The sequence below is a fragment of the Dipodomys spectabilis genome, unplaced genomic scaffold (genome assembly GCF_019054845.1).
Source record: "Dipodomys spectabilis isolate Male_0828 unplaced genomic scaffold, ASM1905484v1 ptg000032l, whole genome shotgun sequence".
NCBI lineage: Eukaryota > Metazoa > Chordata > Mammalia > Rodentia > Heteromyidae > Dipodomys > Dipodomys spectabilis.
Window position 1 is genome coordinate 7,971,828 of NW_024870709.1, and position 72,089 is coordinate 8,043,916.

Consider the following 72,089-nt stretch of genomic DNA (forward strand, 5'->3'; position numbering starts at 1 on the left):
TCCGAAAGCCAAGACTGATGCTGCAGATCAATGTAACCCGACAGGAAAAATTCCCTCATAATTAGACTTTGTTCAATTCTTGGCTCAATTCATGACCATTCACGTTTAGGGTATGCAATTTTCTTTATTTAGTTTAATGATTAAAATGCCCTTATAGACATGCTAGAAAAATGTTTAACCAAATGCTTAACCATTCAAGTTAAGGCATAGATTAATCAAGCTAAGGCATAGATTAATCATCACACATCCATATGCACACATACGCACAAATTATTGTTTAGGCCAAAAATAAAATAAGGAAAAGAAAAAGTGATACTTAAGTAAAAATGAGGTAATTAAGTGGTAAGTTCAATAGTAATGTCTATTATTCCTTATAACATCAGAAAGACAGTAAAAGAAGAATTTCTAATTAACTGATTGTATAATAAATGCTTTTATTTGAGCACCTGTGGTTTGACTCTAAGAATTAATAAGTGGTAATAAGAGTTGATTGTTTACCACCAGAAAGAAACAAAAGATTAGATCTGATTGTGGACATAGGAGGCTGAGTAGGAGAATAATTTTAAGGCTTTGTTGGTTTACACAAAACAATTGAGCTACACAATAAAAATCCTATCTAAAACAAAATTTAAAAAGAAGAAGCACAAGGGAAGATGTGTAAAATTACTACAAATGTAAGCAAATATAAACACATGGAAAGAAAAACAGATTATTTCAGCATTTTTTCTATTTCAATTTCCATGCCATTTATACTATTTTATATCTGAGAGAAATGTTTGTGTTTTGATGACACATATCCCCAAAGTATCTACAGGTCCTGTTTCAGCAAATAATTAGCTTTCAGGTTATAATTTTTATATTCACAGCTTTCCAAAAAAATTTAGATTTGCCAAAACAACATTGAGATATCACCTCACTCCAGTTAGAACAGCAAAAATCAAGAACTCTAACAACAACAGATGCTGGAGGGGATGTGGACAGAAAGGAACCTTACTTCATTGTTGGTGGGAATGTAAACTTGTTCAACCACTTTGGAAAGCAGTATGGAGGTTCCTCAAAAGACTTCACATAGAACTCCCCTATGACCCAGCAATCCCACTTTTGGGCATTTACCCTAATGTTTACAAAAAAGACCACACTAAAGCTACCAGCACAACTATGTTAATTGCAGCATTATTTACCATAGCTAAGATATGGAACCAACCCAGATGCCCCTCAGTAGATGAATGGATCAAGAAAATGTGGTATATATACACAATGGAATTCTAGGCCTCCATCAGAAAGAATGACATTTCCCCATTTGTTAGGAAATGGAAAGGCTTGGAAAAAATTATATTAAGTGAAGTAAGCCAGGCCCAAAGAAACATAGGTCCCATGGTTTCCCTTATTTGCAATATCTAGTATAGGTATGAGTCAAGCGGAAAAAGTCAGGGAATGTGATGTTAGGAAAACGAACCCTCAAATATGTATTTTAATGTTTTTGTTTCTTTCATGCATGTGTTTCTAACGCATTTATAAGATTATTTCTTTGTTGCTTTGTATGTCCCTCCCCCACAGTGTAACCCCCGCTTTCACTATATTTGATGTCAGTATAACATGTGGAGGAGATGGGGACAAACAAGTCGTTTAAGGATTCAGGTGGACCTGTTGCAACAATGAGAAGTACAAAATGTCATGTCAAAACCAGCTTTACAATGTCGGTGTGGGGGGGGAGGGGGGGTATGATTGGGTGGGGGGGAGGGGGGAGGCTAGGAAGGGATGTGAAGGGTAAACAAAGGAGGAGGCTGCAATGCTTGGTAAGAAATGTATGCATTATCCTGCCCATGTAATTGTAACCCCTCTGTACAGTATGTTCTCAAATAAAATAAAATAAAATTAAAAAAAAATTTAGATTTGCAACACAAAGAAAAAGCAAACAATTCAAAGGTAAATGATTTCTGAAAGAACTCAGATCATTCATTCACTGTTCTAGTTACCTAACTTCTACCCATCAAATTCTTTCTTCACACACAATGTTTAATAAAAATACAAAGAATACTATCATCTGTATTATTTTCCCCAAAGATTAACCAATGGACAATAGTTTTAATTGAGATGTAATCATTTAAATTATTATGAAATTATTTGATAATGTCCTCTTTAATCTTTCTTGAATACATCATTGCTAAATACTCTGTTATCCAAAGTATCTATAGCTGAAAATCCATCACCTTCCAGCTTTTTTTCTTCCTTCCTTTCTTTCTTTCTTTCGTCTTTCTTTCTTTCTTCCTTTCTTTTGGTCTTGGGGCTTGAACTCTGGGCCTGGGGCACTGTCCCTCAGTTCTTCAGCTCAAGGCTAGCACTCTACCACTTGACCCACAGCACCACTTCCAGTTTTCTGGTGGTTTATTGGAGATAAAGAGTTTCACAGACTTTCCTGCCTGGGCTACCTTTGAACCGCGATCCTCAGATCTCAGCCTCCTGAAAAGCTAGGATTACAGGTGTGAGCCACCAGTGCCTGGCTTCCATCACCTTTCTTTAATGTATGCTTTTTCAGTAATTCTAGATTAACCTTCTGCTCTGACACCATTGTTTCTAACAAGGTTCAATAGGTCAGTAGAGGCTAATTAAATGGCTCTATCACACCACAAATTGCAAAATGGACTCTATTTTCATTGAATCTCCCAGCTCTTATGACACTGACTCTGATGGGTCACTCATTGCTGTGGGTTCGGACAGAATTAAGCTACTCTGTATATGAAATTTTTCCTGACATCTAGAAGTTTTGTGAGACCCTGAGTTTGAGTCTCAGTACTTCAAAAACTTCAGCTGGGGCAGGGGAGGAGGGAAGAGATGCACTCATTACCTCACTCATATGACTGTAACCCCTCTGTATAGCATCTTACAATAAAACAAACTTTAAAAAACACGGGGACAAGGGAGGCTTAGGAAGCCTTGGAGGTGATGTAAAGCACTTCCATCCTCATTCCCTGCAAGAATGTAAACACTTGATCCCATCAGTCTATCAAGAAGCTGGAAATGGGGGCTGGGAAGGTGGCTCAGTGGTAGAGTGTTTGCCTTGCATGCATGAGGCCCTGGGTTCGATTCCTCAGCACCACATAAGCAAAGAGAAAAAAACCGGAAGTGGCGTTGTGGCTTAAGTGGTAGAGCGCTAGCCTTGAGCTGAAGAGCTGAGGGACAGCGCCCAGGCCCAGAGTTCAGGCCCCACGACCGGACCAAAAAAAAAAAAAAAAAAAAAAGAAGAAGCTGGAAATGTGTAAACACAAAAGGAAAAACAGAAAAATAAATTTTCTGTGGCAACCCAGTAAAATTAGTATGGGTCAATGTGACACAATTAGATATATTCAATATAAAAAAATCAAAAGTATCTACATGATCAGAAAGGGAGTAACTATGATATAAGAGAGAAACCCAAAAGAATATTGTGGAGGTCTTAATTAGTACATCAGTCTACCTCTTACCAGATATATGAACTCACCCAGTAATGTAGGAACACACACACACACACAAACACACGCACACACACACACACAAATACATTCTGTAGTCAGTTTCTGACTACCTAAAAAGAGTTCACAACAAGGTATTCACGTTGTAAATCTAAATCATAATAGATTTGTTTTTATATCAGGAACTAAACCCAAATGACTTGATTTGGATCCAGACATCTTACTAAAATTCTAGGGTAAAATAAAAAACCAATACAGAGAGAATTCATCTAACTCAATAATAATATATATATATATGAAAATAAGTAACTATAAAAGGAAATGTTTGGAAGAGATTTCACTAAGAGAATAAAATGTAGTCTCTGAGAAGAGACTTGGAGTTCCAGCTGTAAAGTCAAGTCAGAAAATTTTTTAAAAATACGTAATATTTTAAGAGATTTTGGAGTATTTGAGAGACAGCATAAGAAAGTCCACAGCTGCTCTGCATTCCTCCTCCAAGGAATCAGTAAGACGGAGTAGGAGATTAGATGTGAATGGCTAGCGTAAACCTCTCCATCCTCATGAACAGCACTTGGCATGAAGGAGAGCCTACAGTTCTCATGGCTTTGGGTGGGAAGCCTGAGTGACTTTGATAAGGACACATTGAAAGGATGAGATCACAGAACATGGAACCTGGGAAACTTTATACAAGAAGAAAACTATAATCTTTGAGAGGATGCTTCAGTAGGAAACCTAAATAGACAGATGGGATTACCTCTACCTTAGACATCAGTCTAAGAAAACTGGAGACTGAACATTCCAACCACCAACAAAAACATGAGAAGACAGCCAAACACCAAAGATGGCCCCATACTGTATTAATGCTACATTCAACAATTCAGTCTTCTCTCGGGACTAATGTGCCATCTTGTGAGAAAGGGGAAAAGGGGAGGTTTTATTCTGAGAAGAGAAAGAGTCTGAACTGAATACAACCACCATCATCCCCAGACTATTTTATCACAAAAGTTAAATCAATCTCAAGGAAAGTCTGATGAGCCCAGAAGATGCTGTTACCTTAGCCTCCAATTAAGTGTTTTCTTTCCTCTCATGTTCCCACCAGCCACAGAACTTGGGTACAAAGAGCTAGATAAAATCACAGCAAATGAAAGAGGCATCGGGTTGCTATATTGATATGTAAACTTTAAATACAAAAATAAGCTATAGTTAGTATCTTCCTTGATCTCACACTCTTTATGGGGAAAAATTCTCTAAAAACATAGCATAGTAAATACAAAGATAGAGGCAAACATAAAAGCAAGCACCAAGGTAGCACAGAGGAGAGCATTTGAAGACATACATAAAAACCAGGAGGAAATTTAGTAAAGTTTTCTTGGAAAAGGAAATCATGCTAGTTTTTGAGGATGAATAAGGGTTTACCTTGTATTGGCAAGAGTTTACTGAAGATAAACATAACTATAACTTAAAGTCACAGAAGAGAGAAGAGTTAAGAATTTAGTTCAGTCATAGTAAAGAATAAGAACCTGATCTGATGACAGAATTCTCTAATGATTAATGTTATAGTTAAGGCAATAGAAATTAATTTTGTTTTAGAATATTACAGTTCTACTTTTAAGAAGGAAATATTTAATAGTGTATTCAAAATAATGAAAAAACCATAGTATTATTCAGCCACCAAGAGTCAGAAGTGACATTTCAAAGATAAATATGTACAATTACTGTCTGTGTCCTCAATCAGGAAAATAGCGTCCAGAGGGTTACAAATATTTATGTCCAATATGTAAAAAATAAAATTTGTTTTCATTGCATCTTCTCTCAAGGTCTTTGGTCCATCTTCAAATTTTTGTTAGAAGGTGCTTGATGTTACTAGTTAGCTGTTTTATTTTTAAATATCCTTCACTATTAAAGCATTTAGCCACATGATTTTCTGTCATATTGTGTAATGTGAATTGTACAATCTACTGTAAATCTATTCCCCCCCTCTTCTCATAGTATTTTAGGCTTAAACTCAGAGCTTTATGCTATAGCTTAGCTTTTTCACTCAAGTCTGGCGCTACCACTTGAAACATGCCACCACTCTTGGCTTTTTGCTGATTAAATGGAAATAGAGTCTCTGATTTGTCTGCCTAGGCTGGCTTCAAACCTCCATCTTCAGATCTCCTAAATAGGTGGGATTCTAGGCATGAATCACCAGTGCCTGACTATGTAATATTCTGTTTAAGTGACAGTTTGAAAATGTTGTTGCCTATCATCTCCACCAGTATCTTTATTGGCATAATTTGAAGACTACAATAAAAAAGTAAGTCTCAATTTTAAAGACCATAACCAAGTCTGAGATAGAGGGTCTGGCCTTAGAAATATGTTCTAGGAAGGCACACTAGTCCAAATATATTCTGTTTGCCAGGGCACCAAAGTTCCCTTAGAGATTCATAGTTTCAATTTCAAAGATCTGTGAGCCATCGTTAAATTCTGCTCAAAAGTGCTAGTAGCCCATTTAATATGGACATTAAAAGACAGCTTCAAAGAACAACTTTAAGCAGCATTTTCCAACAAGTATTTGGTACATGAGTTAAGGGATTTCATGATCAAATAAGGTCACAGAAGATTGAACATTATTTTTATCTCTCAGAGAGTCACAATGTGCATTAACATATGAAAGACTAAAAAGTCCAACAGCTTTCTAAGGAAAGAAGTTTCAACTATTTTTTTAAACTCAGCAAGTCAAAACTTTGGGTGATTATCGTGATATAGTGACTATAGGAATATAATAGGAGCTAGTGGAGAAAAAGACACCAAAAAAATTAATAAAGTAGAGATATCCGGATTAGGCCAGAAATGAGTCACTTGGATGGAACTAAAAAGTGCTGATAATGCAAATTGACATTGTGTGTATTCAACTCTTTTCCTTCAACTGATACTAAGGATGGATCCAAACCTTGGGAGGGAGTTGGGGGGAGGGTAAGTAGTTTGATCTAGACAGCTCTTATTTTATCAGAGGAAGGATATACTTCAGATATACTTTACAATTTTGTCACTATTATATAAAGACAACACAGGAAGTAGTCATATGAAATTCATTCCTGGACCTGTTTTATGGAGGAAATAAAAGAACAGTTTGCCTCATGTTATTCAATGACCTTCTATAAAGCACCATGTTGAAACTACTTTTCAAAACTTAGTGCTAAAATCAATGTTGTGCATTCCCTATGGAACTGAGACACTTCTTTCTTTTGGAAAAAAAGAGCAAGAGGTCTTCTTACTAGCTTTGATTGCCAGGAAACCAAGGCTGAATGTCAGAACAAATATAACAACCACATAGTCCTTTATGGCCTGGATTTTTTTTCTTGACTCCTGTCTTCTTAATGCTTTCTCTGGTCATGACTTTAAATTTCTCATCCCCCTGTCAGTTTATGGTGTGTACTTGTTCTGACCCTCCACAAATCCACTTGGGTCCGTGAGAGGGACTTAATCCACCTGGGTCTGTGAGAGGGAATTAATCCACCTGGGTCTGTGAGAGGGAATTAATGCCCCTTCTATAGGATTTGATTAATTGTATTGAGAGTGGGTCTCTTATCAAAGCAAGTCAGCTTCTCATATTCTCTCTCTGCTTTTGTTTCTCAAACTCTCTCTGTCCTTCACGTGATGATTTCCATAATGATTCCCATTATGATGAAGCAAGAGGGGTTTTTATAAGATTTGCTGATGCTTAGTTTTGGACTTCACAGCCTATAGAATCAGGTTTGCCAATCAATTCTATTTTCTTTCTAAATAACCCAGACTATAGCATTGCATTATAGCAGCAGTGTACTTGTATCATCATTCTCCACTGCATTACAGTGTGGCCCTTTTATCATGTCATGTGACCTTATACATATAATGCTATTTATGTGCTATGCTGTTCCATTGGTCTTTGTGTGTAAGTATCTGTAGGACAGTAGCAATCTGCTTTATTGTGATCTCATTAACATTTATTTAATAAAGTATGGTTTAAAGAGATGCGTGTGAGTGCCATATTGACAAAGTGGAGAAAAACTTGTGATGGTTCATTTCATGTGATGACTTTATTGGACTAAAGAATATCCAGATAGATAGTTGATACACTATTACTATATGTGACTGTAAGTTTGTTTCTAGAAGAGATTTAGATATGCAATCAGTAACTTCACAAAGAATATCTACCCTCAGAAAAGTGAGTGTGCATCATTCAAACTTCACAAAGCCTCGGAAGAACAAAAAAGCAGATGAAGTTTGAATTCACAAACTCTGGGCTGAAACATCTATTTTCTCCTACTTTTGAACATGAGTGCATCTGTTCTCAGACCTTGTCACACAGGTTGACTTCCCTGTTGACATCTTTCATCACTTCGTCAGGCCTACTGAGTCAGACCAGAACTTGCAGCGGAGACTCTCATGGTGAAGGCCTTTGGACCTAGCACAAATAAAAACACAGCTATCCTATTTCTCCAGTAGATCGTAGGACTCTTTGGCCTCTATATTTGAATGCAAGCCTCATTTTTAAAAGTTCTCTATCTCTAAAGAATCTTAACACATGCCTAGATCACAAGCTTTATGTTTTTATATTTCACTGCTATTACTTAGTTCCAACAGGATATTATAGATACTTCAAATCTTGTATGTTCCTACTGAGATCATCTTTTTGTCACATCTTTATCCTTATTCCCACCTGCTCCTCCTAATATTACATTTACAATTCAATTAATGGTGCCATTAGCTACCTGGTTTCCTAAAGCAGAATTTTTTAGTCGTTCTAAATTATTTTTTAGCCTTCTACCCACATATTTGCATTCACTAGTTATTCTTCCAACATGGCTCTGTAGTCTTGTTTCTTATTCCTACAACCTTGACTTTTTCTAATTACTACTTGACCATTGACATGTCCCTCTAATGGCTCTCCTAGTCTTGATTTTTCACTCCTTTGAAATCTTTTCCACATATTACTTATAAAGACACCTCTAAGCATTCACACAGTGAGACCAAATGAGGATATTCGCAGGAGAGGATCACAAAGAGTCTATGATCTCTATATGATCATATAAAATGATGTTTATTGAAATGAACCCTAAGAAATGGAAACAAAAGATTTTTGTTATTTTGCTTTTTTTCTCCTTCATTACTTTTTTATTTCTCTACCTTTTGTCTTATATGTGAATTTATTGGTTTTGGTGAGGATAAGGTGGGACAAAGCATGAACAAATCCAGCAGGAATACTCACTAGGCACTATGTTGAAAAGGAACTTGTGGGGGAGGGAGATCAGGAGGGAAAAACTGGGAGAAAATGAGGGAAGAGATGACACTGTCCAAAAAGAAATGTACTCATTACCTAACACGCAACTGTAACCCCTCTGTACATCACCTTTACAGTAACAATTAAAAAAAACTTTCCAAATTAAAAAAAAGCATATTTGGAATTGGATTTTCCATGGAATTTCCATTTTTAAACACCCCCTTCTAGAGCTTTCTCTAGAACTTATTGTTCACTTAATACTCTAGGCTTCCTATGAAATGGCATTTACTTTTCCTTCCAACCTTCAAATTTTCTCATAATAAATACCAACTCCTTGCATTTTCTACTAAACATTGTTGTAGACCTTATCCATTATTTTTTTGTAATGTTCCTTCAGTTTGGAGTGTCATACCACTCTTACTCATTCCTCCAGATTAGACTCTGGAAACAGCTGCTCCAGGAAGCCCAGACCTCTGTGTCAAATTGAGTTCAACCCTACTCTCCCACTGCTCCTCAACAAAACTCTTACTATTATAAATTGAGATGAACTATTTATAGTCTGTCTCCAGCTGTTCCAGAGCTGGTCCACTGTCACATTTGTCTTTGTGTCCAAGATGTTACGAATAGATTGGAAGATATGAGTTATCAAAAAAAAGCTTGTATTGAAATTGTTAACATCAATTTGAATGCTAGAGTCTAAACCCAATGATGGTGTTAAGCCTTTCTTATCAAAGGCTTTACATTGTAGTTCAGGTGACAATGTCTCTAGCTTGACCCATTTCTCTCTCTCGTTTTCTCTATTAGAACATTACTAAGATGTAAGAACTCACTGGTTCTTTGGAAGTAACTTTAAGGGAGGCAGAGGTAACCAAAGGGAAAATGTTCTTTTGCCATTTATTTCTCCTTTCTTTTGCATGAAATATATTCAAATGATGGGAGTTCTAGGAGAGAAAAGATAAGCCCTTGAAGATGCACAGCCACAGTGTAAAGAAAGATAAAATTTGAGTTCTCTAATGAACATGGAACTGTCATAAAAATTCTTTCAGTCTTTTGTTACATGAGAAAGCATGATCCCTGCTTACATTAGCCCTGCTGATCTTTGTTACCAATGGCTGAATTTAATATTACCTACTATCTCTGAATACAATTTTCTTTTTAAATGATTCATTTGCAGATTAAAATTCATAATTAAGCTGTGTTCCTGGAAAACACTGCTTCAATGGGATCATCTAGGATGGCTCACTTTCTATTTCTAAATATATTGCGGCAGCTCCACTCAGTTTCATATTATGAAAAAGGAAACCGTGAACTACATTGTTTATCTAACTTTTATTTAGCTCTTAAGATTTGTCACTTTAAGTAGAGTTAGAGTTTATGAACCAATTACATAAGTAACTTTTATAGTACTCTTATTCATGGCTAGTAGCTATTATTAGCACTTCATAGTGTCTAATTAAGAGGAGAGAATAATTAGAATTCTTCCAATGATTTACAACCCAGAACACATTAGTAAACCATTCTATAATCTAAACTACATATATCTACTTTATGCACATATATAAATCTTTTTTTGCAGATACCAAACTTAGATATTAATCTTCTTCAGCAGATACCAAACATAAAGTATTAGGTTACACTTTCTATTCAGAAAATATTATAGAATAATGAAAATACACCATAAATACACACATTTTAAGAATACTATCACCCATGGCTATGATTTTCATAGGGATGAATACATTCTAAGAAATATGTTATTAGGTGATTCATCATTTTATCATTTTATCACTGTATAACTATATAATGTGATTGTACCCAGACCTTAATGGTATAGGTCAAATCACTCTGTGTGTCTTCTTAATATAATTAAACAACGCATCCAATATACGATAAATAAGAGTATTGCTAGCATAACATAACATACTTTTATAGTTAATTTTTTTGATAGCTAGGAAGATCAAAACTTAAAGTAATGGTAATAGCAGTAACTAGTAACCATTAACACAGCTTTTATTGTTTTTGTTCTTTTATCCATGACTATATGCTGTATCTAATTGAATGTGCTGTACTTTTGTTTGGTTGGGGCTTTTTTGTGACAACCATGGGGCTTGAACTCAGGGCTTGAACATTGTTGATGTTTACCACTCTACCACTTACTTGACTCAGCTCCACTTCTAGATTTTTGATGCTTCATTGGAGATAGGAGTCTTAAGGATTTCCTGCCTGCCTAGCCTCAAACCATAATCCTCAGATCACAGCCTCCTGAGTAGCTACAATTACTAGCATGAGCCACCAACTCCTGGCTATACTTTTATATTGTGGTGATGCAAAAGGTGTCCTTAAAACAACATTACACATACATGAGTAATGGGTTATGCTATGATGTTGCGACAACTACAGTGTTACTAGGTGATAGAAACATTCCAGATCCATCTTAATTTTATTAAACCACCATCATATATGTGGCCCAGTATTGACTAAATACATGACTGTACATTAGATTCTGGGTCTCTGGTTTAATTAGGTATCATATGTTTCAATCGCATTATTTCTTACTACTGGGGGACTTACCTTGTTCTCTCCAGTGATGTCTCAGGGTATTTTTACACTGTGTTAAATCAATTTGAACTCTGTTCCCATGACAGTACTAATGCTGTGTAGCTACCTTTTTAATACATGAGCACTCATTTTCATAGCTCTGAATTGCTCAGAATCTGTGCAACTGATTGCTTCTTTGGGCTCTTCACTTTCAGTGAGTGCTCACTCACTGAACACATGATTTCTTTAAATTCTCATTCCCTGCTGAGTCTTTTATGTATCTATGCAAAGATAAAGTCTTAATCCAGAGCTGGATAAAAGGTAGAACATTAGATTATAAATAAAACTGTTATGTCTTTACCCTAGTTTGTGGTACTTAATAGTAAAAGTATATTCTTTTGGCGGGGGGGGGGGGGGGGGAAGGGGTCGATCATAGGGCTTGAACTATGGACCTGAGCACTGTCCCTGAGCTCTTCAACACAAGGCAAGTGCTCTACCACTTGAGCCACAGTACCATTTTCAGTTTTCTGGTGGTTAATTATTGCAGATAAAAGGCTTAACAGACTTTCCTGCCAGGGTTGGCTTTGAACTATAATCTTCAGTAGCTAGGATTACAGGCATGAACCACCAGCGCCCAGCTTAAAGTTTATTCTTATATAAACAACTAAGCTAATATTTGTTTATACTGAGAATCCAGAACTATGTCTAAATGTGTGTTAAGCCATGGATCCTACAGGGAGTAAAGACAGGTATGCTATTTTGTGACTACCTAGGAATACAGGTATCAGGAAAATAATCTCTGAAATAAGTTTATCATTGCAATCTAAAACAAGTGCTATGAAGGAAAGGAATGTAGTTCTATGAGTTTGTTCATTGCTGACAGATTGTTTCTCACTGGGAAATCTGGAAAAATAGAATTCAAAAAAGAACCTGAAGTTTAGAATGGTATCACATGCCTGGAAAGACTAAAAATGAACGTCACAAGAGGACAGCCTGGACTATATAATAAGACCTGTCTCCCTCCAAACAAAAAATCTGAAGATGTCGTGAAGTTACCAAATTTATGAAAATCCGATGGACCAAAATCCTTTAAGAAGAGTCTGACCATCAAAGTGACTCTTCTCAGGAGCACAGAAGATGAGCAGAGTTTCCTATAATCTCTAGAAAAGTTTAGAGCCCAAGAAGACAGGGGAGTCCTGATAAATACTGAAGTTTAGGTTGAGAAAAGAAATGCACTTATGACTGGCCTCCTCCATGGTATAGTATATATGCCCCATGACATGAATGAGCATTCTAGACAGTCATAGCTCTCCAGTCAGTGAGGGACTCAAAATGGCAATCCTTATGTGCCTAGCCCATTGATTATTCTGCTTGTGAATGTTTCCTCTAGCTATGTACTAAGCTATACTACTGAACATGGCAGCTCTAGGAGAAAATCAGAATATTACTTTAGTTCTAGTCATGCTTCTCTGAACCAAAATATGCAATAAAGGTTTGAATAGGATTAATGAATAATCAGGCATGACTTCTTTTTGTCAATTTGGTCAATGGCATGAAGAACTGTAAGTGGCTACTAGTTATCCTAAACTTTCGATGTTATGCAATCTATACATTGTATCTAGGTAGAAATAGTCCACTCTTCAATTCTAATATGTTCAAAAACACTATGGCCACAAAATTGCAGATGGCAGGTCAAACATTCACAAATATATTATGAGGTAAAACACAGACAAGTTCCACTCTCCCTTCCATTTTGTTGTCTCCAAATTTGTACTTTCAATTATGGGAGATAGAATACTTTCTAGTGTCCCCAGGCTAAAAAGATATTATAAGACTCACAAGGTGGTAAATCTTAGTTGCACATTTCATGAAATTGTACCACACCACAGCTATTTCTGAGCCATCAATATCCTTAAACCTGTTAATCACCCTTTACTTCATTTCTTTCTTTGTATAATAAACTTCCTTGTTCAGAAGGAGTGTCGGAAACTATCAAAGTAATATATATTATATTTCGTCAGTGGATGATAATAGTGAAAGAAGAAAACTTTTTTTGGGGGGGAGGGTCCAGTTGTGGGGCCTGAACTCTGGGCCTGGGCACTGTCCCTCAGCTCTTCAGCTCAAGGCTAGCACTCTACCACTTGAGCCACAGCACCACTTCTGGCTTTTTTCTTTTTGCTTATGTGGTGCTGAAGAATCGAACCCAGGGCCTCATGCCTGCAAGGCAAGCGCTCTACCACTGAGCCACCTTCCCAGCCCATGAAAGAAAAATTAAAATCTAAAGTACGATAGCATCCTCCTTGGTAGAATTCTAGAATTCTAGCTGCTTATGACACTGTACTATAAGCTCAAGAGTTATCAGCTCTTGCTGAAAACTAGTAAAGTCATATTTTTAAAGAAAAAAGTCATGTTTTAAAGTGTCATATTCACTGTGATCAAGTTATTACCTTACTTATATAACTATAATCCCTCTGTACATCACCTTGACAATAAAAAATTAAAAAAACAAGGCCTAGCAAAGAAGCAGATTGATATAAATAGAATAAGTCATCTTGTTCACCTATTATTTAAAAACTTCATTCACAGTGACCTTTGGTGGTCATTCTTATAGGATATATTTAGTCACACTCTGAAACTCCAAAGAGGTTCATCAATATGTGTCTTACCCAAAATACTTTGTGATCAATCTTACAATTCTGTTTCTCTTAGGTCTCTGACAATCTGGTTATATCATTAGCCACTGACCATCAATCAGCACAGATACTTACCTCAGGCTCTCTACTAACAGACAAAGTGAACAGTAAGATAAATTGTTTGAGTTTCTGTCCACTGAGAGAATTTCCTTTCTCAGCAATCCATCAAGACCATTTTGAAAGAAAGAAGTGATGCCTTGACAATCTATTTTTGGCTGGTGCAAACAGGTGCAGAACCACTGGCTATTTTTAATCAAGTGATTTTGTGTTCAGTCAACTGCTGAAGAAACTCTCTCCCAGAGCAGTGGAGTTCAATGCAGCAGGAGGAAGCCAGGGGAGAGTTAATGAAATTACTTATACGCTTTATTTCTGCCTTCACCAAGGCTTAAACCCAATCCTGGACAAACTACTTCAGCTTGCTGAGGAGAACTTCTGGCCCTACCTAATTTCAGTGTTGTTTACTTGTCCTTCACTATTTCTGATACAATTCTCTATTTTCCATCTTTTACTAGGGAAATAACCTGATCTGGCCCTGCTCTGTACCACTGCATCATCCCTGGATTTTAATGCCCTGTGACACCACTATATGAGGCCAGTTTGCACATAATTTTGCCTCTGCTTTGCTAGCTAGAATACTCTTTCTTGGAGATGTAGCAACCACATCAGTACTCTGTCAAGACATTATTCAAATCTAACGTTTCAATTACAATGTCTCTGATGACCCTTTCTTAAATTCTACATTTTTAGGGTCAAGGGCTTGGCTCAAGTTGAAGAAAGAGTATGTGTCTACTAAGTATTAGGCCTTAAGTTCAAACCCCAGTACTACAGATAGATAGATTAGATAGATAGATAGATAGATAGATAGATAGATAGATAGATAGATAGATAGATAGATAGATAGATAGATAGATATAGATTGATAGATAGATAGATAGATAGATGGAGATGGAGACGGAGGAAGAAAGATAAAACAATACTCTACCCTTCTTCATACTGGCAATCCTGATCTATTCAGATTCAATTTATCCTATCACAAGGTATATCCTGACCAGATATAGATATAGATATAGATATAGTATAGATTGCAGAGGTGGGGGGGTGTCATTCCTGGGGCTTAAAATCAAGGCCTGAGCCTCTATGTGCTCAAGGCTAGCTAACACTCAACCACTTGAGCCACAGCACCACTTCAGGCTTTGTCTGAGCAGTTTATTGGACATAAGTCTCTCAGACTTCCCTGCCTTTGCTGGCTTTGAACAGTGATTCCCCAGATCTCAGGCTCTTAAGTAGGTAGAATTACAGGCGTGAGCCACCCCTGCCCAGCTCTGACATGTTATATATTTTAATTCATTTGTTTATTCTCTGTTTTACTCTACTAGAATAAAAGCTACATAATAGAATTTTTTTTGTCAGCCATGGGGCTTGAACTCTAGGCTTGAGCACTGTCCCTGTGCTCTTCAGCTCAAGGTGAGGGCTCTACTGCTTGAGCCACAGCACCAATTCCAGTTTTCTAGTGGTTTATTGGGGAGTCTCACGGACTTTCCTATGCAGGCTGGCTTTGAACTGTGATTCTCAGGTCTCAGCCTCCTGAGTAGTTAGGATTACAAGCGTGAGCCACCGCCTCCCGGCTTCTCAGAATTTTTATACACTTAGTTTACTATCATAATTCTAATAACTAAAAGGCATGAACTTATTAGGCATTTGATAATAGATGATAAACTATTCTCTTCCAAGTCTTGTCAAGATTTAGCCTTTGTCTGAAGTTATTCCAGTGGATCAAAGTCAAATAATTTCATTTCATGAATTCAATGCTTAATGTTGTTCAACTACATTTGTCCAATTTATTTTATTTTTCCTTTTATCCTCATGTCCTTTGGATGTATATTCATATGTAACATTTTATACAACATATATATGCAACTTCTAATATACATGCATATCTTCTAGTGAAGCAAAATCTGTTCAATTGTTCTGCTTTCCAACATCTGGTGTGTTTTAGCATAATAATGCCACCAGTTATTTCTGGTTCAAACAAAGTGAAGCTTTGTTTCTTAAAGAACTCAACCACACAAACAATTAGAATCATTCCCAGCTTGAAAAGTCAAATTAAATCCAGACTCTCAGTGAGTTGTCCCTATCACAGCAAAATGAGCCTAGTCTAAAATTAGCCAGTTTCCTCCTTACAATATATGCAATATATACACTTGCCCACTCACATACACATACAATTCAAAAATAAATTGACAAAGATTTGTAGTAGTTTTTGTGTGTTTGTGACTATTCTTTCATCACAGAGATTCACTTTTAAATTGATTTTCAGCTGTAGAATTTGAATCTGATAACGGTAATTGGATTCTTATGCAGATATATCAAACTAAAACCCCTTGTAGGACAAATTGATGCAAATAAATAAATAAATAAATTCCCAGAACATGTCAGAATATGAAAATAGCAGAAGCCCTGTAGACAAAGAGGAAAAAGCACATGGGACAGAGAGAAAATAGTTTCTCTCTACTGAAGTACTTTTTATGGATCTTCATGTAAAATGGTTCGAGCAACTTTAGAGAGAGAAAGAAGGCTATATCACTTGCCAGTTACTTCACTGCAGAATTTCCCATATAGCACAATTTCCATTATTAAAATCTTATGTCTTTTGAGAACTACTCAAGATGATATTTTACTTGACATTTTAACTTTTGTAGCCCAGACTCAATGTTTGTGTCTGTTGACTCTCTTAACGTACTAAATAGAAGAAATCTGATATTTCTTTTAAAGAAAAAAAATTGGGAAGGGGAAACAAAGGAGGAGACTACAATGCTTGATAAGAAATGTACTCATTATTTTGCCCATGTAATTGTAACCCCTCTGTACAGTATTTTCACAATAAAAAAATTTTTTAAAATAAAAAAATTGAAGAAGGATTGGGATTGGGGGGGAGGGGGGAGGCTGGGAAGGGATGTGAAAGGTAAACAAAGGAGGAGGCTGCAATGCTTGGTAAGAAATGTACGCATTATCCTGCCCATGTAATTGTAACCCCTCTGTACAGTATGTTCACAAATAAAATTAAATTTAAATTTAAAAAAAAATTTTTAAAAAATAAAAAAATTGACTAATGATGTTCCATAACCTAAACAGAAAATTGTACAATATACAACTATAAATGAATTTCTTTATACTATGGAACTGAATACTATAACAATATTCTTGAACAAGTGTTTTACTATAATCTGAATAACTGATTATGTTTCAGCAAATACTATACACTATAATATTCAATGACTTGTTCTACTAGCTGCTACACAGCTAACTGGACACCCAAAACTTTGCTTCAATTAGTACTACATTCCAAAGTATAAAATATATTACGTGTTATCTCTATATGTCATAGGTTTGTTTTCCAAGACTTACTGTTTGCTAGCAAGAATTTTTGATAGCATTGTTTCTGCAACAGTGTATTTGTTTTCTATTATCAAAATGAAATACCAGAGGCTAGATAACTTGTTAAGAGATTTATTTGGCTTACAGTTTTGAAGATTTAAGAGAATGATGCTGATTGAAGGGGAAAGAAAGTGGGAGAAAAAGGAAGGAGGAGGTAACAAGTTCAACAAGAAATGTATTCACTACCTTATGTATGTAACTGTAACCCTTCTGTGCATCACCTTGACAATAAAATTAAGTTAAATTTTAAAAAGGGAGAATGATGCTGATATGTGCCCACCCTGGCGATCTGGTCTTCTCTGGCTATGTCATGTAGAAGATGGCATCATGGTAGAAGCACATATGTTAGGATACAAAGGAATAGGAAGCTTGAGAATGAGAAGAGGCTAGTCTTATTCTTTCATAACAACTCCCCTCTTGGGAACTAATGGGGTCCAAGAAAAATTATTTTAATGTCTTCCAAAGCAATACTTTCAATACCATCTCTAAATAGCACTGCACTAAGGACTAAGTTTGTAACCCATAAAAACGTTGGGAGATAAACCACATCCAAACCACAGAAGTCAGGCATAGCCACAGTAATGCTGCAAAACAAAAGCAGATGGCTTAATATGATTCCTCATTCTTGCTTTCACAACCTCAGGTTGTCAGATCGGTATTGTGCTTGGTTTTATATACTGCTTAATTACAATATACTCTATTAATGTACTTCTTCACTTGACCTGTTACAGCTTAACAATTCAATACTTGATGTTCTCACCTTTTATCTAAATCAGAGAGAATTGAATGCCACTGTTTGCAGCTAAGATCTATACTGACTTAGAAATTTAAACAAGATGTTTTGTAGGCACAGATGCTCAAAAGGGGATCTAGCTTGAATTCAACTGAGTGTTCAAGTTCTTCTGAATGATTCTCACACTTGTAAAATATTCAGACTAGGGGGAAATAAAAGAACATACAACTATTGCACAAATATATCTCAAACCTTTGCTTTCTTCATATCCCTTCACATCTGTGTAGCCAAACAAAACATATGGCCAAGCAAGTCCAACACAACAAGCAACACTGTAAGGCAGTGTAGTATAGTACATACATATGTGAAGAAAGAGAAAGTATATGTTGCAGGCCAATAATCCAAGCTATTATAACTCCCAAGTAGTCTAGATAAGCAATCCCAGATCCCCTTGTTTCTTGGATATCTGTTCCTACAAAAATTTCTCATTCAAATTCCTAAGTCAATATAGATCTTAGATGCAAACAGGGGAAATCAATTCTCTTTGATTGAGATAAAAAGTGAAAACATCGGGAGAGTATTGAATTGTTGGTCAAATGAAGAAGCTCATTAATAGAGTCTATCATAATTAAACAGTATATCAAACCAAACACAACACAGATCTAGCCTTGCATCAAGACATGACCACTCATTGTCTCTGAAATCCAGTGTACATTGTCCTATATTGTTAATTTGATTATCAATTTGACTGAATTGAAAGTTGTCTAGGGAATTAGTAAAACAAATAGATCCCTGGGATTATCTGTGAGAGTGTTTCCAAATATGATTAGACATGAAGTCTCTGACCTAATCGATGGTTTGAAAGAAACAGGTCACTGGTGGCATGCTTTCTTCCTCTTTTTAAAATTTATGTATATTAATTATATAAAGATTTTTCATTGTGATATTCTCATGAATTCAGGCAATGTACTTTAATTTTACTTTAATGTACTTTAATGTTCTGTTTTGTGTCGGGTGTGTATTTATGAAAGGTATACCTTGATCCTGACTCCTTCCAACCCTCTGTTACATGCTCCCAGTGACATGCCATTCTGCATCTGATCAGGCCCAAAGCAATAAATCCAGACTACTTTGGACCACTGCTTCTGAAACTAGGAGCCAAACAAGTGTTTCTCCTCTTATACTGTTTTTATTTTCCAGATATTTTATCATAACATCAAAAGTCTGATAAAACAGGTCATTTCCCATATAGCTATTGCACACTGAAATGTGACTAATCTGAATTGAGATGTGCTCTAGCATAGAATACACAACAGACTTTTGAAGCACAGTGGAAATATTGTAAAACAGTGTACTTCTCTTAAATTCATGACATGTTAAAAATGTTATTTTGGATATTTGCATTAATATATAACTCCAAAAAATTAAAACTTTTATAAGATGAACAAGTATAAAAGTCATTAATGCATAGGACAAAAAATAAAATAAAATATATATTATAATAAAATATTAAGCAATATAAAATATATAAATATATAAGTATATGTAACAAATTTTATATTATATCTAATTTATATGTAATATAGGATATAATTAGAATAATATATAATAGAATAAAATAATAAGCCATATAATTAAATATTGAACGCTTAGTTTCCCCTTTTTTGTCAAATATTCCTCCTCTGTTTCAGGTAGCTTTTCATAACTGTGATTTCTAGAAACCTCCTATTAAATGTCTTTACACCACATCCCTCACTGCATCTAAGAGTCTGATCAGCATTAAAATAATACCTAACAGCAAATTTTACATTTTTAAGATAAAATCAAGAAGCTGAAGTGAATCCCTAAGTGAAAAATGGAAACATCCAATATAAGAATTCCCTCCTTCTTCAGTGACTGTCTAGTGAGTACTTGCTGAGGATTATTAGAGTAAGAAGCTAGAGCAGAGGCAACAGTAACAATAGAAAAGAGGAAAATAATTCTATTGATGCATTTTCCTTAGAAATTATTTTAGTTACACTGCGTCATCCTGTACCCATTGTAACAATGAGATGTACAAGACACTATGTTGAAAACGAACTTTACAACTTTTTGGGGGGGAAGGGTTGGGGAGGTGGGAAAGAAAGGGATGGGAGGGGAAAAACAGAGGAGGGGGTAACAATGCTCGATAGGAAATGTACTCAATACCTTGCTCATGTAACTGTAACCCCTCCATACAGTATCTTTACAATAAATCTACATATTTTTAAATATATAGTTTCATAAACTGAACGTGATATATGCTATGTATTTAAAAATTAAAATAGCTACAGAAGCATATAGAGAAAAAAGATTATTTTAATAGTGTCTCCCTTAAAAAGCTGGACAATACTAGCTCACAGCTAGTAATCACAGCTACTCAGGAGGCTGAAATCTGAAAATTACAGTTCAAAGTCAGCTCAGGCAGACAAGTCCTTGATATTCTTACCTTCAATTAACCACCAAAAAGCCAGAAATATACATCATTAAAAAAAAAAAAACTAAGAGACAGTGCCCAGGCCTTGAGTTCAAGCCCAGTACCAGCATACACACACACACACACATATGCGCACACGCGTGCGTGTGCAAATATTGCTTCTCTCATCCCCAACTATCTCCAGTTCCCCAGTTTCTCCAGAGGAAAACAAAATGAATAGTGTGAAATGTACGCTTTCATTTCTTTTTCTAGGTTAGTTTTAATTTCCAGTTCATTCTTCAAGTTTCCTTTTCCACTTTTAAGATTGCTCCTTTCTTTTATGCTCATCATTTCCTGGCAGTATTCGCTCAGCATTTCCTTATGGTATTCTTGGGGAGTTACATTGATGACCATGCATCCGACACCCATAATGACATTTTTTAATTCCATCTCAGGGATTTAATCTTAAGACTCTCTTATTTCACCTGTTTTTGTTTTGTTTTGTTTTGTTTTAAAGCAGACATTTTACAAGCTGGAGAAGCAATCATTTAGAAACATTCATCTCTGAACCACAATCATTTTATAATTTGATCTCCCTTGCAAACAACGGCAGTGAGTCTTCCAGGAAGACAATCCTTTAAACCAAATCTCCAATATGAAAGCCGCTTATGACTATTTCAAATAATGGGAACTGTCTAGTCTATGATGTGTTCCCTCCTTTCCATTTAGGGAGGCTCTGTTGTGTTAATAATCAACTTGAAAATGAGTTCTGAACTACAGATTCAGCAGTGAATGACAGAAGTGTAAGTAAACTTACAAAATGCATTAGGAATCTCTTTCTGAATGTCTGTAAGCATATAAAGCACAATGACAAATGTACATTTTTTTAAATACTGTGTGGCATTCTTATGAGATCCTATGGTAAAGTATATGATGCTACACTTTCAAGAGAACTGGTTAAAGATATCCAACCAGCTAAATGCCAGTATCTCATGACTGCAATCCTAGCTACTCAGGAGGCTGAGATCTGAGGATCCTGGCTCAAAGCTAGGCCAGGTGGGAAAGTTTATGAGATTCTTATCTCCAATTAACCACTGAAATGACAGAAGTGAAGCTATGGCTCAAGCAGGAAAGTAGTAGCTTTGCGTCAAATAGCTCAAGGACAGCACTCAGGCCTTGAATTCAAACCCCAGGACAGCTACTGTGGAGAAACGGAAGAGGAGGGAGGGGGAAGAACCAGAACGTTGAGTATTTCTCTAAATTTCTGAAATAATTAACTTCTCTGTATATTCCTTGAAAGGGGAAAAAAATCTCCTAGATGCATTCCTTCTTATGGATTTTAAGTCATATCTGTGTAAAATATGATCACTTGAATTACATTGCCTTGAATAGATATTAGAGTTTTTCTGATTTCCTGTGTTTATTTTGCAAGTATAGTTCCTATAGTCTGACTGGTGTATGATAAAACTGTATGATGAAATTTAATCCTCAATATGATCTTATTAAGAGAGCCTTTTAAGAGCAGTAGGTCATGAAGAGAGCGCCCTCATGAATGAAATTAGTGACCTTTCAAGGGACTAAAAAGATGAGAGCTTTCCCTTTCTACCAAGAAATGGTCCCTCAGTATACATCAGCTCTACTGGTGTTTTGACCTTGGACCTCTCAGTCTCTAAAAACATTCTTGGGGGGTGAGGGTGGGAGGAGCAGAGGAAGGGAGGCTTTTTTTCAATGTGCCTGGCACATCATCGATTCCAATTCCAAGTATCGGCAGAGAATTTTTGTAATATTAACAAAACTCCAGGTATTTGTTTCATTGCTCAATGTTTCTACCTCCAGACTCACCCTTAGCTTTATGTAAGACACAGAAATAATACAGCATTAACACCTACAGGGACAAAAGGGATACAATGGGCAAAAGCTGCAATCTTCTGTTCTTTGGGAGGATAATTCTGAAGCCCATTCTATTGAAATTAAGCACCAGAACCAGTTACCATAGAAATAACTGTCTTAGTGATGCACTCGGTATTTACTTCCTGGAATCATCTATCCATAAATTATCTTCAAAGTTCAGGTCTAAGAAAAAACCCAAAGATGTTACCTAATGCATTTTTAACAGAACCCACTACAAAAATTAGTGGTTAGTATATGATAGCCCCTTCCCGCCCCTCACTGCAGCAATTGGGTGATGCTTTATTGCTGACTCTCTCAGGTCTAGAAATGATTCATTTTGAGTAATACAGTAAGTTTTCTAAATCTGTTTCATAAGTTTACAATCTTAGGGTTTAATTTCGATCAACACATTTCAAGTCTAGTTAGCCACATGTGGGCACCATATCTACAGCATTGTATTTTTCAAAGTGCTTTTACTATTTCATGCCAAAGCAATTTCTAAAATATGTTTGGTGTATGTTCTTGATTGTATCAGTTTTTGTCAGCCATAAATTTTAGCCATTCTAGTGTGTGTAAACATTCTAGAAGACATATGAAAATTATCTGTGAAGTTGAGATATGAAAATATTTCTTTTTTAAAGACAACATTTATTTCTGCAGAAGTATGGGCCATCAGTCAAAACTCAGTGCTCAAGTCTGGTACTTTACCATTTGATGGATCAAGAGGCATGGTTCAGGTGGTAGAGGACCAGTCAAATTCTGTCTTTCACTCTTGACTATTTTCACACAATGACTCTTTTTCTTGATGCCTAGAGTTATACAATCCATTACAGACTGTGATTTACATTGTTATTGACAATGGGGTAGCCTACATTTATCGTAATGATAATGTCATGTTAATTTGACCTTGAATAATCCAGTTAAAATTCATACATTTTCCCCCATGTTAATTATCGCTAAATATATAGCAGATCTCAGAGGTGTAAGCATAATTTTTTCTAAATGTTACAACAGCTAAGAGACATGTATACTTTTAAAAGTTCAGGCATTAAAAGTCATAATAAATTCTGCCAGAAAAGAAGTTAAACTAGGAGTGATTCTACTGAGGGATTGTATGTTTTTATTGCCTGTGTGCCTAGAAGGATCTCCTTCCCCTTTGCCGTTTGGAATGGATATTCAGAGTAAAGGCTATTTCTCTGGGGTCCACAACTTTTTTTCTTTTTTTTTTCTTTTTTTTTTTTTTTTTTTTTTTTGCCAGTCCTGGGGTTCGAACGCAGGGCCTGCGCACTTTTCCTGAGCTTCTTTTGCTCAAGGCTAGCACTCAACCACTTGAGCCACAGTACCACTTCCAGCTTTTTCTGTTTATGTAGTACTGAAGACGCAAACCCAGGGCTTCATGCATGCTAGGCAAGCACTCTACCACTAAGGCACATTCCCAGTGGGAAAAATCTCAGCAGTGCAGCTGTGTTCTCCATTGCATCTGATCTACTTTGTTGTATAAGGACCAAAACTTCATTTTTTTCCTTTACTGTAGTTAAAAATACAAAATAAGGTACAATATTTTATGTATATGATGATGATTTGGAAAATATTCTTGTTAGCTATAAAATTAGCCACCTACTCTATTTTCTCAAGGATCAGAGAAAATGTGTCAATTGATCAGTAGTAAGTTTACCTAGATTTTTGATCTAGCATAAGAGTATAAAAGAAGCTGAATGTTGTTGGTAAAGCACTACCAAAACCCTTTGTCCTTTATGAGTAAATGACCTTGAGTTAACTTTATAGCACTGTTTCCTTGGAAACCTGAAAAGGGTAGAATGAAAGCGGTGCTACTAGTCAATATTTCTTATGATAAAAAATTACCAATTGCATCTGGTAGGAGAGAAACTACGTATGATCTATAAATACTTGGTGAGCTTTGGGCTCTCTGTGATGCCTCTCATAGCAGGGCTGGCTTCTTGCAGGGACTCTGCTGATGCCTCAAATAAGAGATAGGGCATCCCATTGGACAAATGAGGCTACTAAGCCACAATGGACATGTTTCAGCTCCTTGCCCTGAACTGTCAACTTGGAAAGCAAAGACTATCTACTTGGCTGGTGTTAGGATTGCTGCAAGAAGTCCTACTGAAAAGGCCTCTGTCCAATGCTGCCCTACAGCCTTCTAATTGAACCGGATGCCAAGTATACCCTATGAAAATCTTGTGAGTTAGAATGTTTAGAACCCCATTACTCGCATTGCAATGACTCCATACACAATACAAAATATTTAACAGAGTAAGGTAGTAAATAGAAATGCCTTTCACGATGGATGGCACATTGACTGCTCCTGGATTCCTGCTCGTCTCTGTCACCATGAAGAAGATACTGCAAGTCAGTCTTCAGCAACCACAGTATAAAATGGAGTTGGCATTAGATTCTGTACAGTATAGAGGCTGTCATGAACATAAGGAATACATGAAATACATGTAATTTACATTCATAAAGATGTTTTTAATTGATGTTTCAGCATTTTTTAAATCTTACATGTTAACAATGACAATAATATGTGAGGGGTAGCCATAATTTCATCCTCTATCCAGATCTTCTCACTAAATTATAGCTAGATAAGAAGTTGTTCTCGTATGTAATTACATAGCACAGTGACTCCATTCCAAGCCAAACATGGTGATACATGCTTATAATCCCAGGCATGACTAGAGGATCTTGGTTCAAGAGTAGCCCTATCTGAAAAGCAACTAAAACAAAAACAAGCTGTTGTGTGGCTAAAGTGGTAGAGATCCTACCTAGCAAATAAATTGCATTCCAGTTGCAATTCATTCATAGCTATCTCTTACACAAAGTGATGAATTTCTTGAGAAGAGAGGCTTTGGCTTGCTGTTCCTTGTATGAATAACTGGTAAAGCACTCACATCTACTCTACATTTAATAAATATGTAATGAATTAATAAATTAATTTTTCTTGAATGAAGATAAAGTTTTATTTTAACTTTTGGTGAAAATGTAAGACATTTATGAGAGACTCAATATTTACCTTTAATGTTATCTTCTCTCACAAAGTTTTATGAATTACAATGAAATCTCAAATTTTATATCTAACTCAAAGAGAATACCAATAGTTAACTCTGAAATATGTCTGGATTTCAGTTTGTAGTTTGTGTATTTTATACCTAGACACAATATTTATACAGTGAAATATAAAAATAAACCTCTGGGAAAACATTTATGAAGCTGAACCTTTTCTGACTTTAGACATCAATCCTAAATTTTCCTTTCATCGCCTTGAATTTACCAGCAGGAATTGTACACATTACTAAAGACTAGATTTGAGCCACAAGGGAAAAAAATCAATAGCTTAGTAGTTAACTCCCAATCTTCTCTCAGATATGCCAACACAGAATTTATTCACAGGTTGGAAATAGGATTGGTTTGTTCAGCCTATACAACTAAACAATGTATCAACAGATAGCATACTCATAATGTCAGCATTACCAAACTATAGATGGCAAATCCCTTTAATGCAATTGTTTGTATCACACACTCTCCAAGGGATATTTTACAAGCTTAACAAAAGTTATAATTTTAATAGTGATATTTTCTTTAGCATTAAAAATTCCAATAGAGTAGCATTTGACTCCCAGTATAGAATCCTGAAAAGATTAGATTTTTTTAATGGGTAAACAAGATTGAAATAAGCCTGCGACACTATTCAATTTGAGTAGAAATTAAAAAGAATTCTAAAACAGCTATTGCTTTCTTGCTTATTAAAAGTGGAGACACGTTTTAAATAGCTATCTTCAAATATATTCTTTCAGCTGGTATTAAATCTAATATTAAAAATTAGTTCTTCAGGGCTGGGAAGGTGGCTCAGTGGTAGAGTGTTTGCCTTGCATGCATGAGGCCCTAGGTTCAATTCCTCAGCACCACATAAGCAAAAAGAAAAAAAAAAAGCCGGAAGTGGCACTGTGGCTCAAGTGGTAGAGCACTAGCCTTGAGCTGAAGAGCTAAGGGACAGTGCCTAGGCCCAGAGTTCAGACCCCACGAGCAAACCCAAAAAAAAAAAAATAGTTCTTCAGCCTTTGTTAACTATTCATGTTTTTATTTTCAGTACTTGAGTTTGAACTCAGGTCTTCACACATGCTGGGTATGTGCTTTATGTCTGAGCCACACCTACAGCCCTGTATTGTTGCTGGCTCTTTGTGAGATAGGGTGTCATTTGCTACTCCAGTGCATACCTGGACTATGATTTATGCTTCCCATCCATGGTTAATAGGCTAGTATCATGAGATCCATTCCATTGATATGAAATCACATGGATCTTTCTTCCTTGGGCTAGGCTGGAACCTCTAATCCTAGCTCCTAGAAGCTAGGATTAAAGGATGAGCCATCAGTACCCAGTATAGTTTTAATATTTAATATGTAATTCATTCACCAGCATGTTCATTCAAAAATATTTATTGAGTATCAGATTTCTTCTTCCTTTTTTGCCAGTGTGTGGCTCCATTCTTTTCTTAAGTTTAGCAATTGTTAAAGGATTGCATATCACTTAAATAATTCATGTACAACGTCATCTTACTTACATTAAACAAGGACTACAACAAGTATCACAAATACCAGCAATTTTTTCTCTTATTTCCTTAATGCTCCGGAGATTTTTGTTGTTGTTTGTTAGTTTTTTCTTTTACCAGTCCTAGGGCTTGAACTCAGGGTCTGGCACTGTCCTTGAACTTCTTTTGCGCAAGACTAGCACTCTACCACTTGAGCTGCAGTGCCACTTCTGGCTTTTTCTGTTTATGTGGTACTGAGGAATCAAACCCAGGGCTTCATGCATGTTAGGCAAGCAGTCTACCGCTAAGCCGTCTTCCCAGCCCTATCCGAGATATTTTTGTGGTCTCTTTCATTATCCATGCACTCCTTTCTTTAGAATCTATGATTTATAGGTGGATACATGGACACTTGGAATAGAGACATGATCCTCAAGTCTCTCAGCTAGGAACATATGATAACCAGAAAACTTATTTGGCAACAGTTAGTAATATCCTATGTATTCTTTACCTTATCTTCCCAGATCCTCCTCACTACTATCGGGAATACAGTTCTAATGAAAAGACCTAGTTCTTAATAAAAATGACAGAATGACATAGGAATGACAGAACAGAAAATAGAAGCAACATATATGTCTGAGGACTTTGTGGACCAGAATCACAGTATCTGCACTGACTGCCCACATCTAGATTTAGTGGAAGAGAAAAACTGAAGTCCTATCTTTTTAAGTCATGATAGTCTGGGGTTTTGTATTATTCTCTGTGAAATTTAAGCCTAATGATAAAAGTACAAATAGCAAAATATCAAATAAGTATTAAGGTAAATACAAATGAGTAATCCAGAGTTCCTGGATACAACCAGCTTGAAATTTAGCAAATTTTTGTCATGGTTCTTTAGATCAGCTGGCTCTCCTTAACTTTAAGCTCTAGGTTGGACCCTGGTCTGTTTCACATGTATTTCTTAATATACAACAAGGGCACAAGAATGCATGGTAACTCATATTTAAGGTCTCTTTTCATGATGTGCTCATTAATACCTTATCAGGAAAAAGAAACATAACTCACCAGTTGTAAGTGCACATAGCAGGGAGAGAGAGAAGAGGTGGAAATAACAGTGCATATAGTTTGGTACACATGTTGAGTTTCTAGTATTTTTACGGTTATGGTGACAGAGACTCTAAGCCTGGGTTTTTGTACATCATACCTAACTTCCTATGTGAATGATAGAAGTACATCTTCCTGAAAGGAGAAATTAGACAGCACATGAAGGAAAGCAAAGAAGGTATGAGTATATTGTATATACTTAAACCCTTACTTGAAAAATAGAAGAAGTAGCAAATATAGTAGTACCATGACCAAAAGTTATGGGGCATCAGGAAACTCAGTAATTGGAATTCCTTTTAATTGGACTTGAAATTCAAATGGTGAGATTGTAAAAACAATAATCCTCTATGTCTAAAAAATAAATATTTTATCAAGTAAGAAAGTAAATTGGAAGTCCATTTGTAACTGCCTAAATGCTATATGCCAAGTAAATTTATGCATTACTCTTTAGAGAAAGACACAGTTTGTGAAAAGGGGTTATCATTTGCATTTGTTTCACAATGACTGTAAAGGATAGACTGGAAAATCAGATAAAATATCTACTGACAAAGTAAAAGAAGTTCTAGTCAGGCTAGAGTAAGAGGGACCAGAAGAGTTCTTAAAAGGACTGGACAAAAGGGAAGTCCTTTTGTTACCTATTGCCCCTGTGTTTTAGGTGAGCTTAGATATTTTCTCCATGTTTAGAATCATAAGCAGCACTTATTTTACCAACTCAGAACCATTATCTGATGAATAGGAGTCTGTAGACTGACCACATGTTGTCTGAAGATAAGGATTGCTACTTTTGAATCTTTAACCCCCATTTCCTGCATAGGGCATGAGACATATTTCCCTCTCCTCCATTTACATTTTATCCTGAGATACTAAAATAAATCCTTAATAAGCTTCAAAAAGAAAAAACTGCCCAAGATATATGAAATACCTATTTTTAGAAACTGGAAGGCAGCCCATACAAACACGTAATTCTTAATTTAAAAAATGAATGAGATGAGCTCTACAAACCTTCCAGGTTTCATACCTGGAAGTATATTCATACCAAGATCCAGATAAGGAAACCCAAGCAAAACCCAGAGAACATGCTCTGGCTGGAGTTTGCAATAAACTGTGCCAGAAAGGACTATACATAGAAAGTACTTCAGGATGCTTGTTAAGTCTGTGGCTGAATACTGAGCAGCACATGTGTAGCTAGACTCCAAGAGACTGGGTAAAAATTAACACCAAAAGGAACACTTACTGAGGAACCATAAGTGAACATCCACAGGAACTCACAGCAACATGAATCATATGAGTTTCATTCAAATATATTATAGAATCTTAATGGCACATAAATGACATAGAAAGGAAAGAAGGGAGGGAGGGAAGAAGGAAGGAAGGAAGGAAGGAAGGGAGGGAGGGAGGGAGGGAGGAAGGGAGGGAAGGAGAGAGGGAAGGAGGGAGGGAGGGAGGGAAAAGAAAAAAAAGAAGAAAGTCAAACACAAAATATTATCAGTATTCAGGGATTAGGACATAGCCATTTGAGAGAAGCTATTTGCTGACATACCCAGCAATGTCACATCTACAGTGCTGGCATCCATTCAAAGCACATCAGCTAAGCAGAAGAAAGATAAGACTGACACTCAAAAAAAAAAAAAAAGAACAAAATCTGTTCATAGAAATAAACAGCAATGACAAGGCTGAAAGAACCAATAAATGAGCATTTCAGAATAGCAGTTTTTATAGATGCATTCCACTATTTAATGATGAACATGAAAATACTGAGGAAAGAAATTAAAAGTAACAAAAAAACTAAATGGAATTTCTGTTGTAGAAGAATATAATACTGGGGGGAGAGGGTAGTTGTGGAGGTGGGAGGGAAGGGATGGTAGGAGGAAAACAAAGGAGGAGGCAATAATGCTCAATAGGAAATGTACTCATTACCTTGCTCATGTAACTGTAACCCCTCTGTACAGCATTTTTACAATAAATAAGTACAAAAAAAGAAAAATGCTTGAAATTAAATTTTCACTGGGCAGGTTTAAGACCAGATGAAGAAAAAGGAGGAGGGGTAGAAAGAGGTGGAAGAAGAGGAGGAGGAGGGGAAGACTGATACGTAAACTACAAAGCCTTAGCAATCTCCGGATGATCCCAAACAACTCCATGCCTGAAACAGGGCTAAACAGAATTTCCAGATTTGATGAAAAGTACTGACTATATATCCAAGAAGTTCAGCAAACCTCAAGCTAGACAAAAGAAACTCAACTAAGATAAAAATAATAATAATTGGGGCTGGAAAGGTGGCTCAGTGGTAGAGTGTTTGTCTTGCATGCATGAGGCCCTGGGTTCGATTCCTCAGCACCACATAAGCAGAATCACCCAGAAGTGGCACTAAGAGTGTTAGCCTTGAGCTGAAGAGCTGAGGGACAGCTCCCAGGCCCAGAGTTCAGGGCCCATAACGGACAAAAATAAAAAACAATAATAATCGCATTAGCAATAACAGTAATAAAAAAGAAAATCTAAGTAGAACAGTAAGAAGAAACATTCAAGGGGAAAAGGTTAGGAGATACTGACTTTTCACACTGGAGGTACGGCTCCAGTGATAGAGCACTGGCCTGGTGGGTCTGAATTCAAACACCACTGAGGGGCAAAAAAAAGACACCTGACTTCTCATCAAAACAGCGTAAGTACAAAGAACAAGATAACATCTGTAAAAGGCCAAAACCAGTTGTGCTCCTAGAGAATTCTATATTTAGACACAGTAGCCTTCATAACTGAAAAAAGAATACAAAACATTTTCAGAAAAACAGAAACAGAAATTTTTGCCAGCAGAACTGCATGACAAGAAATACTAAAGTCTTCAGTTGAAGGAAAATATAATGACAGATCAATCTGAATATGCATAAAGGAATGAAGAACATCAAAGGCATAGGTATGTGGATAAGTATATTGGACATTCCATTCTCTTTTTTAATTTATTTGAAAGACAGTTAATTAAAGTATGTATTTTCAGTCTGACGTGTGAAGTATAACACATGACAACAGAAAGAAAATAAAATGTTATTGTAGGTTTCTTAAACTTTATATAAAGTTATATAATGTTATTACATCATTATAAAAATGGATCTACTAAACCCTAGGACAACCCCAAAACACATACACATACATACTCACACACACACACACACACAAACACACACACACACGCTTACATATCTATATACATACCTACATACCTATAATATCTATGTGTAAACATTTAACAAGCTAATAGAGGAGATAAAATGAGGAAAAATACTTTAAAAAAACTAATCTTATAAAAATAGAAAGGGAAAGAAATAAGAATATATAGAATAATTTGAAAACAAATTGCAAGACTGTAGACTTATTCTGACATATACTAATAATTACATTAAATGTAAATGGGTTAAACATACCAATTAAGAAATAGATTGTCAAACTGGATTTGAAAAGCTAGATACAACTCTGCTGTCAATAAAAAATATAAATATTAATAAGTAGACAACTTCAGCATAAAACTTAAAAAGATGATAGACACACATGCAAATATTAGTCCTAAAAAAACAGAAATGCCTATATTAGTGCAAAAGTAAAAGATACTAATTACTAAAAATATTTTTTAGCAAAAGGTACCCAATTTCTTATGAAGATATTAACAATCTTCCATGTGTAAACTGCTATAAATACATTCAAAAGCAATTTGGGAATTTCTTTTGAAATTAAACACACTAGGCTGGAAAAGTAGTTCAATAGTGAAGTGTCTGCTTAGCTTGAGTGAAACCGTGAATTGGGTCTCTACCATCAAAAATAATGTAACCACATACTTTCCATATGAATTAGCAATTCCACTCCTAGTTATTTACCTCCCCTTCCCTTCCTCTCTCCCCAAAAGTACACTCAAAGGCCAGAACTTGAATGTGCACTACAGTTCTAATAAACAACAGAACCTAGGCCTCAATGATGAGCACCCAATAGTTCATCAACAAGTAAATAGATTTTTTTTCAACTGTAGAATGTTATTTGGCAATTAAAGGAACCACTGCTACAAAAATACTATGATTTTCAAAAACATGCTGACTAGAAGTAATCATATTAGGAAAGCTTATTGTTTAAGGTATACAGAGTTATAGAACTGGTTTTAAACAAAAAAAAAAAAAACTAAACTCTAGTGATATAAATTGGATCTCACATGCCTGACTGGGAAGATACTGAAAGACATTTTAGTCTTGGACATGTTCTATATTTTGATTGGAGTGAGTCACAAGCAAATACTTTTGTCAAAACTCACCAAGTAGACTTTCAAATGGGGAGAGATTTCTATAAAATTTAAAAAGGAGTGTTTAAAGAACAGGAATAAAACAGTGTAAAGTGAGCTAAAATAAGGATAAGTGAAAGTTAAGATAGAATTTTTCAGTACAAGGAAAATATTAGTGACTTTAGATAATGTTTGCAAAACTTTAAGTTACTGAACTCATAAATTGACATCAAATTGCAACTTTTTCGTACAACCACTTAAAAGATACTAACAATTTTTTAAAGATTAAAACAAACTATTGAAAAGATCATTGGAATTCAGGATGCAAGAAAATTTAGTCATATTTATCTACAAGGAGAAATTTAAGGAAGTACAGACTTTTCTACTTCAGTTAGTGCATCTCAAACTTTAAATGTGCGTGGGGCAGCTGGGGGTCTGGTCCAGGTGCAGGCTCTGAGGTGGGAAATTTGACGTAGGATCTCTGATTCTGTGCTAGGTTACTGCCGACGACTCACCTACTACACTTTCCACTGCAAGGACACAGGATACTTTTCCGAGGCACCGATGATATCAAGTGTCAGTTTGGTCCAAGACCAAACGAAACCCATTCCGCCTATGGGTTCAAAACTACTTACATATGAAACCATCCCCCCGCACCCCCTTCTTTTGTGAAAGTAAACAGAAAAGGTGTTGTGACACGATGGAAAATGACAGTGAGTTCAAGTCTCTGAGTTCAAGTCCTAGCCCTTCTTTCCGACCACTGCCAGGGAACAGTTCTGGTGTTTTCTTCCCTGGGACGTGGCTGACAATAGAAGACACATCTGAAATCAGACATAAAAAGGAAAGAAAACAAGGAAGACCCAAGACGTCCGGCGAAGAGTTTAGGAAAGGGGTGGGACCTGAAAATAAGAGGTGGGGACTTGGGGATCATTCCCCTGGGGGTGGGCAGGGACCGTGCCATATTTTAAGGGGGGGGGGTGCTTCATTAAGAAACAATTTGCTAGGTGTATGGGGGGGGGGGGAGGAATCCTGTGCTTAAAATTATAACAAAATCCAGACGCAGAAAGGACGAACTTTTCGCGCCTGCGCCCCTGACATCTAGGTGGGCGCTCAGTGGCCGCGAGGTGGCTGAGTCTCCCGACGTCCGGTCGTGGCGGCCCCCCGCGCGTCTGGGTGCCTTTCTCCTTCCCACCCGTCACTTCCCGCCTCCTTCCCCGGGCAGCCCCCGCCCCGGGGCCGTAGTTTCCACTACTTATGCGGGGCGGGCGGGGGGGGGGGGGGGGTTGGTAAACGGACGGGTCTATTCTCGCGCCCGCGGGAGGGGGGCTCAGAGGAGCGACGTTCCGGAGGACGGGACCGCGGGCTCCGGGACGGCTTTAGTGCTGTGTGGCCGGTCGCAGCCGCGGGATCCGGGTCGGCTCGGAGCTGCGGGGCGAGCGCCGCCCTCGGCGCCGGGAGCCGCGGTCTCCTCCTCCCGCTCCGCTCCCCCCACCCCGGCCGCCCTCGCGGGGTGGCACCGGCGGGAGGGGGCGGGGCCGGGCGCGTTGTCGCTGCCTCCGCCGCGGCCGCCTCCGCTGCGGGCCCGAAACAATAGTGCAGGAGCCCGGGCCGCGCGGATCGGCGGCGGCGGCGGCGGCGGCCCACGGAACCGGACGGTAGGAGAGCCTTCCCATCCCCCGCCACCCGCCCGCGTCCGGCCCCCGAGGTCGCGCCTGCTCCGAACCCTGCGCTCCCGGTGCCCCGACGGAGGAGGGACCCTAGCCCGAGGGCGGGCGGGCGGGCGCCCACGCCGGAGCCCGGCGGGCACGGGCTCCGGGAGACCTCTGTCCCTCCCCCCCCCCGGCAGACCGGCGGGCGGTGGTCCTCGGACGCCCCGAGTGGGAGGGGGCGGTCCCCGGGACCCCCGGGCTGTCTGGGCCCGGCCTGGACGCCCTCCGACCGTGCCCGCCCCGCACGGTGGAGGCTCCCGCCCGCCGTGGCTGTGGACCGGTCCGGGACCCGAGCCCGGCGCCACCCCCGGGACGGCCGTCGCTCCCACGTGCGTGGTCCTGCCCGGGACCGCGGATGGGGAGCCCGGAACTCGGGAGTCCTCGGAAACGCCCCCCCGGGGGGCCCCCGGCCAAGGTGCGGCGGGGAGCGCGGTCCGGAACCGGCCCGCGGGCAGCGCGCCTCGCTCCCGGGGTCGGCGAAGCCCGGCCGCCGCACGGCCGCTCCCGCCACGCCGTCCGTGTCTGGGTTCGAGGTCGGGAGGTGGAGGAGGACGGCTGCGGAGCGCCGCTCGGGCGCCCCCCACCCCGGGACCCCGGGCCATCGGGGCGTGGTGTCACTATGGCCTTTGCCCGGGCTTTGCGTTTTTCCACCCTGAAAGGTCACAGTGTGCTCCGGGGTTGGCCCCGGTTTCGGGGCGAGGAGGGCTGAGCACCGGGTTTCCTCCTTTCTTCTTTTTTTTCCTTCCTAGAAGTTGTCGGCATGTTGTGTGGTCGGGTCAAGTTCTGGAAATTGCGTAACTTTCCTCTCCCCCTTCTTGGCAGGGGCACTATGAACGAAGAGGAGCAGTTTGTAAACATTGATTTGAATGATGACAACATCTGCAGTGTTTGTAAACTGGGAACCGATAAAGAAACGCTCTCCTTCTGCCACATTTGTTTTGAGCTAAATATTGAGGGTAAGGACACAGTGTCTTTAACGTCAGAGCGCGAACCTCACGCAGCTACTTAGAGGAAACTGTCAAAGTAGATTTCTTGGATGACTGGGGAAAAAATTGTACAAAATCTGAAGACTTGTTAAAGATGAAGGTTTTGGGAAATGAAACAACCACGATTAAGAATTACAGAGGAATTCTCTTGTTTTTAAACAACAGAGTACTAACCCCATTCTTGCTAAAATTAAAAATGAGATATTGCCTGGTAAATGTGTTTTCTAATTGATAGCCTATTTGGTTTGCCAAGTCTAACAGACATGTGTTTCATATTAAGAACTAATTTAAGCATTTATACATTGATGATCAAGTATAATTTTATTCCTTTGGGTCTACTATGCTAGTACCTGAGTGAGGTGAGCCTGAATTATTCCTCCCTTTTGCTTCCATTATTAATTCCTTTTCAGTGACACCTTTAATGTGTGTATTGAGATTAGTAGCTAGCTTCCAATAAAGATGTGGTTTACTACCTTACTCTTGTCAATATTATATTAAAACCCTGATTTTTTGGATATATGGAAAAATCTTTTGTTAAAGATACATGAATTTTGCCTGTAATTTAAAAATACATAAAATTTTGCTTGTAATTTGAATTTAAGGTTGTAACATCGCATTGAAGAGATTTTCTTTTCTTAGACCTTTACATTTTGGGAAGATTCAAAACAGTATTTCAATTCTTTCCTGACTATATTTGAGATTTTTGTGATTTTTTTTTGAAGTGATGCAAAATGTTCTTATAATGAAATGCACACAGTGATTATATACTTTGAAATTCCAGTTAGGACTTGATATATAGAAATGTAATTACCAAATAATAATGACAGAACACCATAGATTTCCTGTGTGTAGCATAGCTGTAACTTTGGCTTTACTAAATGTAGTAATTATGACTAATTTCAAAAGAATGACTTAAAATATGATTTTTCTGTAGCATTTATATTACTATGCTGTTAAACAAACTAGAGCAAAAACTCCAAATTTATGTCCTTTGGAAATAGAAATGACCAGTATATTCCAATGCCTTATGTAAGTATATATTTGGATGAATAAAAACAGAGCTGGGCGCCGGTAGCTCACGATTGTAATCTTAGCTACTCAGGAGGCTGAGATTTGAGGATCATGGTTCAAAGCCAGCACAGGCAACAAAGTCTGTAAGACTCATTTCCAATTAACCATCAGAAAACCAGAAATGGTGCTGTGGCTCAAGCAGTAGAGTGCTCGTCATGAGCTGAAGAGCTCAGGGACAGCACCCAGGCCCAGAGTTTAAGCCCCACCACCCACCCCCCAAAAATTAGACATGATCCAGTATAACCCTTGTAGGCGGATAGGTAGAAGACACCAGAGTGCTGTAGCAAGCTCTTGTCATGTGCCAGGTATTTGCTGTGAGCCTTTCCAGTGCCAGAGATTATACTAAGTACCTTACTGGATTATCTTAAACTGAAAATAGCTCTGGGATGTCTACTGTTATTACTCATTTTAAATGTGCTGGAACTGAACCTTGGAGACCTCAGAAATGCACTTCAGTCCCATAGCTAGTAATGAGACAGTCCTGTGCTTTGAAGCTTGGCCACCTGGCTCTGTGTATGTGATCTTAGTTCCACTGATCTAGTGTCAATGGTTGTTTCATTGTAAGGCTGCGAGTGCTAGAAGCTTGTCCTCTGCAGTCCTAATCGGTTATCCTTGCTAGTCACTCTGTCAGTTTCTTCTACCCAGGGCTTCCTGCTAAATCAGCATTACTGGGTAAATTATTTTTTTGCAGAAACCTAAAAATTCATAATTGCTTTTCTATATACTTTTAAACTGATTCTGTGTAAAGCATATACAGACATTTTTGAGGAATGTTATATTCCTGAATTATAAACATTTCAGCTCTTGATATCTAACAGTAAGTCCTGTGTTTTTGAAATTATAGTTGTCTCTCAATTTAAAAACAAAAGCAATTCTTAATTTGATAAAATATTTCATTTAGTATTCTACATATATTCTAGATTTTATATATTAAAATTGCCAATGTAACTTTTGTAAGAAAAATTGAGTAAATATTTCTTCTCATCTAGCATCACTTCTTTGCTTTGAAAAAAATACACATTTTTATCTTTAGTACCATGATGAGCTAGTTCATTATAAACATTTTGTTAAATTTAAGATTATATGAAATTTTTTAATGTTAGTATAAAGATTTTTAAAAATCAATAGAAAAAAGTAATACAATCAAAGGTAATACTACAAAAATTATAGTATATATTCTCCATCTTGATTAGTAAGCCTTTTTAAACATTGTTACCAAATTTTGTCACAATGCCAGTCAGTAGACTTGAATGCAAGAGGGACTTTAAAATGTATGTTTAAAACTACTAATTTGGAATCCTGTTCTTTTGTAATATGGTAATATTTCTGGTACCTGTTTTCTTAGCTACATTTATTTGCTCTAAACAATTCGTTTTTTTTCTTTTTTTCTTTTTCTTTTGTAGTAAGGAACAATAACAATTAGACTGGCTTAGAGCTCACACGTTTATAGTAAATAAAAGTAATATTTTATACATTCAGGATTGTTTATATCAAATCAGCCCAGTCTCCTAATCAACAGGCCTGTTTAAAAGCTTTGTGTATACATGTTTGTACAACAAAGACAATGGATAGAGATATTCTAAAAAGACAGTGGGGTCTTGTTTGAGTGATTTCACACTCTGAGCATAGTACTAAGTTGTCTTATTTTTCTCATGACTTCACAGTACTTAGGAAATGGGTACCTAGATCGGGGTGGTTGGGGGATGGGGGGAACAGGTGTTAGTTTAGAATAAGTATACAAACCAAGATGATGAACTTTAAGAATTTAAGAAATGTAATCTGAGGACTCGGGTGTTTAAGTATTCTCATGATTGATTTTTTAAAAAGTCTTCACCTGGCTGGGCACCAGTGGCTCATGCCTATAATCCTAGCTAGTCAGGAGGCTGACATCTGAGGATTGTGGTTCAAAGCCAGCCGGGGCAGGAAAGTCCCTGACACTTGTATCCGCAAATAAGCCACCAGAAAATCAGAAGTGGTACTGTGGTTCAAGTGGTAGAGCACTCACTTTAGCTGAAGAGCTGAGGGACAGTGCCCAGGCCCAGAGTTCAAGCCCCACAATGACAAAAAAAAAAAAAAAAAGTCATCACCTGTAATTAATTCACTATTAGGGTAATAGGTCTACTTACAGGATTAGGAGATACATGTATAAATTTCTAATACCTGTGCCCTGTCTTTGACTCTAAGACACAATAAACTTTTTCATACATGTTAGCCACTCAATATTGTAAACCTAGTTTTCTTGTGGAATCTGTAACTGTTTGATGATCAAGTCACTGTTATTCCCTCTGCTGAGGAGAGAGGAAGGCAACCCAGTGAAGCCAGCACTGTGGCACCAGTAGTAAAAGTCAACTGTAGTGTAACAAAAATCAGGAATGAGAATTGATGGGGAAAGATCAAGAGCTCTGGTACTATGACTTTCCACTTTCAGTGTTTGCCAGGAAAATTGTCAAACTGGCTCTTAGATCCTTTATTTTTCTCTGATAACAAACTCTGATCAATAGAGGAAAACCTTTTTTCAGAAGGTAGGACTAATTCCTTTTATACCAATCCAGTAAAGTTGATGAGTAAGCATTTGTCTAGCTACTCTCTTTAGTATACCTAATTCACCTCATTAGTAATCTTTGTAAGAAAAATCATACTCTGAATAGTTATTATACATTGCTTTACATGTATGTCCTATACCTGACCTTAGTTAGGAGAAATTTGTATTTTCACATTGGATTAATATATCAAGACTTTTTTCAATAAGAATTTCTTGAATGCCCCCCCCCCCCAAAAAAAGAAAAATCATAGGTATTTTCATTTACAGGCATAGGAGAGTGGTAAGCCCTGTGTCTGTTTACTTTTGTTTTTCTTTCTTTTTTGTTTTTTTTGGCACTATTGGAGTTTGGACTCAGGGCCTTGAGGTTGGTAGGCTGCCACTCTACCACGTGGACCTCTAGCTCTGCTTTTTGCTAGTTATTTTTGAAGATGATGTCTAGCAAACTTTTTTTGCCTAGGCTAGACTTGAACCATAGCCTTCCAGATCTAATCCTTATGAATAACTAGGATTAGAGGACTAAACCACCAGTACTGAGCACCTACTTCTGATATTGTTCTTCTTTGATTCAGTCTTTGACTATAATGCTGTTGGTAGTCAAGTATGAAGAACCGTTTTGAAACTTCATGTTGCTGATTGTATTTGAGAGTTGGAAATAGTGATTTACTGTTTAAGATGACTTATTCTTTATGTCTTGTTTCTGATGCACTAAAATCTTTCCACTTAAAGATACCCCTCACTTGTGTGGGAACATTATAAACTGCAAACTCATTCTGCCACCAGCCTCTTTTTTGTTTCACATCCCGTGATGACAACATATGTCTAAATGGCATTTTTAAGTATAAAGCTTACTAGGGCTTCTGAAACTGCAATGTTCATATATATACTTATGTTTGGAAATAAAGATTCAAGGTTAATTTCTTTTTCCTTTACTATCTTTTATAGTCACTTTAAATTATTTTAGTGCTTTTAAATGACTATATAAATATGTAAAATGTTACTTAAAGAATATTTAAAATATTTAGAATTACAAAGAAGTTGAATTGTAAAAATTTTTTTGTAAATAGTTTGGATCTTTTTCATGTTGTTTTTCTTGTCTACAAGAAAATCACATTTCTTGATTTTGAGTTTATAAATTTAGTTTGTCATGATGGCTTGCCCTAGTCATCTGATTATTAATGCAAAGTATTTTTTGAAGATATGAAATAACATCTTTTTAGCCTCATTTATGGTTAGAAAACTTACCTTTCTTATGTTTGTCTTGTATTTAAAACATGCATCTATCATATCATAATTTGAATAGATGTTCTAGGAGTGTAACAGTTTAGTGCATAGAAACTTCTTTAGGATAAGTAGTATTACATTAAATATATATATTTTTAAAAGCATATACATATCAGTACATATCAAGCACAGGGCTACTTAGATCATTTGGACTATTGGCCTAGAGGTTTTTTTAGCATAATTTTATTTAATTTGTAACACTTAAAAGTTGTGATTTAAGTTTGACATATTTTAATGAACCAGGAAAACAGCCTTTTATGTGTTGTGCTGCTATGAGCTTAGTATCCTTTCTTGGTCTAGCAAAATGGCTTCAAAAGAAATGGTGAAGGATCTGTACATGTTCTCTCAGTTATCTGCCTTTTACAATGCCCATTTGGTAGCTTATCTACAATGTGATTATTTAAAACAAAATGAATTGAAATTAGATAAAATTAACATTTCAGTTCCTAGGTCACAGTAGTTACATTTCAAATGCTGGATAGCCATTTGTAGCTGGTTACTATATTTTATGGCTCAGATATAGCAAATGTCCATCCTCACATAAAGTTTTGCTGGACATTGTTAGTTATAAAAAAAAAACAGAGTAAAATAGAAAATAGGTTATTTTTTTATAACAACCATTTTAGTAATAAACAGTTGTTATGTAGGTGTTATCTCAACTTTCCAACTGTTAGATTGAAAAACTAGAATTCACTGGGAGAAGGCTATTCTTTTGGTTTTTTGACAAATCATTTGCCGTTTATATATCCAACAGTATAAAAACTTACATTTTGAGTTTCTTAGCAATTTCAGGTTGAGGCTTATCTTTAGACATGAACTGTCATTGAAATTGCCCTTGATAATTCATATGCAGGAAATAAGGTGATTTGATTAACTAGTCAATTGTCCTCTTAACACACAAAGAAGCTTTTATCATGACATAACCATCTCTAAGCTAAAATCTGTCTAAGACCACCTGTTGGCGAATCTTTCTTTAAGGCTGTAATTCTCAAATGTGGAAAAGCAAGATTCTAAACCCATCTGTATTAGCTTGAGTGGTGATCGCCAATAATTCCATCTGCTAGCAAAGTAGAGATAAACCGTTTCTTCTCCTTCTCCGCCTTCTCTTCCTCCTTCTCCTGTTCCTCCTCTTTGTACTTGGATTTTAATTTCATACTTGCTATGAAGGTGTTCTACCACTCAAGGCATGCCCCCAGCCCTACCTTTTAGTTTCAAATAGTATATTGATACTTGAACATAACAGTCTCCCATCACGTCAGTGGCTTTTTTTTTTTTTTTCTTTTTGCTGATCCTGGGGCTTGAACTCTGGGCCTAGGCACTATCCCTGAGCCTCTTTGAGTTCAAAACTCATTCTCTACCATTGAGCAACAGTACTACCCACTTTTTCTGAGTAGTTTATTGGAGGTAAGGGTCTCAGGGACTTTGCTGTCTAGGCAGGCTTTGAATCAGAATCCTTAGATCTCAGCCTCCTGAGTGGCTAGGATGGCTTTTGAGTTTGCTGAAGGCACGAGTGGGAAAGAACAGCAGACTCCTTTATCATGGTACTCCCTAAGGTATATAGAAGAACTGGCACGTTTACAAGAAGTAGAAGCTTGTATTTATATTAGAAGGAAGTTGGTATTCTTGCCTTCCTACTTTGATCTAATCTTTCCCATCTTTAGTTCCGTGACAGGAACTGGCAGTTGCTTGGCATTCAATTAAAGGTAGTGGCTTTTCTTAAATCCTGGCTTAGCCACAGCTTGCTTATCAACTGCATAGTAGTTTGTCAAAGTGGCATTTAGGCAAGTAGTATTTGCCCTGCAGCCATCCTAACCCATATCAATGTGTAATCATAGTATAGTGCAGATCACCTGGCACGGCTTTAGAGACTTGGTACATGCAGGCACATGTGCATTCATTCAGGGAGTGATAAGAGCTGTTAGAACTGAAGAATACATGCCCTGTTTTCACATGATAGCTGCTCTTGGGTATAGACCAGTAGCTGCCAGATCTCTGCTTTGTGTTTTTGTTTGTTTGGTTGGTTGGTTTTTTGTTTTGAGTTTTTTGTTGTTGTTGTCGGTTGTGGGGCTTGAACTCTGGGCCTGGACACTGTCCCTCAGCTCTTCAGCTCAAGGCTAACACTCTTACCATTTGAGCCACAGCACTACTTCTGGCTTTTTCTGCTTATGTGGTGCTGAGGAATCAAACCCAGGACCTTATGCATGCAAGGCAAGCACTCTACCACTGAGTTACCTTCCCAGCCCTCTGCTTTGTTATAAGAGAAATCAGGAAAGTGAGAACTGTATATGCATATACTGGTTTTTCTCTTTAAGACATCTGAAAGCCAAACAAAACTTGGGCAGTTACGGATCAAGCTGTGGGTGTGGCACATTTATTTAAAGCATTTTTCCTCTTTTGCTTCTATCAGAAGTGGGTCTTCACTTCTCAAAAACAAAGAAGTGATTTTTTTTTTGTTCCTTTTCATCTTTCTTAGTGCAGTCATTTGACGTTCCTCCAATTTTTATAATTAATATTTGTTTAAAGAAGCACAAAATGTTACTACTCAATATGTGCATCACATATATATAAATATACATATATGTGTGTATCTATAGTATACACATACATATGTATACATATATACGCACTTGCTTTACGTCCTTTCTTAGCAATGAAGATAAGATCATATCAAGAATAAAACACCTTAAATCTTGGAAAATTATTTGAGTTGGGCAAAACTTGAGCCTCTATGAAAGAATTTTTAAAGTAGTGCTACCTGAATTGTTGCATAAATGTTTGTCATATTTGAAGGCAATATGCTTAAATTTTTTTCACATCATGTTAGCATCCTGGGTCTCTAATCATAACTAAATTTTCTTGCCTTATTCAAACATTAAGAAGAAAAAAACATAAACCCACCCTTTGGGACAACCCATACTGCTAGTTCTCTGACTCTGTTCAAAGTGTGAAGTAAAAAGCAGAAAAAGTACAAGTGGTTGGTTGCCTAGCACTTACCAATTTCTCACCAATGTGTGGGGTATGTATTAAAACTTTATAGCCAACTGCAAGCTGTATTGTATTTGTTCTACCTGTAGTTCACCAAAATATATAAAGCCAGTCTTATATTTGAAAGTGAAATATGTAATCAAATTCAGATTGAAGTCTAGTTAACAACAGGTAAACCTAGATAAAGCAGTCGGTAATGTGACTCAGGTATGTGACATGTAAAGCTATGGGTCTTCAGTGTAGAGACAGTTTATCTGACAGGATCAGCTGGTGAACCAACAGAGGAATATTGCTTAGCTTATTTCATTGCCACTAAATGGTACATAACATCTTCAAGAGGCTGTGGTAAAAACAGAAGATAATGGGATATGTGGTAGAATTTTTTGAAGTGTTTTCTTATTTATGGCTTTTTTTGGGTACTATTTAGAATATCATTGTTGATACTTCCTTTGTTAGGAAAAAATACATTTTTTTACTACCAGCAAATTAACTATAAACATGGGAATCCCTTTAACTTTTTTTTTTATTTTCTTAAAATATTTTATTTTATTTTTTTAAATATCCATGTTTGAGTAGTTTGGGCTTTTCTATGACTTTAACCAAGTTTTCATAAAACAACTTATTTTAAAGAGAGCATTAAAGACTGCAGATAGCAATAACATGGCAGCCTAGTCAGTTTTTTTGCTTTTGTTTATTTGTTTGGTTGGTTTGGTTTTTGCTGGTCGTGGGGCCTGAACTCTGGGCTTGGGCACTGTCCCTCAGTTCTTCAGCTCAAGGCTAGTCCTCTACCACTTCCGTCACAGTGCCACTTCTGACTTTTTCTGCTTATATGGTGCTGATGAATCAAACCCAGGGCCTCATGCATGCAAGGCAAGCATGCTACTGCTGAGCCACCTTCCCAGCCCCCTGAGTCAGTTTTTAAAGCATTAAAGAATGGAATATGTAAAACTCCTGGGATAAAAATGGGAAAAAAAATCTAATAACAGTTTAACTTTAAAAAACCCTTTACAGACACCAACATACTGAAGTTTTCAAATATTCTCTGTCCAAAAGAAACCAGTAAAAAATAAAGCTAGTAGTTTGTCAGCTAAAGTCTTAGTTCTTTGATAACCTTATAGCAAAAATAAAAGTTACATGGGTATCTTTGAGGCAAATTTTAAATGTGTTCTGATAAGTAGGATGCCAATTCCAATGGCCTTTGCAGGAAATTGTAGCACAATTTTTAAACTGGTTTGGAAATTCCTTATAACTCAGCTCCTTAGAAGTATTGGTTCATTTAATTGCATTTGAAATCATTTCCTTTCAAAGCCTGTTTTTGAAACAAATGAGTGCTCAGAGCTATCTACACTTATAATTGAAATTAAAAAGTCAGTTGGGTAACTCACTGAAATCTCTGATAAAAGCAATGGTTGTTACTCTACCATTAGATTGAAATGAGTTGAAAAAAATCACTTCAAGGGCTTATAAAGTTACGAGCATATTGCTATTATAAATAGAATGAGCTCTAACATTCTTTTCTACTTAGAAGTAGTTTTTTCAATAATGTAGTCAGTTATTTTTGCTTTTGTTTTCTCTGCTACTGCATGGAATATTTTAAAAAAACGTTTGCAAAACAATTATCAGGTTGAATTCTGAAATCCAATTGTTTTCAAGTATTAACATAACTGTCTCAGATAAGGAAATCAGGTGCAGATCCTACTGAACCTCTTTGTATATTTATTGTACTAAATCTCAACTTAAACTTATGTAAAGCTTTATGGTTTTCTTGCCACAGAAATGCCATCTCTATCTTAGTGCCTGGCATCATTTCCTTAGACTATGGGCTAATGCCCAACAGACTTAATATTACTGTCTTTAAGTATGCTCTGTGCAACCTGACAGAACTACACATCCTAGTCACTTTAGTAGGATGGGCAAAATTTTGTTTAGCAGTCTTTAAAATGTCTTTTTGATTTTCCTTATGCATGTAAGCACTCTCACGTTCATACTGTGTGTCAAATACTAAGACCTGAGGATGCTTGTAAGATAAAGTCCTTTTTTTCCCACAGAACTTTCCTTCTAGCAAAAGGCAAAAGCCAATTTAAAAGGCTGTTATAGGGCTGGGAAGGTAGCTTAGTGGTAGAGTGCTTACCAAGCATGCATGAAGCCCTGGGTTTGATTGCTCAGTACCACATAAACAGAAAAAGCTGAAAGTAGCACAGTGGCTCAAGTGGTAAAGTATTAAGAGGAACTTGCATATATATCTTCTAGCCTTGAGCACAGAGAGGCTCAGGGACAGAGCCCAGGGCCTGAATTCAAGCCCCAGGACCAGCCAAAATAAAAAACCAAGGCTGTTATGAAGTCTTCTGTGATTAGTTACAGAAGGCTTTTTAGAGGAAGACTTGTATAGGAGATGATAGTGATAATGACTTGTTTGCAGTGGGAATGGACTGAAGTAGAATTTCAACACATTATAGTTACTAGATCTTATGGGGAAAGAAAATCTATTAAGAAGGACATCAAAGCATCTGAGATTGGGGAAGGGAGGAGCTCCTAAGGTGGACACTTAGCACAGAAACGGAGGGACAGGGTGAACAAATGCAGCAGAGGTACTTAATAAGCACTATATTGAAATTGAACTATACAGCTTGTGAGTGGGATGTCAGGGAAAAACTGGGAAAGAAAAGAAGGAATGCGTGACATTGCCCCCCCACCCCAAAAGAAGAAATGTACTCTTTAAGTATTCTATAGGGAATTTGTTCCCAAATGTCTGAATGAATTTGGAATTGTGTTTGCAATTTATATGCTTCACCTACAACTACTTTACTTCTATGATTTATTTTCTATCTTGGTAGATATTTTAGAAGCATTCTTATCATGTTGATTTTCTTGGTTCTTGTTATTGATGTGGAGATTTAAAGGTTAAGAAAAACTATAGTATAAGTAAAATGAGTCCTTTAATCATTATGAAGTATAATTGAGCTAGAAACAAACTATTTTTATTTTTATTTTTTTGTTGGTCGTGGGGCTTGAACTCCAGGCCTGGGAGCTGTCCCTCAGCTCTTCAGCTCAAAGCAAGTGCACTACCACTTGAGCCACAGCACCACTTCCAAAACAAACTTTTTAAAGTCCATATTCTATTGACCTCTTGTTGGGATGGAGCTCTGAGGTATATAAGGACTGTTATCGTTTATGTTTTACCTTTTAAGATACAATCTCAGAAGCTTCTGTTTGAGTACCAAAAATTCCATAAAATTTAAGTTTAAGACCTGCAAAGTGTTAACAGTTTTCTTTCTTATATAGTGAAGGAGACATTTGCATTATATATTCAGATTGTACTAAATCATTGGTTCACATACCTTTGAGCTCTGTCAGTGGACTAAGAGTGAAATCATTTACTGTCTGGAGGGATTAACTAGCTAGCCTTCAGTTGACAATTAGACCCAAAGGAATTTGAAGAATAAGGAAGCTCTTTAGTAGATTTAGTAAAATTGACTAATTTCATAAAATTAGTAAAGTAAGTTTTAAGTTTGCCTATGTATCTGTGTTTCCCAAAGAATCATTTCTTATTTGATCTACAACTTGTTTTTTTTTGTTTTTTTGTTTTTCTTGGGTCCAGTCGTGGGGCCTGAACTCTGGGCCTGGGCGCTGTCCCTCAACTCTTCAGCTCAAGGCTAGCGCTCTACCACTTGAGCCACAGCACCACTTCCAGCTTTTTTTTTTTGCTTATGTGGTGCTGAGGAATCGAACCCAGGGCCTCAGGTATGCAAGGCAAGCACTCTACCACTGAGCCACCTTCCCAGCCCTTGGTCTACAACTTGTAACAACAGTCTTTTCTCTTTATAAAACTCTATATTATAGAGAATAATGTAACTTTCAATATTTTTATTTCAATATAAAAGAGTTGTGAACTTTTATATTTTCCTAGTTTGAAGATACATACTATTATGTCGATTAGAGCTTTGACGTTTCACATGTTAACTTATTTGAATGTTGATAGAAACTTGACCTAATCAAACTGGTAGAAATACATGTACAGACAATTGCAGTATAAATAGCTAAGTAATAAATATAATTTATATTTTCAGTGTAGGTAGAAAAGTCTAGGAAATTCTATTTAAGCTTTAAGCAATTTTTATGCACAGTGGAAGAAACAAGTCTCAAATGTTTAATTGTACGTCATGAGAATACTTGCTTGCACATGCCTCTAATGGTGCTTAGAAGCCTTGCTCTCACAGAGCTTCAGGTAAGGTGTGAGGGAACTTACACATTCTGGCAATTCAGCAAGTCCTAGCATTGGCTAAGTCTACTTTGTTAGAACAAATTAATATTCACAAGCACTTTATATCTCATTTCAAACTATTACAATGCAAATCATTGTGTTACCATTAGCAGAATTTAGAGTTGGAGTTTTTTTTTAAAAAATGAGTTTTTTTTAAGTAAAGGAAGTAGGCAATGGTTTGTTGTTTTTTTTTCTAACTTAGCTAACTTAGCTAACTTCAGTTAGCTAACATGGCTAACTAAAATCTGAATGGCTGTCCATTTACTCAGTTTCAAAACCAAGCGGATTTGTACTGTTTAGTTCCGGAAGGCATTAATTTTCAGCTATACTCTTTGATTTACCGTCAGTATTAAAAGAAGAGCTGTTTAGATTTAATAATATGGTTTGAACTTATGAAAATTGGCTAACATTCTGGCATATTGAAATTTCTATCCAATGTATATGATTTTAGAAAACAAGATAGTATGCTTAAGGTCTACTTATACATTTTCAGATACAAAAATGTAATATGCTGGGTGCTAGGTGCTGATGCCTATAATTCTAGCTACTGAGGAGGCTGAGATCTGAGGATCCTGCCTGGTTCCCTGGCAGGAAAGTCTTTTGAGAGTCTGATCTCTTAATTAACACCAGAAAACCGGAAGTGGTGCTGTGTCTTAAGTGGTAGAGTGCTCGCTTTGAGCTGAAGAGCTCAGGAACAGCGCCCAGGCCCAGAGTTCAAACCTGACAACCTACCAAAAAAAAATTAAAAGTAATATAAATATTTGTTATTTATGGTATGCAGTGAATATTTGTGAGTTAGAGAATTATACTGACTACTCTGTCTTGGCAGAATGAATTTACTACTATGTGCATAATAATTATGTATAATTCATCTCTTTGAGAAGATAAAATTATCTTGATAAAGATTTAATAGGAATGAAATGGGAGTGTGAAAAACATTAGACACTTTCCCTTTCTTAAAAATTAAACAGTTCATTGACTTTTTCAAGGCTTATATTAATGTGTATTTTCTCAGTCTGGTTTATCTTTCTCTAGTGAAAACATAAGTACTAATTTAAGAATATGCTTTACCTGTATTTTTGTTAAGGAAAAAAATAGGTGGAGCATTTCTGTTACTGAGCCTTAAAAAGGAAAAAATTTACGAATGTACTTAAAGAGGATTAGTGAAGAAAACATTATTATTTGAAGAACAAGAGTCTGTGGGTGTAGTTGTATAGTATTTCTTTCAATTGTATACAATAAGGTGTCTCTGGACTAATACATTGAATCAGTAAGTCCTTGGACTTCCCTATTCTGAATATTACTGAATATATTGTTAATCAGAAGTGGAAAGTATTAAGCCATATTATATTACCAGTGTCAGTATTTTTAATATTTTCCTCTACTGTATAACTATCAGGGACTGTATTTTACTAGAATTTGTATATTCGTAAAGCAGCTTATAGAAATGTCTTATCTTCTTGAATGTTCATCCTTTTTTTTTTCCTTTAGGTGTTCCAAAATCTAATCTTTTGCACACCAAATCATTACGAGGCCACAGAGACTGCTTTGAAAAATTCCACTTAATTGCAAACCAGGATTTTCCTCGACCTAAGCTTCCCAAAAGTTCTTATGAAGGAGTTAAAACCATTTTGACTAAGAAGATAAACCGGATTGTACAATATGCACAAAATAAAGATCTGGAGTCTGATTCTGAAAGTTCTAAAACCTCCCAACATCACCTGTTTAATTTCAGACATAAGCCAGATAAGAAATTACTTCCACAGTTTGACTCCCAAGTGCCAAAATATTCTGCAAAATGGATAGATGGAAGTAAAAGTGGCATTTCAAACTGTAAACAAAGGATTTTGGAGCAGAGGGGAAATACAGACTTTGGGCTCGCTACGTTACAAGCTTCAAGTGCCACTTTATGCCGTGACAGTGTATTGTGGCCCCATAGTTGCACGCAGGCCCAGAAAAAAGAAGAGCCAATCTCTAGACCAGAAGCTAGCATCCAGACACACAATCTACATTTCAGCAGAGAGGAATGTAAGTCACAAGGAATGAAAGGATGAAAGTTGAGTGGGTTGCTTTTGTTTTGGGGTAGGTTTTGGAGATTCTTTTGGTTTGCTTTTTACATTTTTGCATGTCTGATGTTGAGGATTTTAATGTATAGTATTTTAATGTATAGTATTTTAATGTATAGTATTTAAATGACAGCTTCACCTTAGCCAAAATGAGTTTTTAAACTCTCTGGAATACTTCTGAGTTTGGGCTACCCACTGAAGTTCAGTAAGTCTGTCATTTATTTTGTCATGTTCAAGGGAATCCATAAAGCATGAATTGTAAAGCTCATAGTTCATACTCTTTACAGAAGTATAGCCTCAACTATTTTGGGGGTTTTTTGTTTGTTTGTTTGTTTTTTGCCAGTCCTGGGTCTTGAACTCAGGGCCTGGGTGCCACTTTGAGCTCTATTTTTGCTCAAGTCCATAGCTCCACTTCCAGCTTTTTGGTGGTTAATTGAACATAACAGTCTTGTTATGTCTTGTTATGTTTGACCCACAGTCCTGAGATCTCAGCCTTCTGAGTATCTAGGATTACAGGCGTGAGCCACCAGTTCCTTAGCAGACTCAACTATGAAGTATTAAGCATTGTAATATCACAAATATCTACAAGACCAGCTGGCTGGAGGTGTCATTTAAAAGCAAAAGTCTGACATTTTACTAATCTATAGGTGATTTGTGTTTTAATTTTAAAATTAGGAAACGATTCATTTTGTCTGCATCTGTTTCTATAAAAACTTAAAAAAAACTGAGGTAATTTTAATTGACTTTAAGCCAAATTATTTTAGAACCAGAAGGCACTTTGAATACCATTTTAGACAATTTTTTGATACTGTGAATTATCTAAGATTGTTTAACTAGATAGACAAATTGATTTTTCAATTTTTTTCCACAGTACTTCAGTGTGTTCAAACAGCAGGTCATGAACTATGTAATGTTTAGTCAAAATGAGCTTGATGGAAAGTGACTAGAACTTTCTGTAAACTCAAATAGGAGACACCAGAATCCAGCAGGCCAATTAAGTATTTTTTCGTGATGTGTTTCCTGTTATTTCTGGTGATAGTGAAAATTGGGGGTCGTGACCAGTACTTGAAAGCTACTTACTGCATGAGTTACTGAGTGAATCCTGGAGTACTGCTGAATGCCATGTTGGCAGGTGACTGCAGTGATTTAAATTAGTATATTGTGTTAAGCAGCTTTCTTTCCCTTTTGTGATTTTAAAATGAGTATATTTTCATGTTTCAGTGAACTCAATGACACTTGATGAAGTAGAGCAACTGAATGCAAAGCTCCAACAGCAAATCCAGGGTAAAGAATAAGTTTCAACGTTTTTTTTTATAACATGAAGAAGTTTTGATATAGAAAGTCTCCTATGGCAGGACATGATTAGCTTCAGTAGTATTTAAATTTGGAAATTATGTATTTGAATCTGTTAAGAGTTTCCATAGCTAAAGAATAAGAACACCACATTTATTCCTGTTTTTCTTTGGTTGGTACATATTGAATAGGGCATAGTAAGGTGTCTCACTGTGATATTACACATGTACATAGTGTATTTTGATCATTTGCACCTCTGCTATTCTTCCTTATCCTTCCTCTTGTTCTCATCTCCCTAGAGGTCTCTCTTTTACTTTCATGACCTTAATTGTTCTGTTTTGTCTTCCTACATGTGCAGCATTTTCTTCATTCATTCCTTGATGGGTACATAGCCTGGACTCCATAACTTAGCTATTGTTTAACACTGCTGTTAGAAACATGGGTAGATGGGTATCTCTATAGTAAGTTAGTTGATGTCAGTTCTTTTGTTCATATATCCAGAGATGATATGGCAGGATCATATAGCAGTTGTATATTTTGAGGAACCTCCATACTGATGTCCATGATGGCTAGACTAATTTACATTCCTACTATCAGTGAGTAACTCACTCCCCCGCACACACAAGCCTTTGTTTGTTGTTTGTTATTTTGGTGTTTGATGATAACTATTTTGACTAGATGAGGTGGAATTTCAATACAATTTTTAGTTTCGCTTTCCTAAGCAAAAATGGAGAGTACAATAAATCTTTACCTCTTATCAACATTTTAATCATGATATACTCCTTCACTGTGGGGTTGTGATCCCTGACAGGCCTTCCAGACAAGTAGTATTGCCACTGACTTTTTGTTTTGGTCTTTATTTTATTTTTTCCCAGTTCTGGGGCTTGAACTCAGGGCTTGGGCACTGTCCCTGAGTTTCTTTTGAATAAGGCTAGCACTCTGTCACTTGAGCCACAGTGCCACTTCTGGCTTTTTCTGTTTATGTGGTACTGAGGAATCAAACCCAGGGCATCATGCATGGTAGGCAAACATTCTTACATTAAGCTGCATTCCCAGCCCTTGTTCTTTTTTGTTGTTGTTGTTAATTATAAATTTCCAATGCAGAAAAGTAGTGAGACCAATATAATGACAATCATCACCAGTGTTTAACTTTTATTTTAAAGTATTGCTAATTTTTTCTTTTAATGTCCTTCCCTCTTGCCCAACCTTTTGCACGGATTACTTGGAAACAAATCCCAGACATTTTACTGTTTGGCCCATAAACACTTGAGAACTTTTTCTAATAAATGGCTTTTTTTTCCAAAACAATGGCAATGTAATCACATCTTAAACACTGACAATATTTTAACATCATCAAATATGATAGGAGCAATTAAAAACACATGGCCCCTCAACTGTCGCCTTTTCTTTACAATGTATTCCGTTAGGTAATGAAATTGCACTTTTGAGACCTTTTAGTTGCTTACATACATTATATAGTCAGTAGCAAACTAAAAACCCTTTTTTAACTGTGTGTCTTAACCCACAGCCTCAAGAATAATGGTAATGCTAGTAATCACAGTTTATATTTATCAAGCATTTTATAAGTATGATATCATTTAATTCTTAGAGTAATCCTGTAAGGTGTTTGCTAGGATTATTGATCTTATACATAAGAGGAAATAGAAACATTAGAGTATTTTTCCTGAGGCATATGATATAGGAACAAGGATTTGAAATTCCAGGTAATATGATTGGAAAGCCTCTTGGAAGAGTGTCCAAACTTGGATAGCATTTGGCACTTCTTATCCAAAGACAATTAAATAGTGTTGAGCCTATCTATACATTCAAATTGAGAAATGAATGTAGTCGAGATATCACCATTTCTGTTGTATATGTTTGTACTTATTTGATTGTAACTCTAGTTAAACTTGATGCATGCATAGAGATGTAAAGTATTCAGACTTGCTGTGTTGATCAGCAAGAGAACGCTGTTCCAAGAACACTGCTGAAGAGAACACTGTTTCCTTGGTGTCAAAGTAGTCACATTGAGAAAAGTTGCCCAATATATTCATTTTAGTAAGAGTACATATTTATTTACAATATAAATCAGGAGCTTATGCTTTGTATACTAAATGAAACTACTTTTTAAATTTTTGCAGAAGTTTTTGAGGAGTTATCACACCAAGTTCAAGAAAAAGATTCTTTAGCCTCAGAGCTCCATGTCCGTCATGTTGCTATTGAACAGCTTCTCAAGAACTATTCCAAGTTACCATGCCTGCAAGTAGGACGAACAGGAATGAAGTCACACTTTCCCATAAACAACTGAACCAAACTTCACATGCTCTTCCCTTTATTAGTCTGCCAAGCATGCAAACTGAAGAAATTTGAGGAAAGTTCATGGGCCATATTTTTATGATCATTTATTTAATTTGCAGAGCTTCAGGAGATATTCAACATCCTTGTCTAATAAAATAGATCCCTGTGCTCTAGCCTTCTAGGGTTATCCTTTGGCTTCATTTTAGGAATCCTTATCCTGTAGTTTACTACATGCTCATCCCAAACGTTCACAACCTTAAAACTATTTAAATATACTGCTAACAGTGTGATTTTATTAAACATTTTAATATAATTCATCTGTTGAGACAAGAGAAGATTAACAAGCTATATTAGTCTAAACTACTAAAGATAATTTTTAAAAGGGAAATGAAATTCATAAATCACCTCTTATTTATTATGAGAAATATTTTAATATAAAATTTTTATAAACAAAACTATTTTAGGTACTTATTCGTTCCCTTTATAAGTATGTATTTGAATGGCACTGTATATTTACACTTTCATGTGTGAATATGTTCACCCATATTTCAGATCACTGCATTTTATTATTTTTAAGTGTTTTTACAACTATTATTTTGCTTTCCAAAGATAAATGTATTTTAGAGTAACAATCTAGCTAGTTGAGTTCTCTGATAAATTAGGAAGGTGAAATTAATAACTTTTGTAGCAAATAATCAAATAAATGCATTATTTTGTTTTCTTACTAAAGCAATCCCAAGTTAAGAAGAGAATAATCATCTAATTTCCCCGTAGAAACCACAGCTTCTATTTTGTTCATTGTTACTTCACTTCTAATGATTTTTGTTATGTTGGAATTTGGACAGAGTCAGCCAAGCCTCCCTTCCAAGTCAAATGTAATATATATTTTCAAGTTGAAATTGTTTTTTTTACTATTTTTGGAAAAAAATTCTGTGTGCCACTTCAGATACATTTCAAAAAATTCTTATTAAACTGTTCAAATTTTGTTTTCAATATCATTTAATTCAGTGCATAAGAAAGCACTTTAAAATATTTTTCTAAACTTTACAGTCTAATAGGAAAGGTAAAATTGCTTGACACAAGAAAAACAAAGCTCCTAGTTCAACAAAAGTAAGCCCATATAAAGGATATTCTTATAAACTGCCTATGTTTTCAGAACTCTTAACTAATAGGTTATCTAAAACAACTAGGTAAATTTTATGCTATAGTAAAGAGTATATCCATCGTCTTTAAATGGTACTTAGAATGTATTTTCCTATTTCTCTATGCTCGAAAGAATCTCAAAGAAACTCCATTAACTTGGCAGCTTCCTGTATAAAGATACAGATGACAGCTGCCTTAAATCTGACAGCCAGTCCTGAGCTTGGGTCAGATTTCAATCTTAAACACAAACAGTATTTGACTATTCAAAAAAAAGTTTCCATCCAGTTGAAAGCTACTTTTTATATCTAAAATGTATTAAATTTCCTTGAAGGTGTGTTGATATGCCATTAATTTTTTTGTTTTTCTTTCAAATAAGCTAAACAGTCAAAGTGTACGAGCTTGTGAAAGCCCCTTTCAATATCAGTTCCTTGAGAGCCATCTAAAATGAACTTAAAAAATCCAACGAGTGAAGTGAATGTGTTGCCTTAGTTTTGATAAGCTTTAAACCGAATGTGTGGCAGATCAAAAGTGTCTAAATTTACAAGTTGGATTAAAGAAATGTTCTGGTCATGCCGATAAGTATTTTAGTGTTTAGTTGTTATGGTTACCTTTTGAATTTACTCTTTTTGGCATAATTCATTAATATTATGAGCAAATGTGGTCGCACATATTTGGGCTTCTGTTTAGATGACTTCAGGAGAGTCATAAAAGTTTGCAATGTGTTGCAGTTGATACCAGTAGTAGTGTATTTGCAGAACATGAGCCATATGGTGCAGTCCTAAATACAACAGTGTTATCCAAAGAAAATGTTTGCTCCTCTCTTAAAAGAGTTTTCTGGCAAGTATGTAGCTTTACTAATGAGTTTGCAATAATTGTGTGGGAATGTGCATGTACTAAGATCTTAATTAGGGACTCTGACTTAATCCATGTAGATATTTCTACTTAATCTTTTCAAAGGAAAGGTGCTCCTAAAACTATCTGTGGTGCTGGTACTAATATCTAGTACTTACTCAGATGAATTTCTAGAAAAAAAAAAGTTGAAATATTTTGCATAGCATTGTATCCTAAATATGTGTTAGACATATTTCCATGCTTTCGTGATTGAATATGCAATTGCTATATATGCAAAAATAAAGATCAGGGAGAGTTGAATACTAATGAGAGAAAATGAACTACCACATACACAGGTTTCCGTACTTAGCTGTTCTGTTTTCAGTACATGTTGAGAAAGTTTTAAAAGAAAATCTCAAGTATGGCTTCACTTTCAAAACACAGACTGCTATTCAGTCATTACTGACTTTTCAGAGCTTATGTGATCAAGGACAGAAAATAATTTTTTTTCAGCTTTGATTTTATAATTAGACAAGTTAAATCTTTGTAAAGATCTGCAGTCAAGTGATTTTAACCATATGATGGTTTTTCTTTAAAGATTAGGTTTTCTTCTACTTACCATACTGGAGGCCACCCCGTGTTTGATCCCCATTAAATTATCCAACTTTATATTTTGAGAATATGTCTTATCTTTTGACGAATAGTAACATATAAACTACTCCTTTGAGCTGGGCATATTACTACGCTTATGATCCCAGCTAGCTACTAAAGAGACAAAAATAAAGAGAATCATGGTTTGAGGCCAGTGCAAGCAACAAGGTTAGCAAGACCCCCATCTCAACATAACTACATGGGAGACATAGGTAGGATTGGAGTGTGAGGCAGGCTAAGAAAATGTGAGAGGACTTATCAGAAAAAGAAAGCAAAGAAAGGTCAGGGGTCATTGCTCAAATGGTAGAGCACCTGTCCAACGAGTAGAGCACCTTGAGCTCAAACCTCAGACCTGCCAAAAATAAATAAGTCCTTTGAAAGAAGACATGCACTTGAGACCACTAACAAGATGATGATTCAAGCAGCCTCGTGATATTTTGTTCAATTATGTAATCTTTTATGTAAAATGTTAGAGAAAAGAGAAGTCCTTAGTTTTTTTAAATGTGTGTTTATTTCACCAGGAAGTGCCCATTTTTATATACATTTAAAAAATTTAAAGTATCAAGCTTATGTTGGAAAGTGATTTTAGGAATGGCAACCAAAAAATTCTATTTTGCTGTCATTTTAATAGCTATCGGAAGAGTTCTTTGTCTTAAGTTTTACCATATCCTTTGTTATTGAAAATGATTTAAAATATTTTTGTTTATTATCCACCTTGCTGTTTACACTGTTAAGGTTTGTCCCTCAATTTAAAGTAAGTTTTTGGATTTGTATGTGTTAATATTTACCACTTTTGCTTTTTAGTTTCATCTTAGAGGAAAATAAGCTTTCATTATTAACTTAGCAAAATATATGCTCTTAAGTAGAGATTTTTAAAGATTACATTTTTTGTGCAGTTTTAGTAAAAAGATTCAGATTAGTAACCATAGAAGGTTATGTGTCCATGAAACATAAATTGTACATTGAAAAGTTCTTGTGTTATTTTTTATCATAGTTCCTTTACTGACAGATGATGTTATTGCTTAAGCTAAAGTAAGAGTATTTTAAAATACTTATTAAGAAGTGTAAAACTCTATGAATTTTTGAAATACCTTCTGTTCAGATGTGATGTTACAGTAGAGATAATTGGTTTCATTTTAGAATATGACTGCATCCGTAGCTTTAGATTAGTAGAAAGATTATTGAAGGAAGTGACAGATATCAGAGATAAAGCCCTCAAGTCATTCTTGCCTGGTTACGTTTCTGTGGTGATGGGTAGAAAACCGTTTACTTACCGGTATAGTGAGTGAATTGGGCTGTAGCACCTGTTGCTGGGTTTGGAATATCAAATATGTCTTACATCTCAGTATTTTCATTTTACTTCATATTTCCACAGCAGTGCCCATTATGGCGCACTCAAACCTACTAAGCAACTTCAGGCTATGTTATCTTCACATGAAACATATATTGAGAGTCTCTAGCATCAAGATCTAATTCTTTAGCATTTAACTAAGGTAATTTATACCTTAGGTACTACTTTTAGTTTAATAGTCCACATTAGTAATGCATCTTAGAGATTTTGAACAGTCCACGGTTTTAACCTTACTGAAGTGAAACTAAACAATCATGGAAATACTACCCGCCCCCCAAATAGTGCTTGTTGAACTTATCCCAGCTATACAGTTCATTCCTGGCTTCCTTTCAACATATCTAAAGTAGTATTTCTTTTCTGTCCTATTATTTCCAAAAGAAGGAGTTTAGAAAAGGCGTTCAGAAGTGACAGTTTGAATGTTGTTCCTACTGTTACAGAGGGGAGAGTGTGTGTTTTAGTGTACCTCACTTTAAAACTAAGTCTATGCTATGGCCACTGAACTTTAATAAACTTGCTTTGGTGTTAGAAATTTATTTTACAAAATTGTGCTAAGCTATTTGGAAGAGAATGGAACTGCTATAGTAAAAACTTAATTTTGTTTCAGAAAGCTTATTAGATATTGTTTGGTTATATTTTCTTTGAAAACTGCAATAATTTATATATTTGTATTCTGCTTTGAAACTGTAACTATATAAGCTTGTCTATTTTTAATTTTACAACAATAAAATATTTTGTTATAACTTTAGTGGATTTTTTCAAGAGTACCTATTCTTTTAAATGGCTAGCCTGCATTTTTAAGGAATCTAACTTAAAATTGTTTTCTTGATGGGGATGTAGCTTACTTAATGTCTCACATGTTAGACATGTCTTACTTGATGATTTCTCAATTTCTTGTGGGAATCTTACGTTCTGTTTGATACATACAATTTTCTGTGTCCTAAGGATCCACAGAACAAAATAAGATCATCTCTGCAATTTTCTGTAATATATGTACTTTTTTTTTAAATTGGGGTGTAAATCTGGGGCATGCAACTCAGTGGTATAGCATCTATTTAGTATGTAAGACCCTGGGTTTAATCCTTAGCACCCTAACTAGATAGAGATGTAATTTATATACAGCAAAGACAGGCATTTTAAGTACATTGTTTGAATTTAATGAATATAAATAGCTATATAGTCATTACTTTTTGGCTCACTTTGCAGTGTTTTAACTTCCATCTCCCTTTGACCCACTGCTCTGATCTGTATTTGTACATACAGGCTTTGGCTTAGACAAGCACACTCCTGCAGTCTGTAATCCTTTGCCTCTGGCTTTTTCCATTCAACTGCATGCTTTTGAATTTCATCCATTGTAGTTAAAGGATCAGCAAGCCATTTCCCTTTTAGCTGAATGGTGTACTGCTGTATGGTTGTATTAGAATCTCTTCACACTCTCACCTGTTCACAGGTGTTTGCGTTTCTTCTAGTTTAAGTGTATGAGAATAAAACATTTGAATTGGCTTTTCAAGGAACATTAAAAAATAGGAAATTCATGAAATATTCAAGATCATTTGTAGATAGCATAAATCTGAATATTTAAATTTTCCTGGGTAATTTTTAAACCAGTTTTACAGATAATTTTGTGGTAACTCTAAATCTAGGATACACAATTGTTTATATGTGACAGGTGGATTAAAAAATAAAAATGTTTGAGAATTGAAATAGTTAATATTGTGCTAGAAGAATCTTAATTGCCTTTTTAAAAAAGCAGGACTCATGGCTACTCAGGAGGCTGAGTAGTTTGAAGATTATAGTTTGACGCCAGCCTGGGCAGGAAAGTCTGTGAGGCTCATCTCCAGTTAACCATCAAAATGCCAGAAGTAGAGCTATGGCACAAATGGTAGAGTTCTAGCCTTTTTCTAGCTCTTTTAGCTCAGAGACAGCATCCATGCCCTGAGTGCAAGTCCCAGGACCAATACACATGCACACATACGTGCTCTCTCTCTCTCTCTCTCTCTCTCTCTCTCTCCCTTCCCTCCTCCCCCCCATCAAATCTAACATCTACGTGAGGAATTTCTTTTTCAAGAGAAGAAATAGAGACCAAGAGAGTTTGATTTGAAAAAAGCACCAGAACACAGTGAAGTTCTGTTTTGCCTTAACAACTATGTGACATTAAAAGAAATTCATCTTGACTTTTTAAAGCCTGAATTCATTATGGTTTCTACTGAACTTTCTAGTCTTCTTAAGAAATTCTAAACTATAAAATGATTTTTCTTCACAATTTTTTAGTGTGATTATAGACCTCGGAATTCTTTGCAGCGTTTTCAGAGGCTGGCATATTGGTGTGTATCAGATAAAATAAGAGGGGGAGCTAGAGTGGAACAACGCCCTTTTTATTTAAAATGCACTGATACTCTATAAAACGTTTTTTTAAGAAGGGTTTCCTTTTGGAGTCTGATCTAAATAATGTCACTTCTGTCTTTAAAATTCCAGGTTTATATCAGTAAGGTTTTTCTTTAAATGTGTTTTGTTTGGTTTGTTACTGTTACTCTCAAGTCACCAAAACTAGACAAAGATCTAGAAGTGAAGGCTAGTGGTTAGATATTTGCCTTTTAAGCTTCTCATCTGGGATACCGCAAGTTAACTATTAAGTCAGAAAGTCTGGGAAGGGGGCAAGGGGCTATGCTGACAGCATCAGTTTCCATCAACAGGGACAACATCCACTCCACGATCCCATATCTAGTGAGTGAAAGGCAAACCCCTGACATCTGTTTAGGATGGGTAACTCTTGCTCTGTGTAAATTTGTGGATTTAGTAACTGATTAATCACCTTTATTCCTGCCTGGCTTCCCAGGCTTCTGGATGATCTCTGTACAATGATTAAATTCTTTTCATCCTCAACCAGCTAGTTGCTTTTTCTAGCTTACCACCCAGAGTTTTGATGTACGTATCTCTGGTCTGGTCTATGTCTGCTGCTCTCCTCTGAGATCTGATGAAATTGGTTTTGAAAAGTAAACAACTACTAAGGGCCACTGAATATAACTACTAAATTATCCCACCTAATTTCTTTAGATACTTGTTCTGTTGGCTGGAACTAACTGCAAAATTGTAAAGAAATTAAACATACGGCTTGCTAAGAAGTAATGTAGATGTAAGTTTGGCCACGAAGGGGATACTTTAGAGAATTGTTGCTGTCTGACACTAATAAGTGAAAGCGTTCAGTTTCTGTCTACTAGGATCTTGGAAAGAGTCATCTAATAAGAACTAGTCATGGTCATGGATGGGTTGGCCATGAAGTTCTTGACAGTACTGAATGACTCCTCACCCCGTTAGCCTCTGTTGACTGAATGAGTAAAGGGTAAGATTTCAGTGGCAGCACCAGGATTACATGTCCTTTAACAGTAGCTATCCACCGAGACTCCTGCATCTCTCCTCTAGTAACTCCTCTCCTCACTCTCCACATTATTTCAGGCCTTTGATAAGTCCTACTTCCACTGTGTCTATGGCTTCAAAAGGGGAAACCTTTACATTTTGTTTTAAACTACCCATTGCCCCAGTGTTTTGAAAAAAAAAAAAAGTGATATGCTGCTCTCTCCTTCAAAGATCATTCTAAAAAGATTACCATTGCCTAATGAATAAAAATAAATCCCCATGGCTCAGCATTTAACATCTTCTCCATTTGCCAGCCACACATTTTTCATTTTAGATATTACATCAAAGAATTATGTGCCAGGTGTTCAATCCTTCGCAACACACACACTAGTAATAATAATAATAATAATATAATGATAATAACATGTCTTTGAGGAGACTTCTTTGACATCAGTGAGAAGGTAAGACCACATATCTAGTCCAGGCCAGTCAATAAAATATCCCATTTTAACTAGCAAGTCAGGCACGATAGCACATGTCTGCTCTAACTGAGCAGGTAGGAAGATTGTCAACCGAAGCCAACCTAGGCAAAACACAAAACCCTAAAGTGAAATGAAAAAGGGGTGTTAGGGTCAATTAGCACAGCATCTGCCTAACAAGCACAAAGCCCGGAGTTCAAACCCTACTACTGCCAACATCAAAAGAAAATTCACAAAAATTGTACCCAAGAGATGAAATTGCAAGTGTGGGATAAAAGTAATGAAAAGTTGCTACAAATGGCATGTGGGTTAAAAGCAGAACTCTTAACTTACTCTTTTCAAGCTATAATTTTCATTTGTCTTCTCCATAATTGGACTTTTTGGTGAGGGTAGAACAAGGCTGTGGAGAAGTCTTATAGGTCAGGACAAAAACTCTTTTGAAAGCCAAGCCCAAATAGGTCAACCTACAAGATATACCAGGAGAAACCTGGGACATTTCTGGCCCAGATGAAAGGGAGTTTAGAAAAGGATAGGTCAGCACGGAGAATGTGGAAGAGAGCCAAGACTTAACTAACTACGCTTTCAGATCTATAACTTGAAAGCAAAGTAATAGAAGAGCTACTGAAGAGAAAAACGCAACTGAATTGAAAACTGAATTGATGGCAAAAAAGGAGTTTTAATGATCAAATAGATTGCTAGCCTGACATTCAGAAAGCATAGAACCAATCCTCTACCACTACTGAGCACCTCTTCTTTTAACTCCTGTTTTCTAATGTGAGAAAGAGAAAGACAGAAAGACAAGAAAGACAGAAAAGACAGAAAAGACAGATAGAAAGGAAGAGGAAGGAAAGAAGGAAGGAAGGAAGGGAAAGAAAGAAAGGTAAGGAAAGAAGGAAGGAAAGCAAGCAAACGGGAAAAAAAGGAAGTGATTTTGAGGACTTGATGATCTGTAGGGGATCTTCCATCACTACCATTCTACAAATAAAATGAATATTATGCAGCCTGCAGGTGAATTTCACCCAAGCCCCTGTATGAACAGCAGACCTGAGATAAAAGAAGGAACTGAGCCTTACAGCAAATTTCTATGATCAGCTGTGACAAAACAAAAGATGGCCAAGTCCAATATAAAAAGCTATACAATTCTCTGCATACTGTTTAAGTACATCTAAGTTGGAGGTTTATTGTTATACTATTTTGGTTTTTAAAAAGTCTGTAAGTTGGGCTGGGAATGTGGCTTAGTGTAGAGTGCTTGCCTAGCATGCATGAAGCCCTGGGTTTGATCCCTCAGTACCAACCACATTAACAAAAAAAGCCAGAAGTGGCACTGTGACTCAAGTGGTAGAGTGCTAGCCTTGAGCAAAAGAAGCTCAGGGACAATGCTCAGGCTCTTGAGTTCAAGTCCCAGGGAGGGGAAAAAAAAGTATGTAGGTTGTGAGAGTTTGTTTCTCTTCCACATTGTCCCATCAAGAAAACTAGGAAGAAGGTTGTCAAGAGTTACAGAAAGAGTAACATATAATCAAAAGTTGTGTCACTGAAAAGCACTGAAAGCACAATTCCTACAGGCTGGGTCAGAGGAAACTTTTCTTATGCATTTCCTACCCCACACACATACATACATACATACACAAACACACACAACACACACAACACATTTACACACAAACACACATATATACTATGGTAAATGGTTGAGGAGGATGTATTTATTCAATCCACAGATTACTCTGAAATTGTATCTTTCCTATTATAGGAACTGCAAATTGTTCCTTCTTGAAGAAATGTCAGGTGGCAGATTTTCATCTTTATTGGAATATATTTTAGTTTTTAGTTTGCATTTTTGTTGTTGTTGTTTTAGGTTCTTTCCCTTACGATTTTTAAACTAGCTTGCAAATTTGAGCACAATGAGCAAGCCTGGGAAAGTGAAAAGCACATTACTGGGTGTGCCTGTGAAGGAGTTTACAGTTGATTGACATGTATGACTACAAGTTGACAGTGAAGGCTGTGGGCAGTCCCATCCAGTAGGCTCGGGCCCAGATGGAACAAAAGGAAGAAGGAAGAGGAAAAAAAGTAGGCCACAAACATATACATATTCTTGTGTACTCTTCTTCCCAGGTGGTTGTGCATATTGCTGCTGCCATTATCCATTGATGTCAGCCTCACACAATGTCAGCCTTTCAAAGTGGATTCACACTAGCCACTCTCTAGGAAGCTTCTGAGCCTTCAGTCTCAAACTAGAACTGTATTGTTACTGCCTCTTACTCTGAACTCCTTGAAGTGAGCAGCTACCAATCAGAATTTCCAGTAAGAGTTATTTTCACAATGGTGGGTCCAAAAGCAGTCTGAAGGCAGATTCCTACTCAGGGCACCTCAGCCTTTTTTTCCTAAGGCCTTTTACTGACTGAATGAGGCCTGCCCCTATATTGGAGAGAAATCTGCTTTCCTCCCATTCCACTGACTTAAATCTTAATCAGATCTTTGAAAAGGTAAATTTCCAAGTATTTGACCAAACAGCTGTACACCATAGGCTGGTCCACTTGGCACATAAAATGATTATAGTTGGTCTCTCTTTTCAACTTCAATAAACCATGAATTTGACAAATGTGTGAACCATACATCACTTCGTCTACACCACTGTCTCTAAAGCACTATCCCACACCTTCTAACCATACCTTTATCTCACCCAGAAAAGAAAATGTATTCAACACACCCATATTCTCCTGAATTTTTCTGGGTTCTAACAGAATTTTTCCGTATTTTTGTAATATTTTGTGTAATGAAGAGAGTAAAAGAGTTGTCATATTATCCTCCCTCCCCCTTAATCTGGTAGTCAGTCTTAGATTATTGGAAGCTTTATACCAAAGCCAAAGACATATATAACTCCAAGTGGGTTCAGTATCCAATAACTTAGTATAAATTATTGAACACTGAGTGTGTTAGGTTCACTTATCTCTTATCCTCATTGCTTCTTACCTCTACCTCACAAACACCTATCAAGATAGTTGTGTCAGAGAAAGATACCATTCAACCAGTAGCTCAAGCATCTGTTCTTTTGAAACTAATTTCCATTTTTCTAGGTGTTAGAAGAGCTGCAAAGTGCTCAGAGAGTGACAGAGTAAATAGCTAAATGTCTGGCTATCTCACTTTGAGTGAAATTTTTAATGCTTCTCAATTCTGATTAGACTGCTCTGAAACTAGAAGAGGCAACATCTGGGCCTCCTACTCAGTTTCTTCTGTTACTGCCTTGCTTTTCCACATCCAAGTAACAAAGAAATTGGAAGCTCTTTGTGCTGCTGCTGCTCTACAGAGACAACAAAGGAGCTTTTTTTTTTTTTTAACCAGAGAATGCTGGGGAAGCTGAGCTTGTGACAAGCAAAACCACATTTCTTTCACTGCTTCCTTCTCTTCTTATCAGTGTACTCATGTGAACAAAATATGGGCAAAAGATGCACAACCTATGAGGCTAACTACCTTTTATGTAGGCATGAAAGGAATTTCCCAAGTCAACACCTAGTCTCGCCCCACATAACTATCAAAGGAAACCATGAAATATGTAAAACTAAAGGAGCCTTTAAGAGTCTCCTACCTTTGAATTTAAATTTTTGTTTTCTTTTAGCAGAGATGTTTCTCTCTTTAAAAGAAAAGGAAAAATCAAAAATCAAAAACAACCAATACAATATGAACATAGAACTTGAAGAACATGAAAATGAAGCTTCTGCTTCATTTAAAAGCCAATGAAGGGCTGGGAAGATGGCTCAGTGGTAGAGCGCTTGCCTTGCATGCCTGAGGCCCTGGGTTCGATTCCTTAGCACCACATAAGCAAAAATGAAGAAAGCCAGAAGTGGCACTGTGGCTCAAGTGGTAGAGCGCTAGCCTTGAGCTGAAGAACTGAGGGACAGTGCCCAGGCCCAGAGTTCAGGCCCCACAACCAGACCAAAAAAAAAAAAAAAAAGCCAATGGAAATTACTGGTGAAAACACCATCCCAGAAAAACACTTGGACACAGTCATACAGAAAAGGAGTTTATTGCCAGCAGAGCTGACAAGGCCACCTCCCTCAGGGGAGAGGGAGAAATGGTGCCTGTCTGTTTCCCAGGGGCATACTTACACAGTAGGAATTCGAGGGAGAAGGTACCCTGCCTGTGCAGCTGCTCACTGAAGATAGTGCTTAGGCAAGAATGTAGATGGATGGATCCAGGAGAAACCAGAGGGGACCACTCCCCCCAAATTCTCTTTCTTTGTGAAGAGTAGGGTGAAGTTCAGGTCTGGATGGAGGTCTTTCTACTGATGCAGCTGGGGGATAGAGATACATGCTGAGGCTCTAGGATGGAGACTGTAAAGCCCCAAATGGAAGAGGACATACTAACAACTGGGATAAAGCTCCCTTTCATATCCTCGGTGATCAAATTCCCATATGCTGGAACATGCTGCCATAAGTCACTGTGACAGCCCTAGGAGACCTGCAGAGCACCTGCTACCTACCTACAAGGCACTTAAGTCACACATGAAACTCTTCTTCTGTTTTGTTTTGTTTGTTTTTTATGAGTATTAGATATTGAACTCAGGGCCATGAGCATACTAGGGAAGTGTTTTTCCACTTGAACCATGCCTCAGTTCTTTTGGGCTTTTTGTTTCTTTTTTAGATAGCGTCTTCTGCTAACTTTGTGATCCTTCTACCTCTGTGTCCTAAACTGGGATTAGACATATGTGTCACCATGTCCAGCTTCAAAAAATATTTCAAACATTCTATACTTTGTTGCTCACAGGCAAGGACCAAACCTCAAATCTCCCAACTATTTCTAGAGCTCCCATGACATGATACTGTTTTGTCAACTGGGCTCTTCTACATTAAGGAACTGTAGGCTGTTCCCCCATGCTCTGTTGAATCACAGTAACAACCCAGAAACAACAACATAGTCAGGAAAAAATAAGCAAGGCAAATTTTGTAGTGAATCCTGATGTATTTTCAAGGTTTTTATTGTGGAAGAAAGACAAAATAAGGGGCTGGGAAGGTGGCTCAGTGGTACAGCGCTTGCCTTGCATGAATGAGGCCCTGGGTTCGATTCCTCAGCACCACATAAGCAAAAAGAAAAAAGCAGGAAGTGGCACTGTGGCTCAAGTGATAGCCTTGAGCTGAAGAGCTGAGGGACAGCGCCCAGGCCCAGAGTTCAGGCCCCACAACCGGACCCCAAAAAAAAAAGAAAAGAAAAACAAAATAAGACTATGGGAACAGTTCATACCGTTAGAACCTAAGTATAGAAGATTCCTTCCCTACATCAAAAAGCTAGTTCCAGCAAAATTTATTCTAAGAAATTTTAAAGCTATGAGTATGCTTGCCACATTACCTAGAGACTGGGAGGAAAGCAACCAAACAATAATAACCATGTGACCTGCTGCTCTTCTCTGGTTCTACGGAGTAGAGACATTATAGTCATATGTTATTATAGTCATATATTTGAAGGCTTGCATGTGGTGCAGTTGAGATTTATTATATCAATAGAAGAACATTACAATGACATAAACCAAAGCCCTAAAAGTTGTTTATAAAAGTACCTCATCTTGGGCTGGGAAGGTGGCTCAGTGGTACAGCGCTTGCCTTGCATGCATGAGGCCCTGGGTTCGATTCCTCAGCACCACATAAGCAAAAGAAAAAGAAAAAAAGCCGGAAGTGGCGCTGTGGCTCAAGTAGTAGAGCGCTAGCCTTGAGTTGAAGAGCTGAGGGACAGCGCCCAGGCCCAGAGTTCAGGCCCCACAACTGGACCCAAAAACAAACAAAAAAAAAAAAAAGTAAGACTTAAAGAGAAGCTTCTCTGAAGAAAGAAGGATGGCCAATAGACACATGAAGAAATGTTCAACATCCCTAGCCATAAAAGAAATGCAAATCAAAACAACATTGAGATATCACCTCACTCCAGTTAGAAAGGCAAAAATCAAGAACTCTAACAACAACAGATGCTGGAGGGGATGTGGACAGAAAGGAACCTTACTTCATTGTTGGTGGGAATGTAAACTTGTTCAACCACTTTGGAAAGCAGTATGGAGGTTCCTCAAAAGACTTCACATAGAGCTCCCCTATGACTCAGCAATCCCACTTTTGGGCATTTACCCTAATGTTTACAAAAAAGACCACACTAAAGCTACCAGCACAACTATGTTTATTGCAGCATTATTTACCATAGCTAAGATATGGAACCAACCCAGATGCCCCTCAGTAGATGAATGGATCAAGAAAATGTGGTATATATACACAATGGAATTCTATGCCTCCATCAGAAAGAATGACATTTCCCCATTTGTTAGGAAATGGAAAGGCTTGGAAAAAATTATATTAAGTGAAGTAAGCCAGGCCCAAAGAAACATAGGTCCCATGGTTTCCCTTATTTGCAATATCTAGTATAGGTATGAGTCAAGCAGAAAAGGTCAGATAATGTGATGTTAGGAAAACAAACCCTTAAATATGTATTTTAATGTTTTTTTTTCTTTCATGCATGTGTTTCTAACGCATTTATAAGATTATTTCTTTGTTGCTTTGTATGTCCCTCCCCCACAGTGTAACCCCTGCTTTCACTATATTTGATGTCAGTATAACATGTGGAGGAGATGGGGACAAACAAGTCGTTTAAGGATTCAGGTGGACCTGTTGCAACAATGAGAAGTACAAAATGTCATGTCAAAACCAGCTTTACAATGTCGGTCGGAGGGGTGGTATGATTGGGTGGGGGGGAGGGGGGGGCTAGGAAGGGATGTGAAGGGTAAACAAAGGAGGAGGCTGCAATGCTTGGTAAGAAATGTATGCATTATCCTGCCCATGTAATTGTAACCCCTCTGTACAGTATGTTCTCAAATAAAATAAAATAAAATTTTTTAAAAAAGTACCTCATCTTCAAAAATTGACATATTTCTATATCATACCCTGAAACCAATAAGAAAGCTAAAATTGCAGGAATAGAAAAAAAAAGTTCATTAGAAAGCCAAATTACAATATCAAAAGTGAGTGAATTTGAAAGCCCAATTATATACTTAGAATAAGTTTGGAAACTCTTAAGTAGTCCTCTTCTTAGTCATTACCCATAACTTACTGCTAATTAGAAGTAAAAGGAAGGCCTATCCAATTATTACACACTTGTTGGTTTCCTGTTCTGCTGTCAAACAGGAAGAGAAACAGAAACTACTGCAAAGCCTGAATTCATTTCATCATGTAGCTTGTGGTTTGACCACATTTCGGAGTATGCTGAGTTTTCAGCCAACCTAAGTAAACTGTCATTTCTAAGGATGCCAACACTAACACCAGCAAAATGACCTTAAAAAAAAACAGATGTTTCCCTTTCTTTTTTCTCTTTCCTTTTAGACCACTTCAGTGTTAGAGATGTTAGGTACAACAAGCAAAAATAGGTATTGGCAAGAGAGGAGAAGGATGGGAAGGATGGGGCAGCCAGTGAGGGTGTCAGCATTGGAGGAGCCACAGCAGCCTCACCTCAAAGGAGCAGAGCTGCCTGATGAAGAGTGTCAGATCCCCAGAGAAGGGAGGAGGGCATTCATAGGAGCCTAAAGAAAGGGGGGATGGGTCGTGTATTATAAGGTGCCAGAGTCTCCATGGTTATGTATAGAGAAGAGGGTCAATAGTGCCAGTGGAAAATTGGTTGCTACAGGAAGTCTGATAAAATAAGTAAATTTATTAAGGAAAACAGAAACTTGGTTTGTCATTCCACAAGGAGTTACAAAGATGGACAGGAAGAGACAAAGGAATGAATCCTGTGTGTCTGGTTGGGATTGAAGATAATGTGGTAAAGAAGTGGCCAGCTATATAGATCCAAATGTAAGTGTAAAGCTATACCAACAAAATGTACCCATGGGTGCTTGTCCATTGAGGTCTGGATAGTGACCCCCTCAACTAAGCAGTGAGTAACACCTAAAAACCGTATTTCGCATTTATTAAAAGCATTCTTCATGCATCAGGGCCCCTTGGAGAAATGGCTGGCTTTAAAGCTGGTGTAGGGAACAAACAAAATGTTAGGAATGTCTTTATAGTTCAGGGAGAAAACAAATAAACAGAAGTATTAAAAATAATAGGTCATGTCAGAAAAACACAGATCCCAGGTGAAAGCCCTCCTCCTGACACAAAATAATTATTCAATTCATTCAATAAAATCAGAAAGTATATAGCCAGAATGACTAAAAATGAATAACAAGTTATTTATAAAAGTTGGATTGTTTGCACTATCTGGCCTACTACAGAATAATTAGGATTTACAAAGGAAAAAAGAATAACTTCATGGTTAGGAAGCTTGCCTTGCAACAAATAAAGGCATAAGACTTCCATTTTGCATAAGAAAATAGAGTCCAACTATCAAAAACAATTATTTAAATATTTAACAGAAATATTAAAGGTGAAAAATTTAGTAGAAAGTCTTTTTCATTGAGAACAAAGAGAAAAAAGCACTAATAATCATATTCAATGATAACAGAGAGTTTAAAACAATAAAAGGAGTGCTCGTTTCGGCAGCACATATACTAAAATTGGAACGTTACACAGAAGATTAGCATGGCCCCAGCACCAGGATGACACGCAAATTTGTGAGGCGTTCCATATTTTTAAAAATTAAATCCCCCAGGCTGGGAAGGTGGCTCAGTGGTAGAATACTTGCCTTTCATGCATGAGGCCCTGGGTTCAATTCCTCAGCATCACATAAGCAGAAAAAGCTGGAAGTGGCACTGTGGCTCAAGTGGTAGAGTGCTAGCCTTCAGCTAAAGAGCTGAGGGACAGCGCCCAGACCCAGAGTTCAGGTCCCATGACCAACACACACACAAAAAAAATTAAATCCCCCAACAACAAATCCTCAAAGAAACAACTGCCCAATAAATAAGTCGGCTAAAGACTTAAAGAGAAACTTCTCTGAAGAGGAAAGAAGGATGGCCAATAGACACATGAAGAAATGTTCAACATCCCTAGCCATAAAAGAAATGCAAATCAAAACAACACTGAGATACCACCTCATCCCACTTAAAATGGCTATAATCAAGTACTCTAATAACAAAAGATGCTGGAGGGGATGTGGACAGAAGGGAACCTTACTGCATTGTTGGTGTGAATGTAAACTTGTTCAAGCACTTTGGAAAGCAGTATGGAGGTTCCTCAAAAGATTCCACACAGAGCTCCCCTATGACCCAGCAATCCCACTTTTGGGCATTTACCCAAATGTTTACAAACAAGACCACACTAAAGCTACCAGCACGACTATGTTTATTGCAGCATTATTTGCCATAGCTAAGATATGGAACCAACCCAGATGCCCCTCAGTAGATGAATGGATCAAGAAAATATGGTATATATACATAATGGAATTCTATGCCTCCATCAGAAAGAATGGCATTGCCCCATTTGTTAGGAAATGGAAAGACTTGGAAAAAATTATATTAAGTGAAGTAAGCCAGGCCCAAATAAACGTAGGTCCCATGGTTTCCCTTATTTGCAATATCTAGTATAGGTATGAGTCAAGCGGAAAAGGTCAGATAATGTGATGTCAGGAAAATGAACCCTTAGATGTGTATTTTAATGTTTTTTTCTTTCATGCATGTGTTTCTAACACATTTATAAGATTATCTCTTTGTTGCTTTGTATGTCCCTCCCCCACAGTATAACCCCTGCTTTCACTATATTTGATGTCAGTATAACTTGTGGAGGAGATAGGGAAAAACCAGTTGTTTAAGGATACAGGTGGACCTGTTGCAACAATGAGAAGTACAAGTTGTCATGTCCAAAACGAGCTTTACAACGTTGGTGGGGGGGGGGGGGGGGAAGGAGAAGGATTGGGATTGGGGGGGGAGGGGGGAGGCTGGGAAGGGATGGGAAGGGTAAACAAAGGAGGAGGCTGCAATGCTTGGTAAGAAATGTACGCATTATCCTGCCCATGTAACTGTAACTCCTCTGTACAGTATGTTCACAAATAAAATTAAATTAAATTTAAAAAAAAAAAAAAAAGATGCTGGAGGGGATGTGGACAGAAGGGAACCTTACTGCATTGTTGGTGTGAATGTAAACTTGTTCAAGCACTTTGGAAAGCAGTATGGAGGTTCCTCAAAAGACTCCACACAGAGCTCCCCTATGACCCAGCAATCCCACTTTTGGGCATTTACCCAAATGTTTACAAACAAGACCACACTAAAGCTACCAGCACGACTATGTTTATTGCAGCATTATTTGCCATAGCTAAGATATGGAACCAACCCAGATGCCCCTCAGTAGATGAATGGATCAAGAAAATATGGTATATATACATAATGGAATTCTATGCCTCCATCAGAAAGAATGGCATTGACCCATTTGTTAGGAAATGGAAAGGCTTGGAAAAAATTATCTTAAGTGAAGTAAGCCAGGCCCAAAGAATCATAGGTCCCATGGTTTCCCTTATTTGCAATAACTAGTAGATGTCTGAGTCAAGCAGAAAAGGTCAGATAGTTGATGTTAGGTGAAATGAACCCCAAGATAAGTATTCAAATGTTTTTTTTCTTTCTTGTGATTGTTTCTAACATATTTATAAGATGATTGCTTTGTTGCTTTGTATGTCCTTCCCCCATGGTATAACCCCTGCTTTCATTGTATTTGATGTTGGTATAATTTGTGGAGGGGAAGGGCAAAAACAAACCATTTAAATAGGGATACAGATGGACCCATTGCAACAATGACATGTACAAGTCGTTATGCTGAAAAGCGAACTTTACAACTTTGTCGGGGGGGGGGGGGGAGGGGGGGGTTGGGGGAGTGGGAGATGGGAAGGGATGGGAAGGGGAAACAAAGGAGGAGGCAACAATGCTTGATAAGAAATGTACTCATTACCTTGCTCATGTAATTGTAACCCCTCTGTATGGTATTTTCACAATAAAAAATTTTAAAAAAAATAATAAAAGGAGAGATTGGGGAGCTTTTACTAAGAAAATAAAATCATGTAATGGCTCCCAACACAAATCCTTGATCATTAGAGAGATTAACAATGTGAAAGAAATAATTATAAATTGTCAAAGCCATAATATCATCAGTGACAATAGCTAATAATTATGATTTAACATTAATATGATTTTACTGAAGGGCAAGCATTTTTCTTACATGCTTTATATGCTTCATCACATTTTCTTTCTATGTGCTCTCAATTGTCAACTCCATCATGCTGTTGAAGAAACAAAGGCACAGGAAGTTTAAGGACCCATCCTGAAATCATAGTTAAGAGTTGTGAACCATGGTTGGTTAATTCTTGTGCTTATAATACACTGACAGTCCTAAACTTGAGTTTTATTCCTTCTCTCAGTCAGTCATCTAAATTCTATTCATATCATCTCTCAAACATTTCTGGGACCAAATTCATTATTATAACTGACTACCTCCACCTTAATTCTGAACCTGTCATTTAGCTTTGCTCTTAAGTAGCCATCTATTTCCTTTCTGTGTCCAGATCTTCCCCACACTAACCCACACTCTAGGCAACTTGCCTAGAGT

At 37.0% G+C, this 72,089-nt stretch overlaps 1 protein-coding gene and 1 non-coding gene across 2 annotated transcripts; both read left to right on the forward strand.

The window, feature by feature from the left end:
* The first annotated feature begins 33,873 nt into the window (after positions 1-33,873).
* Positions 33,874-57,521, forward strand: CUNH21orf91 (chromosome unknown C21orf91 homolog). The gene is made up of 5 exons (XM_042676792.1): positions 33,874-33,963; positions 34,840-34,973; positions 48,635-49,171; positions 50,431-50,493; positions 52,644-57,521. Exons 2-5 carry the CDS (start codon positions 34,847-34,849, stop codon positions 52,808-52,810), a joined length of 894 nt encoding a protein of 297 aa, XP_042532726.1. The 5' UTR covers positions 33,874-33,963; positions 34,840-34,846; the 3' UTR covers positions 52,811-57,521.
* Positions 57,522-69,088: 11,567 nt separating this feature from the next.
* On the forward strand, positions 69,089-69,195 carry LOC122105711. Its single transcript, XR_006147071.1, has one exon. It is a non-coding gene; the product is annotated as a U6 spliceosomal RNA (small nuclear RNA).
* Positions 69,196-72,089: the final 2,894 nt, after the last annotated feature.

Coding starts and splice junctions, on each gene's coding strand:
- CUNH21orf91 (XM_042676792.1), top strand. CDS start 34,847: ATGAACGAAGAGGAGCAGTTTGTAAACATTGATTTGAATGATGACAAC. Junction 49,172..50,430: donor ACATTTCAGCAGAGAGGAAT/GTAAGTCACAAG, acceptor TTCATGTTTCAG/TGAACTCAATGACACTTGAT. Junction 50,494..52,643: donor GCTCCAACAGCAAATCCAGG/GTAAAGAATAAG, acceptor AAATTTTTGCAG/AAGTTTTTGAGGAGTTATCA.